The following is a 70,727-nucleotide window of genomic DNA, read 5'->3' as shown; positions in this document are numbered from 1 at the left end:
TTAAATTGTAATGTTTGTCTTGCCGCTGATTTGGGTCTTAGTATTAACCATTTAGATTTTTTTGCTATTACATGTCATTGGGTTGATGACAACTGGTTATGCAAAAAAGAATTATAACTTTTTTATACGACGAAGGAAAAGGTCGTCACGATGGAAAATTTTTAGCCGATTCAATGTCTACTATAATGAGATTTTTTAACATTTATAGAAAAACACTTTGTATTGCTTTAGATAATGCTTCTAATAATACAAAGACATTTGGTCTTTTAAAAAGAGAAATAAACCCTCCTCTAACAAATATTTTTCATGTAAGATGTAGTTGTCACATTTTAAATTTAATTGTTAAAGATGGTCTTGAGCATTTTGATGATTCTGTTCAAAAAGTTAGAAATGTTGTTGCGTTTCTTTTTTGTAATGCTAATAGGGGAAGAATTAGAGATTTTAAGAATGCTTGTGTGGAAAATAACCTTAGACCTAGGAAAATTCAAGTAGAAATTGAGACTAGGTGGAACTACACTTACATTATGCTACAACAAGCACATGAGTATATGATTCTCATACAACAAGTTCACAACAATATAATATTGATAGTGAGGATTGGTTAACTTTTAGGCATTGGGAAGATGTTAAAGAATGTATTGAACTCTTAGAAAATTTTCTAATGCAACTCTTGCTTTTTGTAGACAATTCTATCCCACGGTAACCGGAATTTTAGCCTACTTAGCGGAAATAGCTAGAGTTTTACAAGAGTATAAATATAAAACCGATTATCAAGTGGCTATTTTTGAAATGATAATCAAATTTAAGAAGTATTTTTTTCCCATCCCAACTTTATTTATATTGGGTTCCCTTTTAAATCCTTGTTTAAAAGTGTCTTATACTAAAAATTTGGTTAGTCAAATTTATACATTTTTAGAAATTGAAGAGGGTGTTCAACCATCTTTAGCTGAAGCCGATCTCGCTATTGATGATGAGTTTAGAAGAGTTTTTACTCATTATTCTAGTTTGGAAGAACGTGCTACACCCGTTGCTCCACGCCCTACTATTTCTCAGAGTAGCAAAAAGGGCTTGTCGGGTTTAAAAGTTTTACATTCACAACCAACTTCTTCTTCTACTGCAAACTTTGATGCATTTAACTTTTATTTGATGCAGCCAAATGTGGATATCAGCCAACTGGATGAGGTGGACGTCTTAGCATGGTGGAAGAAGTACAAGGCAAGCTATCCGATACTTTCAAGAATGGCTCGAGATATCCTTACGGTTCAAGTATCAACAGTGGCTTCGGAGAGCGCATTTAGCCAAGGAAGACAACAAATTGGAGACCATAGACATTCATTATCCGGCTTTAGCTTGCAAGTACTAGTGTGCATTCGAGATTGGATTAGATCGGAGCGACGCAACCAAAACTCAGAAGCGGAGGAAGGCGAAGAGGAAGAAATTGAAGATTTGATAGCTAGTGGACCGGACCAAATGGAAGACTTTGAAGATATTTCCATGACCGAATATGATGTGGGGGAAATTAACGAAATGGTTCAAAATTGGTGATTTTATTATTCTATTATTTTTGTACAACTCATGTATTATTTGCAAGTTAAAAAAAAATACAACTTGCAAATAAATGTTATCCAAGAATGAATAAAATATACGGCTCATTGAGCTTTCTTCTATTTACTTGTGTTCATATTTTTACTTTTATTAAGTTAGGAATATACCTAAAATATACTAAGAATATACTTATAAGTACATTAAGTTATATAGTATAGTTAAACATATATAAGTCTATATAGTATATAGTACATATATATAAGTATATATAGTATATATAGTATATATATAATATATTAAGTTATACACATATATAAGTATATATAGTATATATTATATATAAATATATATAGTATATATATTAAGTATATATGTATATATAGTATATAGTACATATATATACATATATATAGTATATATATTAAGTTATACATATATATTAAGTTATACATATATATTAAGTTATACATATATATAAGTATATATAGTATATAGTACATATATATAAGTATATATATTAAGTTATACAAATATATAAGTATATGTAAGTTATATATATATATGTATACGAAAAACACTATTCTGTATTGCTGACTTGCTGTTAGGCTGTTAGTCAGTAAATATTTAAACTTTAATTATAAAGTTGTATAACATATGTAAATATACCTACAATATACTAATAAATACTATAATATATATATATATATATATATATATAATACAAAAAAAAATAAAAATTTTAACTACTCCAAACCGGACCGGTTCCGGTTTGGAGTTTAAAACCGGTTAAACCGAAACCGGAACCGGCCGGTTCCTTAACCGGTTACCGGTCCGGTTCCGGTTGGAACCGGTTAACAGCTTTATACATTAAACAATTTCCTCCTAAATCCAATGTGCCCCGCCATTGTATTTGGCAAAAGTGTTACTCCGTACTAATTATGAAGTCAAAGGCTAGAAAAAACCGGTGGGCATGTAATGGTTGTTTGCTTTTACTCCATAAAAATAAAAGCTGCCAACAAGCTCCTCTTAGTGTATGACAATTGACAGGACCACCTGGCTGATTAATCTCTGATGATTCAGTAAATTTACATTATTCTTTTCATTTTCAATGAGAATTAAACGTCGACCTTCTTATATTTTTCAATTAGAATTTATAAATATTTATTAAACTTAAAAGAGTACTGTAAAGTACAACGATATTAAAATAATTTTAATTAATAGGAGTATGATTTTTTCCGAGACTGCATGAAATTTTTAGGACACGTACAATCGATCAACTAAGGACACGTTGAGTTGCTCTTTAGTATCTCCTCATAATTTTGATAGGGAAATTAATAATTACACAGTAAACAATAAAATGGAATATTATTCGGTGAATGGTGACAGATGTTCTCATTTCGCTTCGCTATCAATTGTTTATATGAAAATTAATTTTTTGGATCAGTTAATAAGTTGACTCGTACTCAGAAGTCAGACGCTACATGAAAGTATTTTTAATTTTCATGATCCGATCAAATAACTGATACTAAAATATTATTAATTCAGTTTTAATAATTCTTATCGTTTAATGCATCATAAGCTAAATCTGGTCGCGTTTGAATTCAAAGGGATAATGCTAGATTGTTTGTGGTGTTTGAATTCAAAGGGATAACACTAGATTGTAGAAAAATAAAATACTTTTACGTCGATGTTGAAAGGTGACTGATAGGCCTAGCTGCTTGCATTAAAATGTCAACTTAACCAATATATACCACATTGGACTTATCTTTTATAGGCTATTTTCCCATTCAAGATATCACTATACAATTCACGATAGATAGCCCCGTTTGGCCATAAGAATTATTAATTTTATTCCGGAATTTTTTTCACTTTTTTCTGGAATCAGCGTTTGGTCATGGGAATTCCGAATACAATTTGAAGTTGTATTCCGGAATACCAAAAACTTAGAAAACTTGTTTTTCAAAAAATTTCACTTTTTTCATTTTTTTACAACTACATTTCATCAAAAATTACAATTTAAAAAACGATGACCAAACACAACTCCAACTCCAAAATTCCAAAAAAAGTGAATTTTTTTTTTGGTATCTATGGACAAATGGGGCCTAAGTATCCGTTTGGCCATAAAAATTATTCACTTTTTTTTTCTGGAATAATTGTTTATTTTACTTGAAAATCAGTGTTTGACAATAAAAATTTCAAATTCAACTTGAAGTTGTATTTCAAATTTGAAAACGCTTATAACCTATTTATACTTTTTTCCAACTTACTTTTTACTTTTAAAGTTGTGTTTAAGTACATTAAAACAATAACATTCCAAATATTCTTTGCAAAATAACCAAACACAACTCTATCTTTAACTCCAATTCCAAATTTCTAAATGAACATTTGGAATATATATGACCAAACGCCTACTAAGAGATAGAGAAAGAATTGGAAACTAACTGATGTTACCATATCAGGAGGTTCCTAACTCCATAAATCACGTACTTCTAGAAGCTAAATCAGGATTTTAATGTGATGACTTCAATATTTAGAAACCGTTTGTTCATAGATTTTTTTTCAAAACAACATTTGGTTATACGTTGAGTTAGATGTTTTTTTTTTCTTTCTAAAAGATGAGCTTCAAGTTTTTTCAAAGAATAATCTTTTTTCACTCACAAAATTTCATTTTTTTTTTCAAATTAAATGCATGTTCAAACAAAAATTCAATTTTTAAATACACTTTTTCAACTTACTTCGCTAGTTTTTTCAAATATCACTGTTTTAACGTGTTGAACCCCCCTACTTATGTTTTATAATTGAACCTATTACACGATGAAATTATGTGTTTAAACCTATTATTTATATTGAAAATGTTGAGTTCAAATAAATCCAGTACTTATACTCTACATCCGTCATTGCGTACTTCCCCATTAAATATACCTGAACCAGCATTACAATTTCAGTAATTAGTATTGCCATATTAGGAGGTTCCTAATTCCATAAATCACGTAATTCCCCCACAACAAGCTGACATAAAAAAAGTTTAAGGGGAATCATTCACCAGAAAATATGGGATTTTTTGAATATCACAGAAACATCTCTCCAGTATTATTATTGCTTAAGGCCTATAAATTTATATGTGACCGTATCAAATTTTGCAAAATTGAATCTGTAAACTTCATTTTGAGCTTTTTACTAAATCAAATACTAATTGGAAGTTTCTAAACACAATTTTCATACTTCGTCAAAAATATAGATTCTCCTTAAGAAAAAAAAAAGAAAAAAAAGCACAGTCAATTTTTTTTAAAACTCAAAACAACGCGCCACCTTAAGGTTAGTATATAGAGTAGTTAATTATTGAGAAAATTGCTTATTGAGAAAATTACACCCCATGTCAATTAGGATAGCAATGCTATCAAAATTGACTCATTTTTTAAAATCTTACAAAAATGACCCAATCCCTCATCCTCCTCCTATTTCTGCACTCACTCTCACCTCCATCGCCGTCGATCTAATTCCGGCAAAACAAGTCATCTCTGGCCAAACAACGCTCAACGATCTAATTGGATTCGCTTCTTAGTTAATTTCTTTTATTTGTATTACTTAAATTTTTTAGCGAAACCATGCACAGGCCAATTACAAAACTACAGCGTCCTTTCCTGGGAGGAGTTCTGTCATGCGCTCTATCTCACGTGAAGGTCACGATCCAATTGTGTGGGACTATTGCTATGGACACAATTTGACTTGCGTTTTACGCGAGTGAGAATGCGGCCCCGAGAACAAACATAAAGTTCCGGCCAATAAGGCCATAACAGTAGAGAATCTTTGTACATCTGCTTGAAACCCCGTGTATAGTTAGTTTAATTAACAGAGATGTGTAAAAATAAATAAGAACAAGGGAAAAAAAAAAAAAAAACAGAGCCAAACATATGATATTAGACATGACTGTAATATTGTTTGAAAAATGTTTACAGAAAATAGGAAAAAATAATTTATATTGGATTGATGGTCTGAAATTATTTTTCTTCACTCTCCTCCATTTTTTTTTTTTGGGACATATTTCAACTCTAAAACTTCATGTTATTACTCAGAGTCAAACACTTCTATATTTTTATGAATTTTCAATACTAAAAAAGCTTTGTCTAGGAGTTCTCTGCTCGACTACATCCTCCTTAGCTATATTACTCAAACAAACAATCTCTTCCAATTCTGTAGTGTCTAAATCTAACATCTTTACCGCTTCTTGTTCAAGGTCTTCTTGAAGAGCAAAATAATTCAGGCTGACCAGGTCAGTTATATCATTATTCACTTGCACAATTAGTGTGCAACCCCTTTTGCTATTAAATCTCTATCTCATTCGCTAACATTATCATCAATCTAATAAATTTCTTTTTCAAAAACCACTTTCCATTTACCAACAAAATATCAGTTTTTTTTCTTCTTCAACCAGTAACTTCTTTTCAAAAAAAAAAAAAAAAACGTCAATCGTACCAAACACATTTACCTACGGAGTATTATTTATTAAAACTGCAAGCAGAGGAAACAATCAGCCAGAAAATACTTGTTCTTTATATAAATGTACTATCATTAATTATAAATAATTAATACATGTCTTTATCTCAATTTATCAGTTGACAGAGTAATATATGATTTCTATTTTCTACATACATCAGAATTCAGATCTATAATAAATTTGCAGCTGGATGAGCTTTAGGAAAAAACGTAGGTAACGCCAAAAATGGGACCCATACTCCTGTGACCATTCACTTTGAAATTAATCCAGTAATATGGGTGTTTAAAAGCAGCTGCAAAAAGCACCATATCTTTTGAAAAGTCCCAAAGTCCTCATTTCATCTCACGCTCCATACAAGAAAAGGGGACGAAACTAGGAAAAAAGAAAAGAAAAATTTCAGGTTAAACATAGCTGTTTTCATTCCCGCTCCTAATGTTTTTCTTTCTGTCTTGAACACTTCCTAGATAACAGAGTTACTATAGAATAAAGTGCATCAAGAAAGAAAAAAGATACGGTGAGGGGATAAAGCTCATTTGGCACATTCTTGGAGTTAGAGTTCATAATGGTAATGAACATGGCTTCAACTCTAGTAATGTCGAATGTGTTGGTGATGCTGTTAGCATTATTGGGTTCATGGGTTTCCTGTGGATTAGCTACTGTGTTATACGACCGTAATGCTATCATTGTTAATGGCCAAAGAAAAATTCTTATTTCTGGATCCATTCACTATCCAAGAAGCACTCCTGAGGTATATTTATGTGAAATGCACTTCCTTAGTTTAATTTTTTTCAAGATTCTCATATGGGAAATTTTCCCTCTTTATGAACTTTAATAAAATTCTCTATGGTTATTCTGGTGTTCCTTTTTTATTTTTTTTTATTGGTAATGCACAGATGTGGCCGGATCTTATTCAGAAGGCTAAAGAAGGAGGAGTTGATGTGATTCAGACCTATGTTTTCTGGAATGGACATGAGCCTGAACAAGGCAAAGTGAGTAAAAGTAAAAACCTTTAGTGATAGTTTTCAAGATTTACTGATATTCAATATATATTGTGAGTAGAAGTTGAGAACTTTGTTGATAATTTTCATAAATTTACTGATATTCAATATATTATGAGTAAAAGTTGAGAACTTTGCTGATATTTTTCAAGATTTACTGATATTATTCAATATATTGTGAGTAGAAGTTGAGAACTTTGGTGATTCATATCTTGTGAGTAAAAAGCTGAGAACTTTGATGATAATTTTCATAAATTTACTGATATTCAATTGTTTACTGTTCTTTTGTCTTTCTTTTTACAGTATTACTTTGAAGAGAGGTATGATCTAGTGAAGTTCATTAAGACAGTGCATCAAGCAGGACTTTATGTGCATCTCAGGGTTGGGCCTTATGCCTGTGCTGAATGGAATTTTGGGTATTTCTCAAACTTTTACTACGATACCCATTTTGGCATAACGTTAAGTTCTTGATTTGTTTTACCTGTTTCAATTTGTAGGGGTTTTCCTGTTTGGTTGAAGTATGTTCCAGGTATCAGTTTCAGAACAGATAATGAGCCTTTCAAGGTTTGATAACAGAAAAACAAAAATTCTTTATGGCATTACTTATTTTATACTCATATTACTTTGATGGTAAGGTTTCTAATTTTGGCTGTAATTCTTTTTCTTGCTAATAAAGGCTGCAATGCAAAAGTTCACTACCAAGATTGTTAATATGATGAAAGCAGAAAGACTGTACGAATCTCAGGGTGGCCCTATAATACTATCCCAGGTAATTTATATGTTCTTAATTCCAGTACAAAAGCTAGTATGTTTTTTTTTTTCTTCCCCTACAGCTAAATGAGAGATAAATTGATGAACGTATAATTCTTTTTTCTTTCTTTGGTAAATTATTTGACAGATTGAGAATGAATACGGGCCAATTGAGAAGAGACTAGGTGAAGCAGGTAAATCTTACTCAGAGTGGGCAGCAAAAATGGCATTGGATTTTGGTACAGGTGTACCATGGGTCATGTGCAAGCAAGATGATGCTCCAGATCCTGTCGTAAGTTTGGTCAATATAGCAGCTCATTATTTTGCTTTTTCTTGTTGTCGTTTTTGATTATTTCTATACAGTTTTTGTCCATCCTAAATTTATAGGTTGCTTTAATTCCAGCACATGGGGTGTCTTTTTGTTTAAATAAAAAATAATGCCTGTTCTCCTGTGTTTTTATCAAATTTCAATGATATTTTTCACTTTTTGAATCACCGACTTGAGACCATGTTAGTTTGTCTTCTAGGAAAATAATATGAACACACACCTACCCTAACAGAGTCTGCTTAGATATTTTTAGTATATAATTTCTACTTTATTTACAGTGTAAAAATGTTTAGCTAGTAAAACATTCTACACTAATTTGTTTTCTTATTTTTATATTAGTGATATAACTTTTGTTCTGCAGTTAATTAGTAGATAAAAAATGAATAAACAAGGGTGAGGCAGGGCAAAAACTTGTACTTTTATGTGAATTCAGACATCTAAATATTAAATTTTTTCAATATAACTTTATACATTTTAGAAATGTTTATAAGAAAGTACTCTAAATCACAACATTTTAAATTAAAAAAAAAAATCTTGAAAAGATCACGGTCAAAGAAAATTTGTTTCATTTTCCAAATATTAACAGTGTCATTCTTTTTGTTAAGTTAGTACTATTTCTAACAGTGTATCTCTTTCCTCTCTATTAGATAAATACTTGCAACGGTTTCTACTGTGACTACTTCTCACCAAATAAGGCTTATAAACCCAAGATATGGACTGAAGCCTGGACTGCCTGGTAAATTTGCAAAAACATCTTTAAGAAGCAATAAATGATCAGTTTATTATTTTACATCTCAGCTACAGTCGATGGTGGAGTAATTGTTTTTATTTAATAATTTTTGCAGGTTCACTGAATTTGGAGGTCCAATTCCTTATCGTCCTGTTGAGGACTTGGCATTTGGGGTTGCTAATTTTATACAGAAGGGGGGCTCGTTCATCAATTACTACATGGTACATTAAGTGTTCTCTTATTTATTTAATTTTCAAGAGTTATTATTGCTTCTGAATTAAATGACATTGTTTTATGATGCTTATTTCTTTCTTGGCGCAGTATCATGGAGGAACAAACTTTGGGAGAACTGCTGGTGGCCCATTTATTGCAACTAGTTATGATTATGATGCACCCCTTGATGAATTTGGTATGCACTTGTCCTTTAAATTTGAGTATGGACTATATCTCTTCATTCAAGGAGGATGATAAGCATTAAAATGGACTATATATCTTCATTTGAGTTTAGCCAACGTGAAGTTTTTTTTCCCTTTTAATCTTTAGGATTATTACGGCAACCTAAGTGGGGTCATCTGAAAGATTTGCATAGAGCAATCAAGCTTTGTGAACCAGCTTTAGTATCTGGTGATCCAACTGTGACATCCCTTGGAAACTTTCAAGAGGTAAGATTTGTTTCAGTTCTGGAACAGTCCAACGTGCACGACTAAATCTGAAGTGAGACTAACTGCACTTTCTTCTGCAGGCCCATGTTTTTAGGTCGAAATCTGGGACGTGTTCTGCATTCCTTGCAAACTACAACCAACATTCTTTTGCTACTGTGGCCTTTGCGAACAAGCATTATAACTTGCCACCCTGGTCTATCAGCATTCTACCCGACTGCAAGAACACTGTATATAATACTGCAAGGGTGAGAACTTGACTTTCTCCATTAAGTATTTATGCTGTTTGATGCATAACAATGAAATTGCATCTCAAAGTCTAAATAAACATTAATAACTTATGAAAAAGAGAATGCCTTACCTCATACCAAACTGCAACTGACGGCTCTCTTCATTCCATGTGAAGGTTGGTGCTCAAAGTGCTCTGATGAAGATGACTCCAGTAAATAGAGGATTTTCTTGGCAGTCATACAATGACGAGCCAGCATCTTACGAAGACAATACTTTCACGGTTGTTGGGTTACTGGAGCAGCTAAATACTACAAGAGACGTGTCTGATTATTTGTGGTATATGACTGAGTAAGTGCTTTTGACACTTATTGATTGCTGCTTCGCATGTAAAAAGCAGGAAAATTAATAACAGTTTAATTACTTAGCTTCCACACAAGTTTATGATCTCAATTATGTCTATCTTCAGTGTCAAGATTGATCCAAGTGAAGGGTTCTTGAGTAGCGGAAAATGGCCTTGGCTTAGGGTCTCTTCAGCTGGTCCTGCTTTGCATGTTTTCGTGAATGGTCAATTAGCAGGTACATCAGATCATCGTTTGTTTTTCATGTGCTGATCCTTCAAATAATATCTTTTGAGGAAATACGAGAACTGAGGAAACAGTATTACATTTCTGTTTGCTTTATGTCAATTAAAAAAAAAAAAGTTCTTTAAACTTGAGAACCGTTTGGTGTCATCAGGAACCCCCAAGCGACTAAATTATTATGTGATTAGAAATATGTCTCGGTTCATTTTTTTTTTCTTTTTTTGCAGGAACTGAGTATGGAAGTTTAAAAAGCCAGAAAATTACTTTCAATAAAGCAGTAAATCTGAGAGCTGGTGTAAACAAGATTTCTCTGCTAAGCATCGCTGTTGGTCTTCCGGTTTGTCCTCTCCCATCTTTCTTCTCTTTCTCTATTGTCGTCCATATGACTGTGTATATCCTCATAGGCAGTTGCGTGGCTCTAAAGACTGCATGCACATAGAACTAATATTTGCAGTCACACTTTGGTACTTCGAATACACATGTTCACTTGGCTTGCTTTTTTACTTGTGCTTGAGAGCAGAATATTGGCCCACATTTTGAGACATGGAATACTGGTGTTCTTGGGCCAGTTTCACTCAGTGGTCTTGACGAAGGGAAAAGAGATTTAGCATGGCAGAAATGGTCTTACAAGGTTTGTCTTTTTGAAATGTTCGACAGAAAATTTGGTTTCTTTGACTACCAGTTTATTTGACCTTTTACCTTCTTGACCAGGTTGGTCTAAAAGGAGAAGCCTTGAATCTTCATTCGCTCAGTGGAAGCTCATCCGTTGAGTGGGTTGAGGGCTCTTTGGTGACTCAAAGACAGCCACTCACATGGTTCAAGGTGCTTAACTAATATCTATGCTTTCTTCATTAATGAATATTTAGTTACGTTCAGTTCAGTGCATTAGAGTAAGCTTTATGGTAAAGTGTTTTACTTTACCATAACAAATTTCACCTCAAGCACTTCAAATTTCTAGCCCTTCAGAGGTTCTAAAAGCGCATTAAATCCTTGTGGTGTGTTTCCAGACCACCTTCAATGCTCCAGCGGGAAATGAACCTTTGGCTTTAGATATGAATACCATGGGCAAAGGTCAAATGTGGATAAACGGACAAAGCCTTGGACGTTACTGGCCTGGATACAAAGCATCTGGTACTTGTGGTGCCTGTAACTATGCAGGCTTCTTTAGTGAGAAAAAGTGCTTAAGTAACTGTGGAGAGGCCTCACAGAGATGGTAAGTAATGAAAAACCTTGCGGAATTTTCTTCTGATATAACAAGAAGCTCGTATTAACTGAGAATCCTGATTCAGGTATCACGTGCCACGTTCTTGGCTTCATCCTACTGGAAACTTGTTAGTTGTATTTGAGGAATGGGGAGGAGATCCCAACGCAATCTCTTTGGTCAAGAGAGAATTAGCAAGTGCCTGTGCTGATATAAATGAATGGCAACCACAGTTGGTGAATTTTAAGCTGCAAGCATCTGGGGACGTTGACAAACCGCTCAGGCCTAAAGCGCACCTCAATTGCGCTCCTGGTCAAAAGATCACTTCAATCAAATTTGCAAGCTTTGGAACACCAGAGGGGGTCTGTGGAAGCTTCAGGGAAGGAAGCTGCCATGCCCACCACTCGTATGATGCCTTTGAAAAGGTATTTAAAACTTGCTCGTGATATTGCCTCCATATTTCTAGTAGAATAACTTGGTGAGACTTAATGGTATATATCCCAGTTTTTCATAGAAAATAAGCTCCTTTTGCATTAAACCCTTGGACTTAATCACGCCAATTCTGTTAAGAATCATTCTGACCTGTTTTCTCTGATTTATTTAAGCAGAAACCATTGGCGGATAATTTTTCTGACTGAACTAATTGCAGTCCTTTTTGTGTGTTCTATTATTTGCAGTATTGCATTGGGCAAGAGTCGTGCACAGTACCTATGACACCAGAAATGTTTGGCGGTGATCCATGTCCAGGTGTTATGAAGAAACTCGCAGTTGAAGCTCTCTGCAGTTGATGATACTGAGGATAAACAAACAAGGAAGGTTTTCAGCTAGTATTATTGTACACGATTGCAGTATTTAAGTAGTATTTTTTCTAATTATTTTTTAGGAAGCTACTACACATCTAAGAATCGCCACAATCATTCTTTGGCTTCACCGTGGGTGAAGTTGTACAGATATGCAACACACCCTTTTGGGCATAGTTCACATCAATTGGAAAAGAAACTGGGGAAAGATTCTGTATATTATGCTAGTGACTGTAACAATGTTGTTCGCCTGTAACTGTGAAATAAGAGTTTGAGGAGTTGGTTAAAGTGCACATCTACATGATTCCTGATGAGATCCCGTGCTGTGTGCAAATATTATTAGTGGTAGAATCTATTAGTCTTTCTGTGAGGAACTTCGACATTGTAATATCTACATAAGAAGCAATCAGTCATTGCTTTGCACTTTATAGAAATGTTTGTATGACATTGCAATAACATCGAGCTCTTGTTAAGATGTTTTCTCAAACTTGTACTTCAAAATGTGCTGCCTGATATATACTGGATGTTGCATCTGCATGCTGAGTTCATTATTAAAAGCTCGATCACACTTAGAATCGCTTCAGCATATTTGCATTCATTAAACGAAAGGGGCTACTCCAAATAAGGAAATGAACAAGTTTGATCCACAATGAAGCAGTGCCAAAGGTGGTTATCATTAGTTGTCTGTTGGCCTGTCGTTAGGGGTGTACATGGATCGGGTTGGTTCGGGTTTTTTAAAGACCAAACCAAACAATTGCATCGGGTTTTTAAATCTATAAACCAAACCAAACCAACAAAAGTCGGGTTTTTCAACCTCGGGTTTTTTCCGGTGAAGTCTTCATAGTAAACATATAATTTGTACTTCAAATATTTTTTTAGTCCTAGTAAAATACGACTATCTAATTAAGATATTTTTTAAGAAAATAACACAAAATGTGAGATGAGAGATGACATTGTACCAAAATATGCAACAAAAAAAGTAATGAAATTGCATAAAATAAAATGATCTTAATCTAAAAGTACCAAGTCATTTTTTTAGTAGTAAGTCATATCTAAAAGTACTAAGTCATAATATAATAAGTACATTTAAATTATAAGGCATATAGAAAATGATCATAACTAAAAGTACTAAGTCATGCTAAAATAAGTATTAATTACATGACTAAATATTAAAGAAAAAATAAAATTAAGTTATGTATTTTCACATTCTAAACCAATATAAAACTAAAAAATAGATATCCAACATTATTGTCATTCCTAGTGTTAGAATTGAATTTCTTTTGTTAGCATTAGTATTGATTTGATTTTTGTTGAGTTTTATTTGACTTACTACTATGTGTGGGCTATAAAACTTATTGGACCATTCAAAATTCTAATTCCAAGTGAAATAATATTTTAAAAGACAAAAAACTATGAAAAAGTTTAAGAAATATTTATAAATTACATTATAAATAAATATTTTTATCTATAAAATATTTTTGAAATTTAAAAAATGTAATGTCGGGTTGATTTGATTCGGTTTGACTTTTTTTTAGTTAAAATCAAACCAAACCAATAGTGGTCGGTTTTTCTTTTTAAAACCAAACCAGGTCAAACCAAATCACTAGTCGAATTTTTTCTCGATTTGATTCAGATTATCGATTTTGTGCGATTTGTCGATTTCCTTTTTACACCCTACATGTTGCTATAGTTTGCTCATGGCAAAGTGGTAACAACCTTCTTCTCTTTTTCCCCTTTTCATGATAAATGACAGGCTTATTAAGAAAAGTAAATACCAGAAGAAGATTTGGTTGACAGCAAAAGGTGCATTTGTCATGGAAACAAGGCATGAATGGCTGACAAAAAAGTAGCTAATATATTTCTTGTATATTTCTAACATTAGTTGGTGTGTCAAATCCCATTTATTTTAATTGTTGATTTGATATCTTGCTTAACCTTTTTGTTTCTCACCTAACCATTATGAGTCGGCACCCAGCCCATACATTTGAAGATCTATGGATTCTTATCCCAAATTTCTGGCATTTAATCTGCAAACATATCAATTGGCAGACTGCTTGTTTACTAGAGACTTCCCAATTTTACAGAATTCATTTATAACAAATAATTACTCCATAAAGCTTAAAGAACCTCAAGTTTGTCCATTTGATCTCTTGTAACAAGTTCTGGTATATATTCCACTCGTCCATATATAAAGAGACTTCTACGTCCAAAAAGCTACAAGCTCTCACAAATTCATGGATCAAACATCATAAGATTTCAAGACTAACAAAATTTATCAAAATTCCACCGAATTGTAGAGCTAGAACGTACAATCAAGAATGCAGGGAAACTGTTTTAACGAAAACTATGATGACAAGATACAACTAAGCCTATTGCTAGTACCAGAAAACTGATTGGTCCATGGTAGCCTGGGAACTCCCTCTCTTTAGCCTTTTCCTATGGAACACACAACATTTCTACCTTTTACCAAGTCTCGGCACATAAGAACCTAGATCATTTTCTCTATGATAACAAACAAATCAATTAGCCTCCCTTTTCATCAGTCGATCTTCACAGATGAGTAGATCTTCCTAACAAACCAGAAGGAAGCATAGAATCCGATTGTCCCCGTAACCACGAAGAAGGCATATGATGCAATCAACATATAGCCGAAATACAAGATCCCTGAAACAAACTTTGTGATTTCCAACTTGGTGAAAAAATAGAAGGCAGAATAGAGAAAGAGGTACAAAGCAGAGGATCCAGCAGTCAGATAAGCTCTCCACCACCAATGATAGTCTTCACTGCACAACTGGAAGTAACAGAGCACAACGGATATCTCCGCACACGTGATTATCAAGATCAGGAAAACGATGAAAAGGAAGCCAAAGATGTAGTAGTACTGGTTCAGCCATATGGAGGTCAAGATGAAGAACAGTTCAATGAAAACAGCTCCAAATGGGAGAATACCCCCAATAAGTATAGAAAAAGACGGTTTCATGTACCATGCCTGCTCTGGTATTTGCCTTGGGATTTTATTTGTCTTAACAGGGTCTTCAATGGCTGGCTTTTTATATCCAAGGTAGCTACCAACAAACACTAAGGGCACCGAGATTCCAAACCATAAGCACACAAGAGCAAACATGGTTCCAAATGGCACCGCTCCAGAAGATCGCTCTTCCCAGATGAGAGCATTCAATACGAAGAAGATAACAAAAAGTATACCAGGGAACATGAAAGCAGTTTTCAAGGTAATCCTTTTCCACTCTGTTCCCTTGAACATCTTGTACAGACGTGCAGAAGTATACCCAGCCAACAAGCCCATGAAAACCCATAACAGAACCATGGCGGTCATTAGTCCACCGCGGTTGGAAGGTGACAAGAAACCCAGCAGAGCAAAGATCATTGTGACTAGTGTCATTGCAAGTATTTGAACTCCAGTCCCAACATAAACACACAGTAATCCAGAATTGATTGGAGGACGGAAAACATCTCCATGGACAAGCTTCCATCCTGTTTCTTCTTGAGCTTCATCTTGTGTTTCCAATTGATTATAGTTCGCAATATCTCTGTACAAAGTTCTCATCATGATCATGGCAACCATTCCAGACAGGAAGAGGACAATCATAAGAGAATTTATGATGGAAAACCAGTGAATCTGATCATCATTCATGAGAAGGTATGTATCCCAACGAGAAGCCCACTTCACATTGCTTTCCTGGAGACAAATAGATAAAAGCGAATATGATATCCACAATAAATGAAGAATATCTTAAAGACCAAAGCAGGAAGAATAAGGATTCAATAAGAGAATACCTTGAAAGAAACGTCATATGTGAATACAACCTCCTTATCTGTATCCACTTCCTGGGGAGCAGCGCTACCTTGTATCAAATTTTTTGTATTCTCATTGCACGTTGACACTTGAGGGTTCTTGTCATTCCATTCCTTGTATTCGTGATTAATGCTGTTGATAAAATTATTAGAAGAGAACAGATAGGCTAGAGCTACAATTCCCCGCCCCTTTGGGTGAGAGGAGTTAAAACAAATACACAAGTCATAGGTGTTAAGCATCTAAACCTGTTTGGAGTGACTTCAAACCCAACAATACGAGCAGTATCAGTTTCAGGATCCTTGTGGTACATGACTCGAAAGCTTAAGTGGTTGTTTATAAAATATTTCTCCTCTTTGCTCTGGCAGAAGCAAGTAGAACACATAAACATTTATATTAATCTGAGAGGATTATAAGCTATCAGTATCTGACAAGTCAGAAACAGCACTAACCCCGGCATAATTCCCCTTGAACCCAACACGGAAACCATGCTCATACGTAGTTGACAGAACTCCATCCCGCCTTTGTCTAAGAACAGCGACAGGAAGGTTATCCAAAATCCTGCAACACCATGAGATTCAATATTAAATTTCATTTCGTGCAAAAAAAAATGAGCAGAACTACCATGCATGGCAGGAGTGAACCAAATATAAAGCAAACAAATCCTACATATTAACTCTGTATTCATCATCAATCTTTTCCTTGAAGTTCTTTGCAGATTCAGCATCAAGTTTTTGCCGACACACCACTTGGCATGACTGCTCTTGTCTCATTTGGAACTGTGAACGGATGAACAAAATATAGATCCACTCAGCTAGTGCACACATAAATACATATAACCATCATCAGACTATAAGGGCATATAATCCTTACAGTATAAACTGAATTCTCTATGCGGTCTCCTCGAAGAACCTCTCCCAAATTCTCTGCACTATTCAAAACTTTAGTAGGTTTGCAGTACTTCAAGTAGTAATAGTCATAGGGAAGTTGTGTCTTAGTAGATGACAGCTTGTTCACTTTTACTTCAAGTGGATCACCCTGTTAGAGAAGAAGAGGGACATAGCAAAGAAAGCACTGTTAGAAACAACTACACTATGGAGTTGCTAAGGAATACAATCTTTTAATAAGGGGACAATCAAAAGTAACAGATATAAACATATATAGCAAAATGTAACACTCAGACACGGATTCATTCAACTGATTCTCTTTCCTAAAGGATTCTATAGGATCCAGCAACTAGTCCAAAGTCTTAAATGGAAAGATAAAACTCGAAGTCGTAACGACTACAAGCCCAGCATTGCTGCATCGGTCCAAAGACGTTCTGCTTAACCCAACAGACAAACATCTGGTGACTTCAAGTAAAACAAACTCAACTGGAAAAGCAACACTTGCAGTGATCTATTAAATAGGAAGACTCTTTCATGGTTTCTTTCTCTTTAAAGAAGGTTTTCGAGCTTTATCTCAATTTGTTACTATTAGTAGGCGTTTGGCCATAGAAACCAAATATTTTCAAGTTGTATTTGGAATTTTCACGGCCAAATGCTGATTTTCAAATAAAGTGAAAAAAAAAATTCAGGAAAAAAAAAAAGTGAATAATTCTCATGGCCAAACCCCTCCATTCTTTTAGGAACAGAGAGAGTACTATAATTTCTCTACTGAGTCTACCTCAGTTGACTAAGTTAGAATAAGTCTATCAACAAAGATAGAGAAAAATCACATCCATCAAGCAAGTCAAAACATTTTCACAGATACTAAACAAAGCAGACATTTTATTTACCCCAAACACCAGATCAAACAGGTTACAGAAATCCACTTCCATAAAACCATAGATCCAATCATTTATCAGTCACAAAGACCCAGAATTAAAACATACTTAAAATTAATCAAGAAACGATTAACCCTATTACTATTTGATCCTATCTAGATATAAATACCATTTAGAAAAAAGATTAACAAAACAAAGAAATGAGTCAAAGTTTAGAGTGTACAGACAGAACTGTCTTGATCCAATCATTTAACGGAAGACTTCACAAAGACCCAGAATTGAAATATGCTTAAATTAATCAAGAAACTATTACCCATATAAGTATTTGATCCAAAAGATCCTATCTTGATATAAATACCATTTAGAAAAAAAAAAAAAAAAAAAAGAAAGAAAAGAGTAAAAGTTTTAGAGTGTACAGTTTGAAAATCTCGTGGAGCAACACCAGGGAGATAGAAGGAATTGGTTGACGAGATGAAGAAGAGAAGAGAGATGCATATGGCGGTGACCCGGCTGGATAATCGGCGACCCATTTTCAAGTCGGGTCTTTTTTTTTCTGCAGAGAGAGAGAGAGCAAAAAGGTTGAAGAGTGAGCGTAGTTTGAGACGAAGTTCCGTATATAGTGCAGAAGGAATTACTATTTCCAAATTCCCTTTCTCATATTTCCACCTCTTTAATCTTCTCTTCTTTTGAAATATTTGGTAGAAGTTTGGAGAAAATATTTGAAGTTAAAGCTGATATTTGATAGTTCTCATTTTCTTTTTAAAATAACAAAAATTCTTGCATTTGCTAGACAAATAATTTAAGCAAAAATTGGAAAAGTCATTTTTAGTTTGTACAAAAAGTTTTCCTTGAAAAAAATAAGTGGATTAGTTTTTATGGAAACAAATGAAAGAAAAAATTGCTAGCAAAAGTCTTACCCCTATGTAAATATTTGAGCCAAATGCCACTTAAAAAGATTTTTGTGATTAGTGAAACCTAAGTAGAGTCAAGAGTGATTGTGTAATTTTATTTTTTTATTATTGTTGGTATATTCTTTTTAATAAATATTTTGACCAGTCCTTGAATCAAGACACTTATATAGTTTAAGAATCTTTTAAGTTAGTAATGGAATTTAGGGATAAAAGGATATATTTTTATAAAAGATTTCATAATATCTCTTTATTAATATCGCAATAAAAACAACGTAATATCTCTATAAAAGACATTTTTATCAGATTGTCACATACTTTACATAGTTATACACTACCTAATTTGATTGCATAAATAACAAAACTGATAGTATTACAGTCATATTTTTCAGATTGTCTTTAGTTTCGCTTCCCTTGAAAGGGAGAGACATTTAATTAAACAATATACAAAAATCATTTATTTTCCCCATTCTATTTATATTGTCAAACAAACTAAACGTGAAAATTTATACCTAAGTTCCCGTACCCATCCCGAACAATCAGTCAAGTAATCTTCTATATCTATATCTATATATAATATAAAGATAGGCATAGATAATCCTATGTGGCACCTCTCTATGGCCTCCATTGACATTTATCTTTTTTCTCATTTTTTAAACATTTTTCCTATTATAATTCCTATTTTTGGATTTGTTAATTCAAAAGATACTTTTTAAATTAAATTACTTAAACTTTTCCTCTTCCTCTATAATTACTTATCTGTTTATGTGAAATAGTGGATAGGAAAAGCTTGAAACGGTAGAATATGATCTTGCACATTTATAATACCTCTTAATTCTCATTAAAAATATTAGTCTAGCTTCCCTTTAAATTTATTCACACCTAGCCAAACATCTTTAAGCTTTGCCTATCCCTTCGTTTTTCTATTCGTTTATTGCTTTTGCTTCAAACCTATATATTCCCTTTACACATGTAATTTTGCTTCGGATATTTTGTAAAAATTCTTACATGTACTCAAATTCTTCCTTCACTTTTCTTTATTTTAATATTCAAAATAATTAGACAAAAGCAGAGTGTGCATTAACAGTTTAGTTCGGCTTGATTTGACTATTTGAGCGCGGAGGAAGTTGATTGTTTAACTTGATGATCATATCCGGCAAACATGTTGAGTGCAAATTCTACGCAGTTTTTTTCTCAAAATTGGGTGTTGAAGTTGAGTATTATTCGTAGTTATTAGATTCAATAGGCAAGATTTTCTCTTCATATAGTGATTGTTAGTTTTGCTTGTGGTTTCAGACAATGTATTAGCTAACAAGTGACAAAATAAACAACAATATCTTCAAATGTTGAAAGTATAAATAAAATATTTTTGTATATCGTATTATGATTTTGGGAAAAAACTTCTACCATTCGTTTATTGTCTTCTGTTATTATTTGGCCGTCCATGATACCAGATAGTTTTTGCGCATTTCATGTGTGCTTCAGGTTTATGTATCCTTAATTTAAAGTGAAAGCTTTATTTGGATTTTTTTTCTCTCCTGATGGCTTTGAGCTACTTGGTTAGACAAAAAACATTTGTTAATACATCTGTAAGATGTTGGAAATTAGGATGTCCAAGTCAACTTCCAAATGGGAATTCAAACCAGTTTCTATACCATTGTTGTTACTTTTAATATTCAGCTTTTTAATTTGCTCAAAACATAAATATGCAAGTGATGTTTTGATTTTTGGTTTAATTTTTTAAAACTTAAGATTCACAAAATACACGTGAATAAAATTATCAACTCTATATATTTAGATTATTACCTTTTGAAAGAAAAATTAAGATAACTTTAGTGTTCATAAAATATATATTATATTTTTTTTATATTAGATTATCAGGAAAATATTAAACCATAAATTTGATAAGATTTTTATAACCCCGCGGAGCGTGGATGGATTCACTAGCATATATATTAAAACTGAGAATAACCAATTCTATGTGGCATCTCTCTATGAGCATCAAATGTACTTATCTTTTATCTCTTTTTTGTTTTGATATTTTTCCATTTTTTATCATTTTTCTTTTTTTGCTTCAGACTATTTTTTTTAATCATTAACTATATTTAAAAGCCCAAGACAATAGCGAATAAAAAATTATAGTAATAAATTATATAAATGAAGAGGCATAGCATGAGCCTACGAAATGAATAAATTGTAAACTCCAATTAACTCTCTGATTCATATTTCACCCCACGTAAAAGCAATAATTAGTGAAAAACGTTTTGCTTGCAATAAAACCTAAAGTCGTTTCTTTCCCCCAAGTCAACTCAGTGCTCACTTTCGTGTACAATTTATTGGGCTAAAAGGAAATCGTAGCCGCTCTTTTGCTCCCATTCGCATGAAGGTTTTGTAAGTACAACGATTTAATGTGTACTAATTCTTGATATTAATATAATTACACTATCAACTCATTCTTCTACCTATTTCTACACTATCTTTTGCACTATATATAGATTGTAAGTGAGTTTCTTGCATCGTAACTTGCTTACTCCATTTTTTTTTATTGAATTTTAAGAATGTTATATTTTTGGTTCAAGAGCTGAATACTAATGGGGATAATTTGATGATCTTGGTTAGGATTTGTAGGTTGTGGGATGCTATTACTATCAAGAGAAATGGAGAGAATAAGTTTGGATATGATATTTATTGACGAAAAAGATACCTTAGTACATACTTCTTATATTTTTATATAGTAGCTTTTTTTGTTAGAGCCTGTTTGGATGGGCTTATGCTTATAAGGTGTTTGCAGCTTATAAGCTAAAAAAAATAAGTTGGGTTAGTCTAACTTATTAGCTGCTTTAGATAAGCTAAGTCAAATGAGTTCAATTATTTTTTTTGAGCTTATTTTAAGCACAAAATGACTTTAAGCTGGCCAGTCAAACACTCACAAAAGCTGAAAACAGCTCATAAGCAACTTATAAGTCAATCCAAACGGGCTCTTACTTTTAGATATATCTATGTGCTTTTTAGATTTTTTTCGTGTCCAAAGCAAATAATTGTTTAGAAAGCATACAAAATAGTATTGATGTTAGTGAAATTAATTGTACTGACAAAATATTAGTAATGGACACGATATAAGGAATGGTAGAACTACTTCTCATCTCTCTCTCTGATAGTTTTGAAGATTGATTTTTTCGTTTAGACTCTGTTCTTTTGGAAAAGACAAGGATAAATTACAAAGGAAGAGACATGGAGTAGTTGGTACATAGGATGGAAGTAATAATTCATTGTGCCGGCTTTCTTAATTATCCATCCCCTTTTCAAACTTTGATTCTCTGAACGTATCATATTACGTATTAGGTAAGTAAAGAAAGATTGGTAGGTTTTGAATGTTTAGTTTCTTTGAGCTATGGAATTGTATTATCTTTTTCTACATGTTTTGCTCCAAAGCAATATCACATTTTTATTGTTTATAAAAGTCTGTTTAATTTGGGAAAATTGTAAATTTTGTAAGGATTTGATCAGATCACGCAAGGAGTATCGTATTTGTTGAATTATATTTTTATATGTTTTTTTCATCTAAATGTTTATGTATAGTCAAAAATCAAAATGAATTACAAAGTTTTGTGTGTGTTTGTGGGAATTAACAATATTTTTGTGAAAAGTTAGGAGGGAGGAGGTCAATGGAACTTGAAGGCAACAATAATTTCGTTTAAGAAGGATTGTATATTACTACCACCGTTCCACTGTCTTTAGCCTTTTCCGATATGTTACTGATGAGATGATAATAGTATTTATGATCTTAACAAAAATAGTTGTGATTCGATTTATCAAAGTCTAATTATTAAATAGTTGCAATCTTTTGATGTTCTATTCGAGAGTTAGTGAAGTATGCGAATAAATTTTAAAATTAGTAATATTGTGAGTTTTGAAGTTAACATGAGATATTATTTATATTTGTATACCATGAATGAAAATTATATCTCTTTTGTCTCGTTATGTTACAACAAGATTATACATTAAATTCACTATTTTTTTCATGACCGCGCGAAGTGCGAGAAAGTTGACTAGTAATAGAGTGGTCCTAACATTTGTTTTTTACATTACAAGCATACAATGCGGGAACGAAGAAAGAAAAGTAAAGAGAATTCATAAAATTCGTTTACCCGTGTATTAACATAATACTCCCTCCGGTCCAAAATAATTGAGGATGTAGCCTCTGAGGGTCATTTGGTAGCTAGTTTGGAGGTGAGTTATGCTGGTTAGGAGGTAAGTTATTCATGTATAAAATTAATACGGTGTTTGGTTTGCAATTTAGAATCTCGCATAACTAATACATGTATAAGTATGAAGGAATCTATGTATTATTTTATGCAGGGCAAACGGTGGAATAGTTAATACATAAATAATTAATACATGAATAACTAAATCCGGCATAACTAATACCTGCATAAATAATACATAGATTCCCTCATAACTAATCCATGTATGTATTACTAATTCCTGCATAACTCTAACACGCTACCAAACGACCCCTAAAAGTTGGTCCAAAATAATTGAGGTTTTTTAGTCTATCAAGAAGATATTTCATTCTTTTTCCAAATTTATCCTTGACACTTTCTTAATTCGATGAACAAATTTAATGCATGTGCCAAATTTAATGCATGTTATAGTTTCAAAGCCCACCTCTTAAATTTTAGAAGTAAGTAATTATTTAATCCATGTGCCAAATCTAAAATCTCAATTATTTTACACCGGAGGAAATATAATACTTCCTCCGGATAAAAAAAAAGAGTCCACTTAGATTTTTTTTCTTGGATAAAAAAAAGAGTCCACTTAGCAAATCAAGAAAGAATTAAACTTATTTTTTCATATTTGCCCCTATTAAGTGTTATATGATCAAATCTCAATGCTTATTTAATTAGGGTAGTTTAGTCAAATTACCTATTTTTGTCTAGGAGTTAGTATTTTCTTAAGGGGTGTGCAAATGACTAAGTGAACTCTTTTTTTGATCCGGAGGGAGTACTTATTATTGTCATTATTACTCTCACTAATACTCCTAATATTCTCTTACATTTTTGGTTGCAAAATTACAATTATTACTAGACTTTTTTGCATGTCTTTTTAATACTTCTCTGACTTTATATCTTGTTCTTTCAGATAAAAGTGATGAATGTTGTTCAACTCACCTCAATGATGGTGATGGCGTTATCAATGTTGCTGGACTTGAGAACTTCATGAGGGAAGTTAAACTGGCAGAATGTAGTCTTTCATATGCTGTAGATCCATTATGGGCCCACAAAGTAGTGGTATGAACTATTTCTTGGAACTGAATGCTTATTATCCATTTTACTCTTTGAAATCTAGTGACTTCAATGTAACTTGGAAATGCTGATCCTTAGTGAAAAAAAAGTCAAAAGCATCCTTCAGCTGATTCAGATCTTTCTGATGTTCTATTAGACTCCTCTATCAGGATACCTCTCAGCTCTACCGACTATGAATCAGTTTGACTCACTCAGTTATTAAAGTATTCTTTTGGAATTGATGCTATTCCATAAATGCCAGTTTTGACAAAATTTAACTGTGATTATGACAGGGAAGAGCACGCTGTTAAATCATCTTTTCTTTACCAACTTCAGCGAGATGGATGCTTAGAAGGAAAGGTAAGTCTTCACGAGTTACGTTATTATGCTAATATTCTGATGTTCTACTGAAGTGACCTGAAAGGATTTATTTCTTTTCAGGTCACAAACCACAAAAGGTATTTGGATGGCTCGATGTGCTGGGATTGAGCCTTGTACCCTTGATATGGACTTAGGGGGCACTGATGGAGGAGAACGAGGAGAGGTGTGGTTGTAAATGCTTTGTACATGATTGTAGCTCCATTACATGGTTTCAACTTTTAATGTAATTCTTATGACCAGGCATACATTAGGTACTTTCAAGGCATGTCACCCATGTTGTGCTGTATGATGCATTTGTATCCATTGTTACCGCTAATATGAACCAGCTTTTTGTTACTAATTAAAAAGGATGCATCCAATTATTTGCTTGATCCTTATTGAACTTGTTGTCCTGTATTTCCTTTAGAATTTAATGGGTCCGACTCCTTGAGCTATGAAGACAAATATCCAATACTTAGTAACTTCCTCTTTGCCATTGTCTCGGACAATGCTCCTGAATATAATGTTGGAAAAGTTATAATAATTGGCTTGTTTATGAGATATTTTATTTCGCTTCTTGTGTTCTCTGAGTCAGTGTAGTCATGTCCATCTTCAATCATGTATATGGAAGTGATATAGCCACCAAACTCCAGCCACCAATGTTCGTTGAAGGCTCCCTGCCATGGGAATAAACTCGTACAACTGGCAAAACCTTAATTAGAATCATCTAGTGAAGAAGTGCAATGTAATAGCGACTATTTGTCGAGCCATAAAGTTATGGATGGCAATGGGTCAAGGGCAGGGCTGGGGTGGGGAAAAGGCTAAGGGCAGGGTGGGTCAACACTTATTCTTTTAACAAAGTGTGTGGCCCTTTTCAATATCCTTTGTTGTATGCTTTTCATTTGAACTGCCCTGACCATGGAATTATTTTGGCTTTCCCTCTTTTTGATCTAAAGCACTTCTTCTGTTTGAGATCTAATCAAAAAGAAGAAATGGGGAAAAGACATTGCTGCATCACCTGCTGATGTTAAGGCTTCCCAGGAAGTGTTCATTTACACTTCTTCTTCTAAGATCTTGCTGAACTTCTAGTTAATGATGTGACTAAGACTTGAAGTTTAAATGACCGATGCTATGCAGGGAATAAATATTGAGCTCAGTCTTTAAAATTTGACTACTAGTTGCTGTTTGGAGATGCTGTTATTGTTCAAGCAAATTGGGACTCCTCTAGTGTAAGGAATAAGCTCAAGCGTGATATAGATGCTCATATTGCTGAAGTTACAACCCTCTACGGGGTATCAAGTTTGAAAACCAGTGTGTTTTAATCATTATAGTACCTATCAAAAAGTAAAGTTCATTTAATCCTTTGGTAGTGCTTTCCTGTTGCGTTTTGGCATCCCAATAATTTGTCATTCGCCTATCCCTTGATCAATAGAGGGGGGAAAATGTTTGGATTCCCTCTTTCTTTGGCTTTTGTCACCCACTTGCAGCTGAGAGCTGGATTGCTGCTGGAACATTCATGAAATAAATTGAATTTTTGATTGCTTTTAAAAGTCATAGATGATAACAAGCAACTGTGAGAACTACTTTTAGATTTAACTTTTCTTTTTAATCTAATTACGCTATCTTTTTCAGACAAAATTGACTGAGGCATTAGCTGGACCTGTTGAGGCTCTTTCAGATGGAGCTGGTGGAGATACATGGCCAGCAATAAGAAAGCTGCTTCAGCGTGAGACTGCAGTCTCTGGTTTCGCTACTGCACTTTCTGGTTTCTAAATGGATGAACAAGCTAGTGATAATATGGTTTCAAGATTGAAGGATTATACACAGGGAGTGGTTGAAGCAAAGGCAAAGGAAGAAGCTGGAAGGGTTTTGATTCGTATGAAGGATAGGTACTGATATGAGTTGTTCTATTCTCCTTTTCTGTGACACGATAGTTGGAATATGAAGAAGGGTTACTGACCTGAGAATAATTGACTGGTTTTCAACAATATTTAGCCACAATTCTGATTCAATACCACGAGTCTGTACCGGAAAGGAAGATATCCGAGCAATTACCAGAACTGCTAGATCAGCTGTATGTCGTCAGACTGAATTAAGCTTCCTCATTTGATTTGAATTTTACATTTCAGTCTGTGTTTACTCCTTCTAATGTTCTCCCAGAGTCTGAAGATCCTGCCAGTTATGGCTGCAATTCGTTTGGAAGATGAAGGTGATAGTATGGAGAAGACACCAGCCCTTACCCTTGTGGATGGAAGATCAAGCACTTCCACCACAGAGAGCTCCACATCAGTTGATCCTCTAGCTTCTAGCACTTGGAATGAGGTAAATTATTTAATAGATTATACTGTTGTCGTAGAAGTTATTTAGAAGCAGAAACAGTAACCAAAGGAAGAGATTAGGGGGGGGGGGGGGGGGTTGATTCCGGAAACTTTGGACACCCGACTAGACGTCATAAAATGTGAATGTTTTGGTTGGAATTTTCCCAGTCATGCGTATGAACTATGTTAAGTAATACTGGACAGATTGTAAAATATCTACATTAAGATATTCTCAATATGGTGAATATGAAGAGATACTATGAATATATGAAATATTATTAAGGATATTCTATATTTAGTGTAGAATATTATGTAACATTAGTGGTAGAATATTTTGTAGGATTTACATTGGGAAAATACATAAAAACCCCCCAACGTATAGCCAGATTAATTATGACGCACCCAACCTTTGCGGGCGACCTATTACCCCCAGTCTTAATTTTTCAGTATTTTAGTACCATTTTCGACTGACGTGGCAAAAAAAAAAAAATTATGGCGAGTGAAAGCAGTAAAAATATTTTTTATATTTTAATAAAAGTTATTTTTTAAAAATTTATTTATATTTTATCCTCTCACCCTCCCTCTCTTCCACATTTCAATTGTTAAATGCAATTTATTTTTCTCTTTCTTCTTTTTTCTCCTTTTTCTCTTTCTTCTTCTTTCTCCTCAACCACTGTCGCCGCCGCCGCCACACCGTAGCAACAGGAGCAACAACAGCAACAACACCAATATGAAAATGGGTCTGACCCATTAAAACATAATGCCATTTCGGTGGAGGAGATATTTTAGTGTTTGATTTGTCTTCAAATGAATGTGTGTATTAATGGAGGAAGAAAATGGGTTGAATGTGTGTGTGTTAGTGGAGGAAGAAAATGGGTTGAAGAAAATGAGTTTTAATGGAGGAAGAAAATGGGTTGAAAAAAATGGGTTGAATGTTTCTTGAAAATAAGCTCTTTATGATTGATGATTAAATTGAATGTGTGTGTTAATGGAGGAAGGAAAATGGGTTGAATGTGCGTGTGTTAATGGAGGAAGAAAATGGGTTGAATGTATGTTGTTAATGGAGGAAGAAAATGGGTTGAATGTGTGTTGTTAATGGAGGAAGAAAATGGGTTGAATGTGTGTGTGCTAATGGAGGAAAAAAATGGGTTGATGGATTTCTTGAAATGAAGAAAAAGAAGAAGGGTTTAGTGATGAAGAAGAAGAGTTTAGTGATGAAGAAGACAAAATTAATGGTTTAATGGTTAAGTAGAGGTTAATTAGTGTAAATATAATTAATAAAAGAAAAATCAAATGAAAAAAAAAAAGGAAAAGTTGCAGTGATGTGGCAGCAGCGTGGCACCAATGTGGCGGAGAGTGCAACACTCTCCACTGTGCAACTGGGCTTCAATTTTTTTTTTGCCACGTCAGTCAAAAAATGGTACAAAAATACAGAAAAATTAAGACTGGGGGGTAATAGGTCGCCTGCAAAGGTTGGGTGCGTTATAATTAATCTGGCTATATGTTGGGGGGGGGGGGGTTTATGTATTTTCCCATTTACATTTAGTGTAGGATATTTTACTTCCTTTCCTCTCTTATTTCTCTTGTATATAAATACCAATGTATTCTGATGTATGAGAATCAAGTAATTGAGATAGTCATTCTTCAATTTCTCTCGTGTTTTCTCTGTTCTTGACATGGTATTAGAGCCTTTTTTTTTTTTTTTTAAAGTTTAGTTCTCTTGACTGTTCGTCAACAAACAGTCCTAAGAATCTAGGGCTTTTGGTTTTGGTTTTGGTTATTCTAGCTATTTTTTTTCGTGTCATTGTGTTTTTGATTTTCTCTATTCAGAAACATGACTTCACATCAATTTGAGTCTTTCAGTGTTCGTTTCACTGGAAAAAATTATTCAGCTTGGGAATTTCAGTTTCAACTTTTTGTCACGGGAAAAGAATTATGGGGCCATATAGATGGAGGTGATCTTGCTCCTACTGATCTTACAAAGTTAGGTCAGTGGAAGGTCAAGGATGCTCGGGTGATGACATGGATTTTAGGGTCAATTGACCCTCTTATTGTTCTTAATCTCAGGCCATACAAGACTGCAAAGGCCATGTGGGATTATTTACAAAAGGTTTACAATCAAGACAATAGCGCTAGAAGATTTCAGCTAGAGCATGAAATTGCTAATTACTCTCAAGGAGGTCTCTCTGTTCAAGATTATTATTCTGGATTTCAGAATTTATGGGCTGAATTTACTGATATTGTTTATGCTAAAGTACCTGCTGAATCTCTCTCTATAATTCAAGCAGTTCATGAGCAAAGTAAGCGATACCAATTTTTGATGAAATTGCGATACGATTTTGAGAGTGTTCGCTCTAACTTGATGAATCGCGACCCGTCTCCCTCTTTGGATGTTTGTTTTAGGGAATTACTCCGTGAAGAGCAACGTATTGTCACACAAAATGGTTTCAAGCAAGCAAATGATGTCACAGTTGCATTTGCTCCTCAAGGAAAAGGAAAGGGCAGGGATATGACTAGAACTCAATGCTATAGCTGCAAGCAATATGGTCATATTGCTAGCAATTGTGGCAAGAAGTTTTGTAACTATTGTAAACAACATGGACATATTATCAAAGAGTGTCCCACACGCCCTCAAAATCGTAGGGTCAATGCTTTTCAAGCTGAGGTAAATGGTTCCACTACTGATAACTCATCTTCTGCAGGACAAATTCTTACTGCTGAAATGGTCCAACAAATGATCGTGTCAGCCTTTTTGGCTTTGGGATTACAAGGTAATGATGCTGCATCTAATCTTTGGCTTGTTGATTCTGGTTCTTCCAATCATATGACCAACTCAACAAGTATACTAAAAAATGTTCGTAAGTATCACGGTCTATCACAGATTCAGGTTGCCAATGGTAGTAATTTACCCATTACCAAGGCTGGGGACATTACTCCAACTTTCAAGAATGTTTTTGTTTCACCAAAACTCTCAACTAGTCTTATTTCAGTTGGACAATTGGTAGAAAATAATTGTGATGTGAATTTTTCTCGTAATGGTTGTCTTGTGCAGGATCAGGTGTCGGGGACGGTAATCGCGAAGGGGCCTAAAGTTGGAAGATTGTTTCCTATACATTTTTCCATTCCTCCTGTTCTATCTTTTGCTTGTACTTCTACTGCTAGTAAGATTGAGGTTTGGCATAAGCGTCTAGAACATCCGAATTCTATTGTGTTGTCTCATTTATCGAATTCTGGTTTATTAGGAAATAAAAATTAATTTTCAGTTGCTTCTTTTGATTGTTCAGCTTGTAAATTAGGCAAAAGTAAAACTCTTCCTTTTCCTAATTTTGGTAGTCGTGCTACAAAATGTTTTGATATCATTCATAGTGATGTTTGGGGCATTTCACCAATTACTTCTCATGCTCATTTCAAATACTTTGTGACATTTATAGATGATTATAGTCGGTTTACATGGGTATATTTTCTCCGTTTCAAATCTGAGTATTTTCCATATTCAAGACATTTTTGGCTTACATTGAGAATCAATTTTCTGCATGCATCAAAATATTAAGATCTGATTCTGGTAGAGAATATATTTCTCATGAATTCAATAATTTCTTGCTTGAGAAAGGAATTGTCTCACAACGCTCTTGCTCATATACGCCACAGCAAAATGGGGTTGCTGAGCGTAAAAATCGTCATCTCTTAGATGTCACTCGTACTTTATTGATTGAGTCCTCTGTCCCATCCAAATACTGGGTAGAAGCTTTGTCAACTGCTGTCTATTTAATTAATAGGCTGCCATCTAAAGTGTTAAATCTTGAGTCTCCATATTATCGCCTTTATCATCATAATCCTAGCTATCATAATTTTCATACATTTGGTTGTGTTTGTTTTGTACATCTGCCTCCTTCTCAACGCAATAACTTTCTGCTCAGTCTACTAAATACGCTTTTATGGGTTATAGTACTTCTCAGAAAGGGTTTATTTGCTATGATCCAAGTTCTAACAAATTTCGTATCTCTAGAAATGTTGTTTTCTTTGGAATCAGTATTTCTTTCCTACTCATGTTGAGTCATCTTTTGTTTCTCCTATTCTTCCTACTTTTGAGGATTTGTCATCTTCTTCTAAGAGGTTCAAACCTAGATTTGTGTATAAACGACGTCGGCCAGCTTTACCCCCTCCCGAAACTGATCCGCCACCTGAGGCTGCTCCACAACCAGAATCTGAGATTTCTTCAAGGCCAGCTTCTCTTGAGCCTACTCGACGGTCTACTAGACTGCGAAGTACTCCTAATTGGTATGGTTTTTCCTCTACTTTATCCACCATTTCTGTTCCAACTGGTTACTTATAAGCTTCCAAGCATGAATGTTGGCAGAAAACAATAGAGGAAGAACTTTTGGCTCTTAAAGAAAATGACACATAGGACATTGTTTCATGTCCTTCAAATGTCCAGCCAATTGGATGTAAATGGGTTTATTCAATTAAACTTCATTCTGATGGAACTCTTGATAGGTACAAAGCTCGCTTGGTTGTTCTTGGTAACAAACAGGAGTATGGTGTGGATTATGAGGAGACTTTTGCACCGGTAGCAAAAATGACTACGGTGCGAACTATTATTGCCATTGTTGCATCACAGAACTGGCCTCTTCATCAAATGGACGTAAAAAATGCTTTTCTCCAAGGTGATCTGAAAGAAGATATTTATATGAAACCTCCACCTGGTTTGTTTTCATCACCCACATCAGATGTTTGCAAGTTGAAGCGATCTTTGTATGGATTAAAACAAGCTCCCAGAGCTTGGTTTGACAAGTTTCGATCTACTTTGCTTCAATTCTCTTTTGAACAAAGTAAATATGACTCATCTTTGTTTCTTTCGAAAACATCTACAGGTTGTGTTCTTCTTTTGGTATATGTAGATGACATCATTATCACAGGAACTGATTCTTCATTAATCACTAGCCTCTAGCAGCAACTTAAGGATTCTTTTCATATGAAAGATCTTGGTACTCTTACATATTTCTTGGGGTTGGAAGTTCATTATAATTCTTCAGGTGTTTTCTTAAACCAGCACAAATATACTCAGGATTTGATTGCTTTGGCTGGTATTCAAGAATCACCCTCTGTTGATACTCCATTGGAATTGAATGTAAAGTATCGCCGTGATGAAGGAGATCTTATTCCTGATCCAACTTTGTTTCGACAATTAGTTGGGAGCCTAAATTATCTTACTATTACTAGGCCTGATATCTCTTTTGCAGTTCAACAAGTCAGTCAATTTATGCAGACTCCGCGTCATCTACATTTAGTGGCTGTTCGTCGCATCATTCGATATCTCTCAGGAACATCTACTCGTGGATTATTTTTTCTTAGTGGATCACCTATTCAGCTTAAAGCGTTTAGTGATTCTGATTGGGCTAGATGTTCTGATACTCGCCGCTCCGTCACGGGATGGTGCATGTTTCTCGGAGATTCTTTGATATCTTGGTAGAGCAAGAAGCAAGATCGCGTTTCAAAATCTTCAACGGAGGCTGAATATCGAGCAATGTCTACTGCTTGTTCCGAGATTATTTGGCTTCGTGGTTTACTTGCAGAGATAGGATTTCCTCAATCTAGTCCTACTCCTCTCCATGCTGACAACACAAGTGCCATTCAGATTGCAACCAATCCAGTTTATCACGAAAGAACCAAGCATATTGAAGTGGACTGTCATTTTATCAGAGAAGCTGTAGATAGAAGAGTTATTACTCTTCCACATGTATCCAGTGATCTTCAAATAGCTGATGTGTTTACAAAATCAATGGCACGACAATGTCATCGGTTTCTAGTAGGCAAATTGATGCTTGTTGATCCACCGGCATCAATTTGAGGGGGGATGTTAGCATAATGGACAGATTGTAGAATATCTACATTAAGATATTCTCAATATGGTGAATATGAATAGATACTATGAATATATGAAATATTATTAACGATATTCTACATTTAGTGTAGAATATTATGTAACATTAGTGGTAGAATATTATGAAGAATATTTTGTAAGATTTACATTTAGTGTAGGATATTTTACTTCCTTTCCTCTCTTATTTCTCTTGTATATAAATACCAATGTACTCTGATGTATGGGAATCAAGTAATTGAGATAGTCATTCTTCAATTTCTCTCGTGTTTTCTCTGTTCTTGACAAGCCCAACCCCATTTGTAAGAACATATTTGAAACTTTGTGGAGTAATGTCCCGGCCCTCTACCCTGTCAGTGGCAGGATTCGAACTCTTGAGATGCATCCAATTTACACAACCTGCACTGCATCCTTAGAACTGAACCAAACTCTGGGGGCTAAAATATGTTATGTTAGATTATGGATTGAATTTTCTGAGTTCAATACTTCATGTGTATACAATAACCTCAAGAGTCACCACTTAGTTTCAGGTTTGCACTTATGTACCTTTATTATTATTGATCCTAGACCTGAGAATATTGGGAAAATGCGTACAAATATTCAGCATTATAAACTCTATCTTTTATGATTGATTTTACCTGTTATCTTTCAAGCTGTCAAGTTGATCAACTTTAAGCCAATTTTATTGCAGGTCCTTGCATTGAAAACTTTGATTACACCTGTCCAGTGCAAGTCTTTGTGGAGGCAATTTAAATCTGAGACTAAATATACTGTTACACAAGCCATTGCTGCTCAGGCATGATCTTTTGGATGCTATTACACATCTCTTCAGTCTTCTTTTGAAAGCGAAGTCCTTCTATACTTGTTTTGGTTGCCAGTAAGGTGGATTAGCATTGTTGAATAATATATGTCTGGATTAATGGCTGGGTAAACATAGTTGGTGCTTGAAAGTTGATTATTCTTCATGCTAGGTGTAACGTTGCCGGTTGTAAGTGGTTATAATTGGAGTCTACCCGACCACCTCCAGCTTCTTTCTGAAAATCCTTTTTTGAAGAAAATCTGATCCCCTTCAGTCCTTGTTGGGGTTTCAGAGAAACTGTTTGAATGGAAGTGTATAAGCAGTGTAATCATTTGGTTTAAGAAAGTAAATTCCTGGAAAGTGAAGGCTCTCACTCTCGTTATCCATGCTTTTTACTTTAATTTGAACCACTCTCTGATCCTAACTTACAAAAATGTCCAGTATTTGCTGTGCTCAGTTGGTCTGACCATGTTGACTTTCTGTTTGAAATATTTCTTGAGAAATTCTTTTGAATTTTCTGCATTTCAATATTTCTGGTTTTTTCCTATGCTGTATCTTTCGATTTTCTGGTACTTTATCTTTCAGGAGGCTAGCAGGAGAAGTAACAATTGGTCACCACCTCCATGCGCAATTGTTGCCTTAGTTGTTTTGGGTTTCGATGAATTCATGACACTTTTAAGGTACCTTTTCTGCTTATAATAATCAGCATGCCCCCTAATTTTGATACAGTCAGGTTTATACCCACTGGCAGGGTGCATCCATGGTTGATCACATAACTTATGTTTGCATTTACCTTTTCTCCAGAAATCTTTTGTATCTGGGAGTTATATTTGTTGTTTTTCTACTACTGAAAGCCCTTTGGGTGCAACTGGACATCTCCGGTGAATTCCGCAATGGTGCTGTATAAGTATCAGATCTGAATTCCTATTTTTCAGTTTCTATGTATCACAATTTGACCAATTAATCATTATTCAATCTAATCTAGTCTCTCAGGGAGAGACATTCTTAGATTAGAAGGTTCTTGAGTGAATCTATACAACCTGTGGAAGTTGGAACCAAGTGTGATTTACTCAATTTCATTACTTAACTGGCAATGTACCAAAAACTTAAGGGAACTGATCTTCGATATATGATTTTCAGATTCCTGGACTTCTCTCTTTATCCACAAAGTTCCCTCCTACTATCGCGAACCTTCTTAGACGACCAGCAGAAGAATGACAAAGGCAGGCAAATGGTCAGCAAAATCCTGTCCCTGCGTCAAAGAGTTTCAGCAGTAGCCCCAGTGATCATAGTGCTGTGTCATCATGTGCTTCCTCGAATGTGAATTCTTCAGAAAATGGAGCAGAATACTCTAGCCCCTCTATACATGATATAACGAAATCCTGTTTATAGATGAGCCTTCTCCTATTTCATGAGAGCAAGTTTTCATGCTCACGTGGATGCAGTATGGTGCACTATTCTACTCACGGCTTTCACTTTAAAGGTAAGCAGGTACAAAATTCAGAAACTGAAAGCTCTGATTTCTGTGTAGGACATGTATACTAGGCGGTGGAATTGAGGTGAATGAGGTCCCTTTTAAGTACATTTTCTTTTAATTTTCTCTTTTTTTTCCTTTGTCTCCCTTCTTCTTCCCGGTACTGCTATAGCCTATAGCTTCCTCGTTATATATCGTTTGCCCTTATCTGTTGTGCCATCGATTTTATATTTTTTTAAATGTCATTTCTCTCTGAAGGATTAGCAATATTGTACTTTAATGAAATATGACAAAAGCTCAAGATCAAAGAGATGCTACTGAAACGTTTTCCCTTTTTTTCTTTTATGAAGTAGAAGCTACTGTCATGTTTTGCCACTGCTATTTGGTTCAGGCAGCAAGATAATTCCTTGCCAAAGGCTACGCTGTTTTCTGTTTGTACTTTGTATTTATCTTCTCACACTAAATCAACACGGCGTTATGATGGAGTAAATGAAAGAAAACTAAGACCGATGGCAATGCTATTTAAAGCGGTTTACGCTTTTCTGATTTCTTATGTGAAAGGAAGTGGGGACTACTGCCATATATATTACGTTGAGCTTTTCTACTTTTAGCTTTACTTTCTTATTGTAGGATGTACTTTATAGGGAAAAAAACTTCTTATTGTAGGAAGTATAGTGACGTTATTGAAGAAACAGTACATAATGCATCTACTCCTACAAAGAGAGCTCTGATTCATGTGGTCTAGAATTGGCAATCGCCATTTTCCAACTTTCCCAGCCTGGGATGTTAATAGCTATTGTTGCATTTACTCCAAGAAAGTGCAAGTGTTATTTTTATTTCTCTTTTGTTTAAACAGAATAAAAAAAAGGCCCACTTTATGGCTAGCTGGCATTTTTTAAAATAATCGTGGAGTGTGGCCTCGATTTATTTCTTGGGTATTGTTGTGATCTACCAATACAACTACTGGATAACTCGGGCAATTCGCTTCTTTTGGGGTGGTCTTTAAATTTTGCCCCTCACTTCTTTTGGGGTGGTTTTTAAATTTTGCCCCTCATATTTGAAATCTTTAAATTTTGCCCTTCGCTAAATCTCATGGGTTTCAGGTTCGAACCCCCACACAGTCAAAATTTTTTAAAAAAATCGCAAGACAGAGTTTAAATTTCGCTATGCTCCCATCGGCATACACTTGTGAAGAAATTAGCAAAGTTATGTTGGACTCGGCATACTTATGCCTTATGGGTAAACTTGGCATAAGTATGCCGGTTCCGGCATAACTTTGATAATTCCTTCACAAGTTTATGCCGGATCCGGCATAAAAGTTTGCCCATTAAAAGTATGCCCCCATCGGCATAAACTTGTTAAGGAATTACCAAACTTATGCCGATGGGGGCATACTTATGCCTTATGGGCAAACTTTACCTTGAAGCATATATATGCATTTTTTTTTAACTTTTCAAGGTAAACCTTTAGTAATGCCTTAACTAAAAGTGTGCCCATAAAACATAACTAAAAGTATGCCCCATAAGGCGTAAGTTTTCCTTAAGGCATAACTAAAAGTTTGCCTTATAAGACAAAGTTTAAATTTTGTATGCCCCCTCCGGCAGACTTTTAGTTATGTTTAACTAAAAGTCTGCCGGAGGGGGCAGACTTTGCCTTGAGGGGCAGACTTTTAGTTATGCCGGATCCGACATAACTTTAACTTTTTCTTAAAGACTGTATGCTGGATCCGGCATACATTCCCCCAGTCCTGCCTTGCGAAATTATTTTTTTATTTTATGCCTGAGCGGGGGTTCGAACCCAGAACTTCATGTATTCGCCCGTCTTTCCAAGCAAAGGGCAAAATTTAAAGACCACAAATATGAAGGGCAAAATTTAAAGACCACAAATTTGAGGGGCAAAATTTAAAGACCACCCCAAACGAAGGGCAATCCGCGCAAAAAAAAAAAATGGGATAACTCTGTTCATCAAGGTTTGGACAGATGAGAAAAAATCATCTAATATATCTTCGTTCGACGAAATTTAAACTTGAGACTTATGATTTTCAACCCCACTTCATTGACCTAAGATGGCTTATCTTGCCAAAGGTTTAATATTCATATGGAAGAGGGGGAAAAAAAAAACAAAGGAATAGCAAGTCCTTTGTTGGGCTCAACCTCCCAACTACGACGTATTTAATACACATGCACAGTTCTATTTATTGTTCAGTTATTTCTTTTTCATTGCATGCCAATAGTACCAAAAGATATTCTTAATAATGATTGTACAACTACGTTTAAAGTTTGTCTGACTCCTCCTAACTCACAAGCGATCATATATATTCATATCCAACTTTCATGTGGAGGGTGGAAGAAGAGGATGCCGTCCTAAAGTTGTGTACATAAAAAAGACATAATTTGCTATGCGCACATTCACATGCACTACATGTTCCGACTTTATGAACGTTAATGAATGTTATGATGGTCAAGCTTAGCTTGAAATCTTTTATAGGCTGCTCCAGTGGCTTGAAAATAATTTCTTGGTCTTACTCACCATGATCAAAGTTGAAATGATTTCTAAGTACTAGCGTCATTAGGACATATATGTACCATCTAATTAATGTATTACTATTTAAGATAGGCCAGAAGACAAGTTAGGGGTAAGATCCTAAATACTGAGTATGTTGTTGTTGTAGTAAATTTTTATACGTAAAAAAATTATATTCCACATCGAAATTAGTAGTTAGGTTTGTATGAATCCGATACCAACTAGTTGCATTCGTCCTGATAGGATCTACGTGACATGAATATGAATTAATCGATGGGATAAGTGCGTTCCGTATGCCAAATTAAATGGATAGAAAAAAAAAACATAACCTTGAAAAGTAAATGGTGAAATTACTACCAGTATTGCATTGATTATTGGAAACTAGTAGCATGAAGTTTAGTGTTGATAAAGTCAATGTTTATGGCTGTACTAGTATTTTCGGACTCTTTAGACATTTATATATTTGTCTCATGCGGCGACATGCATACCGTTTAAGCAATGAGGAAACGTAAATGAATATGCCGCCCACGCTTTCCACATTAAGCTGAAAGCCATGCTACTATTAAAACTTGCATCTTTCTAGAATTCAACTCGATCCATTACTTACTTTTACCGTAGGTACCACATGAATAAAAATAACAAGCTCAAAAAATAACATAACCTCCCATGCGATAACAAGAATACACGATTTTGGTTTGAATAACAAATTTATTAGTTACTCATGCATTACACAATTTGGGGATTGAATTCATTCCCTAGTGGCTATTAATTTGTCAAGGTGACTATGTCTGATGAGTGAGCTGTACCTGAGAGGCTCTAGACAAAGATGAAGAAGATTAGAATTCTTATTAGAGATTAAAAGACTTGAAAGTAAACGATGCATTAATGACGGATCCCAACTGTAGGCATTCAATTCGCCATTAAATGACTCTCCCGGTTGAAGTTACCCTGGCATTGATTTATCTTACTGCTGTTTATGATTAGATGAAATAGGCATTTTCTCTTCACTCTTCTGGTGCAGAGATGGAATATAGATTTTCACTAGTGAAATTCAAAATATACAGAAATACATAAAATGTAATTCGAATCTTATAGATACAGTGTAATTTTTTTTCGAATGAATTCGAGTAAGCCCCTAGCTCCACCCTTGCTCCTTTGGGTTCGTTCTCGCTTATCTCATCCAAAAAATAATTCAATCATCATTACTTAAAAGGATGAGTTATTTAAGTACATATATACATATATTGCTAGTTTGTTCTTTACATGTACATTAGTAAAAGTAAAGTGATGGTATATACAAAATTTATTTGTCAATGACACCGGCGGATTGTGTATATAAGTTACATCCTAATATTGAGTACTACTATATGCTACTCTGTCCTACTTGTTTTCCTAGCAATTAATGTTATAGTTGCGGAATTCTCTAAGCTGTAAACGAATCAAGTGCGAGTATATATATGAATGTAGATAGTACTGCTATATATAGTTGCACACAGAACAAGGCCAACCGAAGAAAGCCACATCAAAGAGAGCTAATTATTTGAGCTGGAAGAACTGCTTCAGTCCTCCTGTTGGGAGTTTGTTTTACATCTTTGATTTGTGTGTGAGCTCAATAATGGCTGTGGTTGGTGCAGCTCTGCCTGGGATTTTGAAGCTCCTAATTTTCTCCTCGCTACTTCTATGCCTCAATTTTAACTCTTCTCTCACTTTCACTCAAGGTTCTTTTGCTTTCACTACTTCTCCAAACATTTAATTTTCACTCGTCTTAATTTTTTTTCAAAGAAACATTTTCTTGCAAGTCTGGTCAAAACAGAACAAATAAAAATGTAGAGGAAGAGTCAGAGTTTTTAACTCAGACTTTATTCCTTGTCTATTGATGAGCTAAATGTACAATTACTGCAAGTGTACTTTTTTTTTTTTTTATCAGGATCAGTCCCTACTTGCAGTTGGATGCTAAAATTAAAATAAAAAATAAGAAATAAACGCGAAAAAGAAAGAGTAGTGATCGGAAAGGTAATTTGTATAATATCTATAGATTGTATTACATTGTTATGTTACCTGAAGGTAATGTTCAGAAAAAGTGAGATTAGTGATCAGATGTGCGAGATTTCTTTCTGTTTCACAAATTAGTAGACTCACAAACTTTGAATCAGATGATGTGAAATAAAAAGAAGCCTCACCCAACTTCTGACAATTGTGTGAAATACAAGTGAGTAAAGTTTTTCGAAAAATATAGTTACCTTTAAATTTTTTTAATGGTCAACATATACAAATTACTAAATCTTAATTTTAGTTTTTTAACGGTGGGAGTCTTTTGTGTAAAAGCAGCAAGCAAATGGGAATCATGGGAAGATAAATACCCATTCATCAAACCAGCAAGCTCATTCTCATCATCATCATCATCAAATAATGCTTGGAGTAGTGACAACAACAAGGCTTATTATGACTACATAATAGTTGGAGGAGGCACAGCTGGCTGCCCTTTGGCAGCTACTTTATCACGGAACTTCAGTGTGTTGTTGCTTGAAAGAGGAGGAGTCCCATTTGCAAATGCAAATGTGTCATTCATGCAAAACTTCCATATCTCTTTGGCTGACACTTCACCAACTTCTGCTTCCCAAATTTTTGTCTCAACTGATGGAGTGTTTAATGTAAGGGCTAAAGTCTTGGGTGGTGGCACTTGCGTCAATGCTGGTTTCTACAGTCGTGCTAGCGAAAGGTATGTAAATTGTAATTAATCTCATCCATTTTCTAAGAAAATGCGTGCTAATTTTAGCGTGAATGTGAAATTCATCCCTTACTAATTGTTGAGTTTGTCCCACATTGGTTGTGGGACGGGAATTTTGTTTCTTTATATGGTTTTGAACAATCTCACCTCATGATCTAGCTTTTAGAATTGAGTTAGACTCAACATCCTTTTTAATATGGTATAAGAGCAAAACTCATTCAAGTTTAGTACGTCCTTAAAAAGGACAGATGCGAATTTAAGTACATTGGATTAATGAAGGCATTGACAGTGACAAGGTTCATTTGGCAGTCTAACTATACGTACTTGACCTTTCTAAATCAATAGGATTCCAGGGGCAATAATTTTGTGGGAACAATCATATGGTTAGACCCCATTAATGATCTTGATATATTTAGAAAACGTTTATGATTTCTTTCATTTGTTTCCTGAACATGGGAGGCCTAGGGCAATTATCTACACCCTTTCAAGGAGATTCAACATATAGTTTATACATATAAAAAATTGACCTATACATGTAGCGTAATTTTCAACAAGTGGTGTCAATTGATTCCCTTAAAGAAGGGTGTCTCCACCACTGCTGTAGGATACTGTCCTTGGTCCTTTAATTAAGCTTCTCTTTGAATAGTTGCGCTAGTGATATCTGTCTCCATATTGTGGTCCTTCTTGCCAAGTTTGAAATAAAAGATTTGGTAGGGAATAACAAATGATTTAAAGACTAACCAGATATGGTTGGTTGTCAAACCATATATAGCCAGAAATTGAGCCTAGTGTCCTCTTAAAACATCCGACTACCAGCCTTCTATCCTCATTTATTTTATTTACCATTTAAGGCCAATGAATTTAATTTCCTCTTTATGATGGTAGCCATTATGCTTACCAAATTTGAATCATCCTACTGTTTAGCATGAATGGTTATTGAAATAAAATTATGAAACAGAAATGTAGGTGCACGAGTCTTCCTTTTTTCTTTGATCTTGTATCCGGCATCCATTGACCTTATTTTGTCACATAGGGCCCAGTAAAAGGGGACATGCTCCTTGTCCGGAGTTTCTCCGTCCCCATGATCAGAACCAAACTTAATTTCACTTCTGCTAGCAAATGTAAATTTATAATTTGTATAGTCGTAGAAATATGGCTCGCAAGGACGTGGCCTGCGTTTGATCAGAAAAATCCAATTTTTAGAACCTTTTTTAAAACAAATTCTCTTTTACTTGGTGGAGGTTGGAGTAGCTAGTGTACTAGACACATAATTAATAGTATCGCTGCGTTGAGCTGTACAAATTGATGGCAGATAGATCATTGATGCTACTTTCATTTCAACTTGTAGCTATATCAAGAAAGCAGGTTGGGATTCTAAACTGGTGAATGAATCATACCCCTGGATTGAGAAGCAAATTGTTCATAGACCAATCTTAGCACCATGGCAAAGAGCAGTAAGGGACGGTCTTCTAGAAGTTGGTATCTCACCTTTTAATGGATTCACGTACGATCACGTATATGGAACCAAGTTTGGGGGAACCATTTTCGACCGATTTGGTCGTCGTAAATCTGCAGCTGAACTACTCACCTCGTCCAACCCTGAGAAGCTTCAAGTCTTGGTGCACGCGACAGTTCAAAAGATTGAGTTTGACACATCAGGTATTACATGTCAAATCAATCAAATATATTTAGTCCAAGATTGAGTTAAACTAGCATTTGAAAAAATCAGTGTTCAATGAGATGATGATAGTATTTTAAAATTGTGTAGGGAAGAAGCCAAGAGCGGTAGGAGTCATCTTCAAGGACGAAAACGGGAACCAACACAAGGCATTTCTTTCAAGCAGAAGGGGAAGTGAAATTATAGTGTCATCTGGTGCAATTGGAAGCCCTCAGATTCTATTGCTCAGTGGAATAGGACCAAAGAGTGAATTGGAAAAGTTGAACGTCTCGGTGGTGCTTGACAATAAATTCGTGGGTAAAGGCATGTCGGATAACCCCTTAAACACCATCTTTGTTCCCACAAATAGGCCTGTTGAGCAGTCACTGATCCAGACTGTAGGAATTACCAAGATGGGGGTATATATTGAAGCTAGTAGTGGATATGGACAAAAAGAAGACAGCATTCATTGCCATCATGGTATCGCATCAGCTGAGGTTAGTCATAAAACTTCCAGCTTCATTCAAGTAAAAGTTACAGGTCAATTTTATCTTGCGCTTATATATTTCGGTGGTTAAGGAACACTTGACTACCTGGAAAAAATAGCTGAGATTTTAACAATCAGTTCTTGTTTTGTCGGAAACATCCTCTTTAGTTTACGTACTAAAATCATGAACTTTTAGTGGCCAGAGCCAAAACAGGGCTTATGAGCTACTTGGCTAGTTGAGTTTTTTCAGATGGCATTCCCTTAAACTCTGTGACTTCACAAGAACTCCAAGCAGTTTTCTGACATACTTCGTACATTTTGGAATAACCAGATAGGGCAACTCTCCACCATTCCTCCAAAGCAAAGAACACACGAAGCAATTGAAGCGTACAAAAGAAACAAGAAAAATGTTCCACAAGAATTATTCAGGGGAGGTTTCATATTAGAAAAGATAGCAACCCCTTTATCAACAGGGCATATTAGCCTGAAGAGCACCAAGATTGATGACGTTCCTTCCGTCACCTTCAACTACTTCAGCCATCCACGCGATCTGAAGAGATGTGTGGATGGCATACGCATTACGGAGAAGATTGTGAAATCTAAACATTTCACCAACTACACACAGTGCGATAAGGAGACACTTGACAAGTTGCTAAATATGAGTGTCCAAGCTAATGTTAATCTTATACCGAAACAAACTAATGACACAGAGTCACTTGAACAGTTCTGCAAAGACACTGTGATCACAATATGGCACTACCACGGGGGTTGCCACGTAGGCAAAGTGGTAACCCCTGATTACAAGGTTATTAATGTCCACAGGCTCCGTGTCATTGATGGTTCGACATTCACTGAGTCGCCAGGCACCAATCCTCAAGCCACAGTTATGATGATGGGCAGGTAATTAAATTCATACCTCACAAGTTTTCTGAAGAGGAATATTGACTAGTTAATTATATTAACTGATTTCTTTGAGGCTGCATTTGATGCAGGTACATGGGAGTAAAGATTTTAAAAGAAAGATTAGGAAGAGCAGCTGGTTTGTAAAAGAGTCCTGTAGATGGACTTCTTAGTTTCTTTTGCTGGGGGCGACTGAGTGGGAGTAGGTGGGCTTGAGTGTTTCTTGTTTTCACATAAATGTAAATTTTGTCATTTTAATTCTTGGCAAGCAGTCATGTGTAGTCTGTAGAGTTGGTCTCGCCATAAAAAAAAAAAGATTAATTAGGACAAAAAAATTTATTTACGCCCGGTGTTTACACCAAACTATATAAGATTATCATGGTTAAGTAGTAGATCGAGGTGATTATGCAAGGCAAATAACCATGATAGTGATAAAAGTGCATATGTCATTTGTTTATTAATTTTTTTTAAACATGAGGTGTGAATAATTTCTTTATGATTATTGTTAAAAGTGCATATGTCATGTGCTTATTTTTTTTTTTTTTCAAACACATTCTTCATTATGTGTGTGTCCAACTTATGTAATGAATATGAAGCGCTTGTTATTCCCTCTGTCTCAATTTATCTTTATCAATTTATGTGATAAGTCCAAAAAAGAATGATATATTTTCTTATTTTGTAATAATTTAACTTTTTTTTTTATGTTTAACGAGATAGTTTATAACCATATAAATATCTTTAATATTTTTGGCTTATTTTAGATGATAAAATTTGAAAGTAATAGGTGTCTTAGATTATCACTCTTCTTTCTTCTTAAGGTAAAACTTGTTTCTCGAATTTAATCCTATTTGCAATATAAAATACTTGTACTTCCTGTGGGTTTTGTCAACGTTTGATGTCCAAGTTAAACATCAAAACAACAAACAAGTTAAAGTTGCCACAATTTTCATACCAAAACAGTCAAACAACACATACAAGCAATGAAGAACACAGACTATATGATTTACAGTATTTATTTGATTTTGGGGGTCAAGAAGCAATACTTTCTGAACACAATATATACGGAGAATATATATAAAGCGATTGCACAAGCTGCTAGACATTGTCCATTCTTTATTTATTTTTTGTTGTAAAGAAACATTTTTTAGAGGAGGATATGCTTCAAAGCTGTTTGTCAAACTCAAGGCGTTTCATTTCCGTGCTTCCAATTTCAATTTCAACTACACTTTCATTCCCATCAAAGTTAATCCATTTTCACTCTTCACACAAAACCAAGAATGATCTTCTTGATTTCTTTGACCACTTACTTCAACAATGCAACCTTAATCTTCAACAACTTAAGCAAGTCCATGCAAATATCATAACAACAAATTCATCAAACTCTTCTTTTATAGCTGCAAGACTCATATCCATTTACTCTAAATTTGGGTTTGTCAATGAAGCCCAAAAAGTATTTAAAGCCTGCCCAAATGAGTGTTTTTCGAATTTGCTGTTATGGAATTCAATCTTGAGGGCTAATGTATCACATGGGAACTGTAAAGAAACTATAAATCTTTATATAAAGATGCGTGAATTTGGTAATTTTGGTGATGGGTTTGGTTTTCCGTTAATTATAAGGGCATGTGGTATGTTTGGTGACTGTAATGTTTGTAGTATAGTGCATTGTCATGTTATACAAATGGGTTTTGGAAATCATCTTCATGTTGGAAATGAATTGATGAATATGTATGGGAAGATTGGGCGAATGGATATTGCACGTAAAGTGTTTGATAGAATGTCTGTGAGAACTCAAATATCGTGGAACATTATAGTTTCAGGTTTTTCGCAGAACTTTGAGTGTGATGCTGCTTACGAGACGTTTTTGCTGATGGAAACTGAGGGGTTTGAACCCAATTCTGTAACTTGGACGTCGTTGTTATCTAGTTTTGCTAGGTGTAGACGTTACGAGGATTCGTGGAAAGTTTATGTTTTGATGAGAAAGAAACGAGTTGAAGCTACTGCTGAGGCAATTGCTGTAGTTATATCGGTTTGTGTTGGTGACGATGCGATTGATAAGTGTGAGGCATTGCACGGATATGTTATCAAGGGGGGATTTGAAAATAATTCTATTGTGATAAACTCATTAATGTGTATGTATGGGAAAAATGGTGCTGTCAAACAGGCTGAGTGTCTGTTTTCCGGGTTGCAATTGAAGACTATAGTGAGCTGGAACTCTTTAATATCTTGTTATGCAGAATCAGGTTTATGTAACGAGGCCTATTCTTTATTTTTGCAGTTACAAGAGTTGGATGATCCAACGATGAAACCTAACGTCATAAGTTGGAGCGCTGTTACAGGGGCATTTGCTATGGCCGAGAGGCATGAGGAATCTTTAGAAATCTTTCGAAGTATGCAAGTTGCTAGAGTACTGGCTAATGATGTTACAATTTCAAGTGTTTTATCAGTTTGTGCTGAGCTTTCAAACTTTCATCTTGGTATGGAAATCCATGGTTATTCAATAAGGTTTCTAATGGATAGAAATACTTTGGTAGGAAATGGGTTGGTTAATATGTATATGAAGTGTGGTAGTCTGCAGAAAGGGAACAAAGTATTCAAAAGAATAGGTAAAAAGGATTTAATTTCATGGAACACAATGATTTCTGGCTTTGGAATGCATGGACTTGGTGTTAATGCCCTGGAAATATTTGACCAGATGGTTAGTACTGGAACTAAGCCAGATGAAGTTACTTTTGTTGCAATTCTTTCTGCATGTAGTCATGCAGGCCTTGTTGATGAGGGGTATAAAGTTTTCGATCAGATGAAGAAAGTGTTTGGAATTCAACCGCAAATGGAGCATTACGCTTGTATGGTAGATCTTCTTGGTCGTGCTGGGCTATTGCAGCGGGCTAGTGAAATGGTGCAAAACATGCCAATGAAGCCCAATGCCTGTGTCTGGGGAGCGCTACTTAACTCTTGTAGAATGCATAAAAACATGGAAGTCGCAGAAGGAACCGCTGCTCAGATTTTCAACCTTGAGTCTGAGATGACGGGGAGCTACATGTTGCTCTGTAATTTATATGCTGTAAATGGAAGGTGGAAGGACTCAGCGAATGTGAGGATATCAGCAAAGACACAGGGCTTGAAAAAAGCTCCAGGGCAAAGTTGGATTGAGGTGAAAAAGAAAGTTTACATGTTCTTAGCAGGACAACCTATGGAATCAGAGATGGAAGATGTTCATATAATGCTTAATATTCTTAGCCTTCATATGGCTAAGGAAGAACGCATGCCCCAAAAGAGCTTTGCTTTGAAATGTGCAGAAGAACAAGAAGACTATCTGTATTTGACATCATGAAAAATTCTGTCTGTGCTCGATACTGGAAAACTACGATCTGATCTCTAACCATTTGCAAAACTTATTTTAACAGCTGACCTCCCTTCCAACCTTTCTACGAGTATTTTATATATTTCACGGGTCAGCCATATACGAGTTTGCTGTGCAGTCACTTCATTGCTCAGGTATGTACGATTACATTTTCCAGGAAAAAGATGTTGCATGTTGATATGTTTTTATTTACTATAATTTCATTTTTACTATTTTGAAGTATCAATGCACGTTTCAAAAGTACTAAATGTTCACTAATCTGCTGAATTCGGGTCGAAGTCTGATGAGCCTTTGCATGATGGATTAGACTCGTTTGTATTTTCGTACATAAAGGAATAATTAGATTGAACTGATACAATAATGATTTACTGTTTGATTTTCCCAGGCTTGAGTTGCCATGTCGCAAATAATTGATGAGCTTGCAGAGACGGAACTTATAAAAGGAGCAATGACAAAAGTTGGGTAGGGAGTCATAATTGGTCGCTGTAAGTATGCCGATTATGTAACATCTTATACAATTGGTAATCGGATGCCGTTGAAATTGAAGTCTCATTTATTTTAAGGTTCACGTGAAGGAAATGGTGTTTTTAATGTGCTGGAAATGGTGAAAATGATGAAGCTTGGCTTTCTATAAACCTCTGCGTTTCACAAACAAGGAAGAATGTGAATATGTATCAAGACCAGTTACGTCAAAATAGAAAATATACACTATCACTAGCATTTGACTCATGAAACGTCAAGCCAATCTGCAAATAATTTCTTGGTTTGCGAATTTATTATCACATGCCTAAACACATGCAGCCTTTCATTTGCAGTTGAGTGATTCGTATCAATGAATCAGAATAGTGAATGTACATCACCACTATCATTTGACTCATGAAATCAGAAGTAAATAAGCAAACCTAATTTCTTGTGCTGCCTATTTATTACTCACATGTCTAAAATTATGAGCCTTTGTTTTTCCAGTAAAACCATTTGGATTCAAACTGCATGAGCTTTAGGAAGAGTGAAGACCCCTGCAGACCAGTGGAAGCTAGTTTTGCATACCGATTGATCGGTTGACACTTAAAAGAAAGGAAGAACAAAAATATACACCGCTCGTTGAGAGTTTGGGCAAAATTGTGAAGTCAGTTGACTCTAAGAAATTTCCTCTTGCGGATCTCTCTACTACAAAAATTCGGCGAACTACAGTTTGTGAAGGTAAACAGAGTAGCAGCACCTTTAGATCTTGATCTTCGAGGATGTTGAAAGGATTCACCCTCTTCCTTCAATGGGACTCTGTTCCCTTGTTGAATAGCTTCATCATTATACAATGAATAAATGTCAAAACTATATCCCAAATATAGAACGAAATAAAGAGAGAAGGAGAATTATCCTTACTATGCCATAGTTAACACTATTTTCTCTTTTAGTTTCATTGTCTTTTCTCTTTAATGACTACATTAGAGTTATTTGGGGAACAAATATTGAGTTTTGAACCGAGATCAGCTTTTCTAGGTTCTATAATTGTGAATAACATTGTATATTGTAGAGTATATTACAATGTGCAGAAAATACTTTGAAAATGCCATGAAGATCCATCCAAAAAACCATAGTCTATTCTTTTCCCCTAAAACTGAGCAAGCTCTGATAACAGATCAAAGATTTATATGTTGACCAAATTCATCATTAGATCTTTGAGCTCTCGAAAACTCAAAACCTCACACGATTAAATAATCAAAGAATAGGAACAAAGTACAATTACTAACCTGTGTTGATCAAAGGTTTGGTCATGTTCGAAACTCAGGCCTTCTTCTCCGAAACCTGAAATCCCCTCAAGAATAGGCTTGATATTGTCGCATGGGTCATTAACAGAAAGTTGCTTCATCATGGAATTAGGCGCTGATGTAGACGTGGATTCTTGTTCATGCAAGCTCCAAGGGAAGTTAATATCTGCTAAATCTAATTGGCCATCTTGAATTTCATCATATTGCTGATCATCATCAGCTTGCTGACAACGAGGATGATTATAATAACTATCATGAGGATGGTACTGATCTATAGCCTGTTGTTCATAAGAAGATGCATTATTATTATTATTCACCAAAGTGTCTGCCTGATTCACAACACCGTCACAATTATTATTATCATTGAATGATTCCTGATCAGTTGCATGATGATCTCCTAATATCTGTTGTTCAGATGCAGCAGCAGCAACAGCCTGTGCTCTGCAGTAGGCGAGCTGATGAAGAACGATATCCAGCTCTGCTTTGCAATAATCGATGTGGCGTTGCAGGTCTCTGATGATACGGTAACAACCACCAACAGGGTCGTTGGCGCGAACATCAGATTGGAAGATGATGGTTCGCATGGCCTCGTCCTTGAGGGGTTGATCAAGGTGGCGAATGATCTTGGTGATGTTGCTGACCCCAAACAATTTATGGGCGTTGAGGAACTGGCGTTGGCGATCGTGTGGGAAATAAGGGGCAAGAACGCAGTCGGGGGCACACTTTCGACGTTGGTATTTGCACGCAGCACAAGCTTGGCCAGCACCGCTGACACGTAAAAGAACGTTCTTATTATTGTCGTTGTTGTAGTTGTTATTATTTACGCGTTTAGTGTACTTATGATTGAGGTTGTGATCAGTGATGAATGTATGAGGAGGTTGGTGGTGGTGAATAGGAATATTATTGGGGGTGCTAAAGGAGGTCATTTGATTCTGCATATTGTAATTATTATAAGTTTTTAGTTTGTTTTGCAGGGAGATTTGTGCTGCGTCTCCGGCGGGGATGGAAAAAGAGGATTAGATTAGTGAGTTTTCTTTTGAGTTCCTCCCTTCTTTTCTCCTTGCCAATGTAACCAACTTACACCAAATGAGAGGCTCACAATTCTTCTTTAAATCTGACATAATAATAACGTGTATTGTTGTCGTTTGATCTCTCTCTACACGCACATACACATAATTGAAATTTACTCTGTAAATAATACTAATGGTTAAAATGCATGTAATTTCTTAATTAAGAAAATGGAAAAAGAAAAACAAGGTCAAATTTTGTTAGGTTGTTCTATTATAAAATGTATAAGGCTTTATTGTGCATGTGATTTCTAATAACTTGAACAGCAATATAAACATTTCTTCCGATTTTCTAGAGCAATTTATTGTGGCAACTATGGTCATGTAATTTTCGTCCTATTTTTATTAAGTATGCATATAATACCTTGATTTTAATAAACGATACGCGATAGTGACAAATAGAATTTTCTCTTAACCGTGAATTTATGTGCCTTTGCATGCGACAAATCGATAAGCTTTGTTGAAGGTTCAATGGCTAGTACACCATTCTCATTTATTTTTCGTCTTTGAAAGAAATAGAATCCACACAAATGTAACATATGACCCCAAATCTTTTATATTTATATCTTGAAGTTAGTCTTTTTTATCCAAAAGAGTTGGTTATACTTCATTCATGATTCAACCGCGTTTACCATAGAATTTATATCCTTTTTATAGTTGTTATCTAAACTGAACTGAATAATCTTGCTTTCATTTTCATTAGTAAAAAAGATCAATAGGCTCCATGCCTCCACCTATTGATATATTCGTTTAAATAAATTAAAAACCTATTTAACCAGATTAAAAAGAATAGTCATTGAATACTATACGCACAAGAAACAACAATGAGTTCATTTTTCCATTTGTAAAACTTTTGTTTGAAGAGAATGTATATGTACGTACTTTTTTTATGGTGGCAATTATGCTCAGGTACTCGTTCCCTACTTGTGAAAGGTTGATTAACGTTAGTCTGTGAGACCGTTTATGAATAGAATGAAGATTATATACTCGTTAATTATGTGGTTAAATCTTATAAAACAACCAACATATTTAATGATTTGATGCCTGAAAAATTCATATTTAGACCTTTATTAAATGCAAAAACTGAGGTCTTAATAAATTTTGAATAGAATGAAGATTTTCCAACTTACCCTTGATATAAAAAATTGTGTGAACAACTAAAAAGGTCTTTCAATTATTCTCTACATTTTCTAAGAGTATAGAAGTAGTATATTAAAGAGGGGGTATTTTTTCTAAGGAAAAGATAAAGGAAGATGTAGTCAAATAACCCCTTTAATTAATGTAATTAACTAAATTTCTTAATGGGTGTGTCACCCTAGAAAGTCCTTTAAAAGGGACAGGAGGGAGTAGTCTAGTTGATTGACTATCTGAACTTTGGTTCTACTCTCCATCTTGTAATTTCCTTCCGATTTGCCCTCCCCTCTCCCTATGTATAATTTAAAAGTTTTAAAAAACTACCTTGAAATGTACGTGTACTTATGGCTAAAATGGACGAAATATTTTTAATTAAATATGATAACATTTATTAGAGAATGCTACTTAAGAAGAAAGGTTAAAATGCAAGTGTCGAGAGCCACAAGGGGAAGAGAGGCGTTGAGCGAGGTTGTTTATAAGACGTTCTACACTAGTGGTTTTGCTATCAATTCAAAAAGACACCGTACCATACATACAATTAACTCATTACCCCATATATATAATGCTACTAATTCTTTTGGTTAAAGAATAAAAACTAGGAGGTGTAATCTTTGAAAGATTGGAATAGGAGATTCTTCAAGTTTGAAGGCTTATTAGGTTTGGATTTCTAAACTGCTTTAATTACATAAAAGGTCAAAATTACGCATCTTTATGATTTATGGTGAACCAAAATAATATATATACTTCTTCTATATTCTCAAGCAAATGAGCTGGAGTACTAGCGTATTATTGCAAGTGCTCCTGTTCACGTTCAATTTGAAATTTTATAACAATCCCGTGGAATTTGGCAGGTGTTGTTTGAAGTCAATGTAATGAAATAGGATAATTGTTGCGGTAGAGGAAAATAAAAGATATACTGATCTTCGAAAAAACTAATTACCACAATATTACATGCAAATATTTCCGGGCCTGTTTTCTTTTCCTTCATTTACGAACGTTAGTAGCTTCTTGTTGCAAGTTAGGATAAAGCTAGCTAAATGTCTTTTTTGGAAAACATGTTTGTTTTGAAAAACGGGCATTATATTCCTGTGCTTTTTGAAAATGTCTTTAAAGTTCTTACTTCAGCAATATCATTGTTTTGTTTTCGATCTTGATCTTACTAGTCTGCTCTGTTTTATAGTGAGACAAAATGACTATAAAGGTAAAGCCAGCAGTTGCCATGAGGGCAATCCTTGTTGGAGGAATTGCTGCATTTTCAAAAATCGGTGGGGCTGTTAAAGCTGCAGGAGGTGTAAAAGTAGGCGCAGCAGCCGCTGCTATGAGTGCTGCAGCATCTGCTGCCATCTCAGGATCCAAACAAGAAGCAAAAACAGTTACTCAACAGATACCTAAATGATGCTCTCTCTGAAAGAACGGCGTAGAGCTAGTTATCCCCATTTCAGCTTGTGATCTTTTTCCTTCTAGATAATGTACTTTCGGACAAACCATAAGTTATAGGTTAGTGGGGTTGCTAATTGGATGGTTTCTTTAATGATCGAGTAGTTCATGTATCGAGTCCTGGCTGCTAGTTCTGTACAAATGAATGTCGGAATCTTTTGAATCGAAGCTTTTGGCATCACTTTGTTGTATAGAATCCTGAGAATGTAATTCTGGCTTATGAATAAAGAATATTTGTGCTATTTACTGTTGCTTTCAACAGTAAATATTTGTGGGATTTCACTGGGTATGTTGTTGTTACTGTTGCTTTCAACCTAATTGTAAGTCTCAACTTGTTTCCAGTATGCATGTCTTTCAGGTTGGCCTTCCTATTTTACCAAATACGAGTATTCTGCTCATGCATTAGATGTATGGACTAGCCTATAGAGCGGTCAGCTATGATCTACTCAACTTCCTCTCTAGTACATTTATCTACATCTGGTGGCGAAGAAGTTGGAAGGACTTCGATGGTGCAAAAAGCAGAATTTAAGAAAGCTCTCTGGTAAAAATTAAGGTTGACAACGTTACCCCACGTTTGCAACATTTACTGCAAGAGTTATTTCATCAAACAATTCGTGCTAACAAAATAGAACAAGCAAATTATAACAAGTGAAGAACTCAAACAGGTACCGATCAATATGCAACCATAAGTAAATACATATCACTATGTACTCATGAACATTCAAATCATCATCTCAACTCATGAGTGAGCTCTTCACCATCTCCACCCACAATTTAGGGAGAGAAGGTTTTATCTTTCTCCACGGGAAACTATAGTACCAAGTGGGAAGTTAAAGAGCACAAACTACTCACATACAACAGTCGACGGCCAAAAGATGCTTGCTCCAAACTCAGGTGCTCCACCTTTCCGTTATTTCCAGTACACATCCTTGTGTTGTCTAGGAACCAACACATGGACACAGTATTCAGCTAATAAGATGAACAGGATCAAACATCCCAGGTTTGGCTAACACATGATGATGTCAGATTTGATGCACTTGTGAATTTGCGGAAGAACCACATGTGAAATCTGGTTGGTCAACTGAGGTCACTAACAACTCAGCATTTGGAGCCTCTAATTCAAGAATGACCTAGATGTAATACAAGAAATGTAATTGCATGAGAACTTTTGGAGGTTTATTCATCTTACAACATCTACAAAATAGAGGGGCCTGAAAATATTAGTGTAACTAGACTAAAATATTAATGTGGCACAACAAAGCAGGTTCAATTTGGAAATTCTATTGATTCTCAGGAAGAAAAAAAAAAGATCCAGGAATTCACTACTATTTTTCTCCATCTTATTCCTGTGTTCCTTTAATACGAGATAGAGACAAAAAACGCAAGATGAATTCCAGAAATTCTTAATGACATACCAAGAGGTTTTTCCCTTCTTGCAGGATTGGAGCAGGAACGTAAAGGTTGCACTGGGGTCCAAAGGACTGCAATAGAGCCAAACAAAAAATTCCATTTTGAGAAATGAACAAATTTCAGGATTTTATTATCTGACCACTAAAAGAAATACCTATGGAACTATAAAAAAATTTACCGGCCAAAACCTTCCTAAATTAAATCCATTGATAAATGCAACCCCTTTACTCCAGCCACGAAAAGACAAAAAAGTGTCTTTTACTTTATCAACTGTTAGATGACCAGTGTAGAAAGCTGGCTCTGGATGATAATCTGCAAAAGAGAGAATAGTGTCACTGTCCACCATCCTCTTGCACTGTGCTGAATCTTAAAAATTGTATGAGAACTTGCACACAAAACTCTAATATTCACTGACATTTTTTATTAATAAATCCAAACTTACTTCTTTTGTTTTTCAGTTTTTTCTGTACAGATTCTGTAAGGTCGCTGTGTGCATCTGAAATAACAGAATTAATCTTTTGATCCTCATTCAGGTTGTGAAAAGGAATCGGCAACATTTTCCACTTATGCAGAGGTTCGCCATCTAAATAAACAGGAGAGAGTATGCCCTGCAAATCAAGTTCACAGTTTTGCACCTTTGTATTATGAGGAAGAGGTCAGAAAAGAGAGGAGAAGAAAATAAAAAAATAAAAAGCAAAGCAACTTGGTGAAAACTAATAAATGACGGAAGATGTGCTGAAGTAGATTAAGGGTACCTATGGGGGAATAACAAAAGCACTACATTATTTATGCAAAGGATTATTTAGCTGTGGGTGTGGGATCCCACAGGATTTGGTCAACTTACCTTAGGTGCTTTGATTTGCACCTATGCCCAAGAAGTATACACTAATTGGGTATTTGACTTGATTTTGGGTTAGTTTCATGTATACACGCACACCCACACACAACATAAAATGCTAGACACTTTGCTATTATACGAGATAATTTATGAATAAAACATTTCAAAGAATTTAATCATACAAGCTTTAATTTAAAATGTCAATTAATTGTCCAAAAATATGCTTATATGTGCAGTAATTTCCATCTTAATATTCGTATTCATGCTCCTATCCGTATCCCCAAATCCTAAGATTTAGGTAATGAAGAATCCAACTTCTAGATCCGCACCCGGGTCAGTTTCCCACACCCGTATCCGAGCAACACACTTTTTTTTAAGAAATTGTAATCAATTTGGTATTTATATTAAGAAATTAATAACTGATAATGCATGTGGGTGTTTTTCAGCACCTTTCTCATCTTTTATGTCTTCATATGGTATTCTGCGTCTATCATCTTGTGCATATACTCCTCGACGAAGTGGAGTTTCCGAATTAAAGAATAGGTTATTGAAACAGTTTGTACATTACTTATTCACGGTCTATATTAATGTTATACACGCTACAAATGTTCAGCCTGGGAGTTGGTCTCATAGCTCAGCCATGCAAAAGTTAGCATAACTCGAGCTTTTCTCAAGTATATAGCACACTTTGGTGATGCTTATACCTTATCATGCAGAAACAGTATCTCAAATCCAACAGACTATAAGATCCATGTTTTGTCTTTCTACCATTCATTAATGAGACGAGTTGCTTCATAGTTCATTTATACAAATGCACAAGTTTTAGAAAGACTACTTCCCAGAATTCACGTGTAAAATGTGCCCCCAATACCTCAGATGACTATGGAAGTTAATGCAGAGTATTCTAACTTACCTTCTTGTCAAAAATGTATTTCCCATAGTTTAGACGCCCCATATTTTCTACCTGTAAAACAAACGAATAACAAAGTAGCAGACAAAATAATCAGATGTTAGAAAGATGAGATTTGATGTCATCATTCATTAGTAGCAAACTGAAATGTGAATAAATTACTGGACATGGCAATTGCTTTTGAAAATGATACAGCTTATTCATTTTCTTTTTTTTCCTTTTCTCTTTTTGGAGAAATGGCCCAGTCACGGAAACTATGCAGTTGCTCCTTTTCGATTGAATGCACTTACGTGTATAGATTGAACAGTATGGTATCTTTCCAAGTTACAGTGGCACATGGCCCAAACTTTCCTCTTTTCTTTTTTCTGTCCCCCCCCCCCCCCCCCCCCCCAACCCCTCTTTTTTTTTTTTTTTTTTTTTTCTCCTTTTTGTTAGAGATTTCCTTCCTGTTTTTCTTTCTCACCAGTACTTCTCAAACTCCATTAACCACTCCCCACCCTGGCTGGAATCTCCTTCCACGACAATTAGTGAATTTCTTTGTTCGCCTGTTCTCCTTTTTATTCTTTTATTTTTGCTTCATAACCATTAAACATGAGGAAAAAGTGTAGAGCAAGCAGGAAAGAAAGGATAAAAGAGATCAACAGGGTAATTGGGACGAAAGAACAATATAAAAGAAAAAAGGAAGAAGCTACTGGGAGTAGGATCTCTCATATCTATTTATCTTACAAGTTTCCACAAAGACATTAGAATTTTATGAAAATAGATCGTTTTCCTTTATGTTTTTCTGACAATATATATATAGAACACATTAGGGAACACGCTGAGGACACCAAGAAGGAGAAGGGAGAGATGAAGAAGGGACTTTCTGATAGCTACTTCACTGAAAACTTAAGGAGAACCGTGCAAAAGATAGTTTTGAAGAGTTTAGGGGGGTAAATTGATTCAAGAAAAACGTTTAAGGAGAAAGGTGCTGGGATGAGGAACATTCAGGCAGTGATAAGATATTTGATCCTATACATTCCTAATCCTAATATTTCTTCATAATATGAAAATACAAGAGCAGAAGAGCAATCCTCTCTAAACACAGCACTTGTTGTAGATCCCTGCTCTAAATTTTCTGAAAGAAGTTGCTTAAAATTTTATCAAAACAAACAAAACTCCCATCTTTGGAATTTACACTAAGGTCCATCTCCAGAAAGGATTGCAGCATAACTCAAAACCTTGTTAGAAATGAAGAACAGAGAGTTACCAGTATATGGATTCTGTTATTGGAAGTACATCGAGTATGAGGAAGCCTGATTGGAGTATTTGACCATCTAGCTACAGTGCCTACATATTTCGGATTTTCTCCATAGTTGTCTGAAGGGCATGAAATGAATACTTGCGCCCTGTCATGCACCTGCAAAATTATATTGAGTCATTTCTTTGTAGAGTTGAGACAATTATAAAACTAAACAAGAAACATTGCCGTAAATGAAATTTCCTTTCCTTTTGAAAGAAATTTTTTACAAGCTCAGACCAAAAGAGGTTAACACACACATTAAGCCCTCCCCTAACAATCGTCTATGATAAGCTAACTAGCATATTACTAGACAGCCAAAATATATTGAATATTATTCTATTGCACAAAGATACAGCTTCTTAGTAAGGAGGAGAAATTCAGGTACTACCTGCACAAATGAGACACAAAGGGATAGCTCTATTCACATCAGTGAATCTCTAAAGTGGAAGTAGAAAAGAACACAGCTGTTGAAGTGAAAACCCTTTACCAGTACTAATTAAATGAAATCTTTCAACCCAGCTCAAGAAAATAGACACAGACAAAAGAAAGCTTTCCATTGGTCAGACAAACCACTTACCTTTGGTATGAATAACAAACTTCCATTAGCTTTTGCTTTGTAATCAGAAACATAAAGCACGAAGCCAAACATCTGAACAAGAAAAAACATTGAAAGAGGTGGATTATATCCTACAAGCACTTTACTAACTCAGAACAATGAAAAATGCATCCAATGGCAGGAGTATGTTATACCTGGCCCAAAGACTCCATTGCAAGTGGGTTTTCAAATTCAGCGACACCATCAAAGCCTATGGTATCAGCTATGTTAAACAATGATTTAGTCTTCTGCAACTTAATAAGTCCATATGCTTTCTTTTCGTTATTGGAAGGAACTGAGGCAAGAGGCGCTGCTGTATATTTAGCAATCACCCTCCGAAGAGCTGAAAGTTGATTAACCATAGATAATTAGGTAGCCAACAAAACATTTTCTTAAGAAAGTTGGAGATGGAAAAAATTCTCATAAGAAGGTAAGCAAATGATTAATATTTAAAAATAGCATTTCTTTAAAGTGCTATGATTTTGTTCGCATAAGGGATATAAAAGTTGGAACTTGCTTCAAATTTAAAAAACAAAAGTTAAAGCTGCATGAGCTAAAAACTCTTCTATTTTTTTAAAATATTGGTGGTGCCTAGACCAGTTTACACGCACCTCGACTATTCCACCAGCTACCTGCTACTTCCCACCAAGACAGGTGCCAGTACTCAACCCATCAAGGCTTAGGCAGATGGGAAGGTATCACTTGACATTGTTTTTCCTATGTTAGGATTTGAACCCTAGTATCCATTGGTTTTCATCTCACTTCATTTACCACTAGGCCAACCTTTGGGTGCCAATGGACCCAAATATTCTTCTAATTCTTTTTTCCCTGTTAGTTTCAAACAAAGTTTTAAGTGAGTTCTGCTTCAGACTGTTTGAGTTTCTCACAAATGACATACCCCATGCCCGGCAGTTCTCTTTTGCTGAGTAAGACATACACATGTCATGCCAATAGGTTAGGAACATGTGCCATATTTCTCTTGCAAATCCATAGTGTAATGCGGACAGACTCTTCATCTTTCTCAGAAATGTAGGACAAGTTACACAATCTAATGGAATGCCCTGAACATGGGAATGGAATGCAAAGAAATTCTTTTGTTAAAGTCGTCTAGGCCCTTGGTTATACTACTAAGAGGAAAATTGATGAGATATAAAAGAATTTGATCATTTCGAGGGAACATAGTCATCATTCACTGTCCACGATACGACTCTAACACCCCTTCAATCCTCTCATCTTGTAAAATTCCAGCCATCCACCAGTGGAAAATTAATCCCATGGAAAGGGACAAGCAAAATACAAACAAAACAAAAAGTTCAAAGACACATTAGCTAATTAGCAGTAAAGTAAGAACTGCTAGTATATACTGGTTGCTCCATGGCCCAATGGTTTAACCATTGGTACAATTTCGGAGAAATGTTTCCATAATAAGCTAAAAGATGACAAAGGAAAAACTTTCTCATGACAAATTAAAGCAAACTACGTGTATATGCTCAGATTAGTACACCTCGATATTTTGGATTGTCTGTGTCTCCAGATTCTTTGATAGGTGCATCCTGAACAAGATTGCTTTCAGTTTGATTAATATGATAGAGCAAGAAACTTTAACAAAAAAATTCAGACATTTCCTCACATAATCATAGGATGTAAGATCAGGCTTGTAATCAGTCTCATCTGCACCAGTATTTGCACCACTATAGAACCCGAAATTTGTTCCACCATGTGCCATCTAGGAGAAATCGTATATGTCAGCTTGGTATCAAGTAATGATATGTCATTATAGCAATGGCAGAATTAACACTCACATAGAGCACAGCTGATCCATTTCTTGACAAGATCCTTTCTAAGTAAGCTGCTGTAACAGCTGCATCAGTATTTGCAATATGCTCTCCCCAGTGCGTGAGCCAACCAGTGTAGAACTCCCTAAACACCAAACCTATCAACATCATCTGTAGCAGCTGATGCGAGATAGAAAAGGAACAAACAAAAAGGCACTAACGTAGAAAGAGGTGGTGATTTCCCCGGTGCATTGAACTCTTTCTGCAACATAAATTTGGGCCATGGATCATCTCCGGTTGAAAAGTCCACAGCTAAATTAAAGAATCCATGATTAGAACCAAGCCAACCAACCAAGAAACTTCTAAAGAGAAATATAAGATGATATAAATGCAGTCAAATTCTCTAATATATTCACCAATGAAAGTATCCTTGCATAACTATTTGAGGAGGCTACATAATATCCTACACTTTTATCAATTTGATTATCAAGTAGTTATTGTCATGTGTACCAGCCACATTGATGGAGACAATAGTACCTTTACTTGTTTCGAATTGGTAAGTTTTACGGGTTGTTATTAACTGCTACCTGAAAAGACAGCATCTCCAGGAATAGTCCCCTTGTTTAGATTTTCTCTTGAACCTCCATCTGTAGTATATCTGTTAACCCATCAGGTAGTCAATATAGACTGAAGATGTTTTTTTTTTTTGGATAATGGTATAAAGAATACTAAATTCCAGACCAAAAGCAGAGGCAAGGTATAAATTATAATATACTGAAACCCAACCGTAAGAGATATTTCCTGTATCAAGCACAGTGAAGAAGCAATATTTAATTCAGGGAGAAATGACACACACAACGCGCGCGCACAGAAAGAAAAAAAATTGAAGGCTAGCAATCAAGCTACTTTATTACACTTCTGAGAAGGTTTAAGTCAAAAGAGATGAAACAACCGAGATGAATTGATTTTATCTTTTCATTTCTGGTAATTATGTAGAGGATGCAGAAACATTTTTTGAATTTTTTGACTCCTTGTAAGTTGAACAGGGCCTTTTGCAATTGTAAATACTGATACCAGCACCAACTTGGCCTGATGATTATAATGCTACCTTTTCCGGAAAAAAAGAAGAAGAGGAAACAACCAAGTGCATAACATCAACTTACAGAATAACATCATCTCCAAGGTGTCTGCGTGCTATCCTCACTAAATGATGCAGGTAGGCCTTGTCATCTCCATATGAACCAAATTCATTTTCTATCTGTCCCATTTTCACCATTCAGTGTAATCTACATCTATTGCTTATACAAAAGCTGAAACATGGTAAAAAGCAAATCATGGAATGCCAAGTACTTCATCATGTGATAAGATAGAGCTTATGTCATAATGGCATTTGACTTCTATGCAGATTAAAAAAATTATGGACGGCTACTTATTACGATAGTTCAAATGTTAATGGAACAATTGTTGGTCATGTAAGGGATGTCATCTTAAAGCCAAAAAAAAAATATTAGGTAAAACAATATATATATGTTGTTTTGTTGAAGACATAATTAAGGAAGTAAAAGTGCGTTCACTTTAAGAGTTTAAGCTTTTAGATGAGAAGATCACATAATTCAACAATGGTGTCAGAGCCAACCTCTCGCAACCTGTTCTAGCAACTGTAAGCCGACACTGAAGTTCACTAGTAAACCCCAAAAATTGGGTTATATGTGTGGGAGGGTGTTGAGTCATATCATAACCGGTAAATTCTTGAGTTCAAGTCTCATCGAAATCCACTATCAAAATTTATTTCTAATACGAAAGACAATCAAACCCGCACTTGAAGGGTAGGACATGTTAAGCCATAATGAAATAAATAAAAATGTCCCATCTCTAATGGTTCACTCATTCAACATGGTACTAGAGCAAGCAGAGCTCTGAATTCAGGGCTTACTGTCACTATTAATTGGAAAAAAGTCTCCCGTACTTGGTTCATGAAAAAAATTAGGTCCGCACGTAAGGAGGCATGTCAAAAACTCAACAAATAAATAAAAGTGTACCCTCTCTTAAATTTTTAGATGAGGTGATCACATAATTCAAAGGTTATCTTAGTATCTTGGAGTTAGTGGGTACTATAATTTATTAGAAAGCGGGACAGAGACAAAGGTATCAAGTTAAGTAAACTGGGTTGAAAAGAGTATGAAACATGCACACTCCTAAATTTACAAGTTTTCACGAGTACTCGAGTAATAAGTTGGAGCTCACAATTTAAGCAAAGGGCCAGTTTATCTGGATTTTGGCGCATTAAATGGAATTTGATATAAACCTTAACGGCATCTTATATAAACTTACCAAAAGAACGGCTAAAAAATCATTAGCTAGATTAAATCTGACTTTCAAATATGTAATATAGGTCACTGAAAATTTGTACCATTGCTTCTCGATATGTTTTTCTTTCAGAAAAAACGATGAGAGATGTCATGCCTTCAGTTTCATCTAAGATTTCTGTAAACAAATATAGGAATCAAGTACCAAACCAGCGAACATTAAAGTGCATACCCTTCATATCTCCTCTGTGGATTCAAAACATGAAACTTAAACATATCATTTACTCATCCTTTTACTCAGCAATTTAGGTCCAATGTGATGGTCTTTTTTTTTTTTTTTTTTTTTTTTTTTGTGGAAACTGTTAACTTTTGTGACAAAGGGTTTTCAATCTACCACTTATTAATATAAGCAACAGATTTTCAGATATTTGGCAGAAGACATGTCACATTAGCTCAATAAATTTCACTTTGCCAGAAATGTTGCATTCTAGGAAATTATAACCACAATACCAAGACCGTAAAAGATATTCCATGTCCGTTGACTTTTGACTATTAACATCTCCAGGCTCTAAAGATCCTTCATCGATGTTGCAGTGAGGTATTTCCCTGGGCAGATCATAACACTTGCAGATAACAGATCATATTTAGTCAGAACTTACGCACTTAGCTTTGCTGTTACAATTTGCTATAACCTATTATTCAAGATGTGAGGGTTGCATTTATCTGGATTAGTAGCTTGGTTATTTTAATGAAGTCAGTTTTAGAAGTTCAATTCACCTGGACCATTATAATGGGGCCGCCATTTTTGTAAGCATAAGAGACTATCTTCGGCAGCAAAATTCCCCACCATCTTTCAACCTGTATCAATACACAAGTATATATACTAAATTGAGCAAATGAGCTAAAAATGCAAAAAAGCTGCCACTGATGTTGAGTGGAATAGGCTTGCATGACCCCCACTAAATTTTTTTTTTTAGAAGAAAATCAAAAAAGGAAGTGAAATAGAAGTCTAGAGACCACTTGATGCCATCAACAGATTCTCAAAATTCAGTCACGAAATCATAGAAAGAAACAATGTTGTTCGGAAACTTCTTTTTGATCTCCTTTCTCCCAGACATAGGAGAGATACTACTTTTAATTCATTGCATCAAAAACACAATTGATGTGATGACTACCAGAAATCCAGAATACAGGCACATGGCAATACTATCTCTTGCAAAGCAGTAACTATAACTCATAGAGTCAAGAACAGCACATCAAACTCCTCATAATCTACAATAGAGAGTGACAAGATATGGGAGAATTGTTTTTGAAAGGATAAATGATAAATCATGTTGAAGGTGCATTTTAGGCCGAATAAAGGAATTATGTCCGCAATTTTACTAGGTAGGCTTTAAGAAAGGATACATCATGTGGAAGGTGCATTTTTATTTAGGCCAACTAAAGGAAAAAAATATGCAATTTTACTAGGTAGGCTTCACATTTATTTCTAACTTCTTTTGGTTCACATCATCTTGCTTATGCTAAAAAACCCTATATAAAAAGATTACAAAACAATCCTGGATCTACTTGAGTGATTGTTTATTGTTAACCAATATCAATCTAGTTTGGTATTCTTTCGTGTTTTCTTTTTCTTATGGTGGGGGTTATTTCTCTTATCTTATCACTAGAAGCAGGATTGAGAATCACTTGATTTTATATTTGACAACTAAAGAAGATAGCCAAGCCGGACTAGAACGTAACCGTTAGTCAGTTATTCTGCAGGATCAATGTGTATGGCCTAGTTTAGTCCTTTTTTCTGTTCTTTTTTTGTTTTAGTCAGTTATTCTGCAGGATCAATGTGTGTGGCCTAGTTTAGTCCTTTTTTCTGTTCTTTTTTTTTTCCTCTAAGAAAGGTAAGATGCAAGCCTGTCCTAGTTTACAAGCTTACTAAATGTTGATGAAAAGTTACTCTATATTGATAGCAGAAAGGCAGCAAAAGTAATTATGACAGTTGTTTGGTGACCCAATTGTACACTTGGAATCCCTTGGATAATGCATAGTTCTTCCCAACAAGAATGTGAACTCCTACATGAGCAGCCTAATGTGTCAGCAACTGACTTGTGGATGTGGGATTTTGCAAGTGTTGTGCAGCATATAAGACCACAAAGAAATCCATAATCAATTAGATCAATTGGAATGTGTCCATACCAAATCAATGAAACCAGGATCTGATGATCTAAGTCTTACAGCAGGTTCAATGGCGAGTAACCAAGCAGGGAAACCCCCAAAATCCCACTCTGCAGCAAAGAAGTAAAAAAGCATACTGACATAAAAAATAGCATAAACATCTCCAAAAGATTTCCTGATAAGCTTATGCAGAAAAAATGGAAAAAGTAACACAGGGAGATTCAACAATTTCCTAGCTTATTAATATAAGTACATATGGACAAGCTTATTGAAGTTTATACATGACAACATGCACACATTTGATTAGAAAGTTCCGTAGAGATAATTGTAATATCTAATAAACTAGAAAGACTCTTTCTCAATCCACCTGTAGAGTGAACTACATTCCATTGGAATCCATGGAATACCATAGTATTACCAGGGTTTCAGTATTAACAGATCTGGAGAGAGTTTCAACACCTATCTGACCTGATGGACACCCATAACCAATATGCTACCTTTGACACAAATAGTAGTAGTTGATGGCTATGTTTTGAGATATGTTGGCTGCCTGTGTCCCTTCAATAAATCAATTTTGATGCGACTGGTCCCAGCAAATTTGAGGAAGATGGAAGTATTGGATCCTATAAAAGGTTTCTTTACAGCACAACACTCTAGAATCTATCATGAATCCATTATTCAAACTTCATCAGCTCCAAGAAGGAATTTGCATTCGGTTTTGGCTTGATGCATGTCGAAATTCAGCTTTAATGTTACTTGCATTAGCTGTTTTATGTTTCCTCAACAAAAAGGGAGCTTCATTTACTGATTTCCTTGAGAAGCCGGTAGGGTATGGTTTTTGATGTCCATCCATACAAAGGAGGATTTCTCCCTAAGCCTTTTATGGTCTAGGGTTCGTTTTCTCCTTTTCTTTTCTTCATCCAGGTTTGGTATTTTTCCATCTGTAAAGGCGTACTACAGAATATTGCTGCTTGGTTAAAGATACTTGCAAACTTTGTTGGAATTCTCTGCACCATAATATTTATGCTTTTTCGTGGGCTATTATACAGAAAATGGTAAAAGAACTCCCTAGATCTACTGCGGCAGTAGATAAAGAGAGATTCTACACTTACCATATACTCAAAAGAGTTGACATTCTACAAACTTATATAGATTTACTGAGATATCCACTCATAAACAGAGGAGAAGTTTGTTTTTCCCAATGAACTTTATGGATCTTAGTCCTCCTCCAACATTTCACAAGTGAAACAACTTACGGCTACTACAACTATAATTTATCAGAACTGAGGCTATATTCAATTAATTGAAGGAGGATGAACTTGAGGAAAATTATAATTCACATATGACTAGAAATCTACAAAGTTGTAGAAGAGAAAGGTAGTGGCTAACCTGCACAAATGTAAGGCCCAACTCGAAGCATCACCAGGAGATCCAATTTCTGACAAAGATTGAGGAATGAAAAGATATCTGCTATTCCTTCAAAAACAAGTCGGCCCTCTCTTGGTTCATGCAAATTCCATGGGACGTATGCTTGAATGGTATTCAAGCCCAACGCCTTTGCTCTCAGCAGTCTATCTTCCCAGTACTAAAGCAAGTATTTATACATCAATGTCCCAATTCAAATAGATTTTACCAAACTACAGACGAAAAGTTCGCTTACAGAAAAACGAAATAAACGAAAAAAGAAGCATCAGCCTTCACCACTCTTTGAAGGACTTAAAAGTGGAAGTTTGACTTTCAACTTATTTTGCGCCGGTGAAATATCACTGGAACTTTTGTTAACATGTTTGATGTGAAACCACAGAAGCAACTCAGAACTGCATACATGATGTTGCTTTTACAGGTAACTTATACAACACTATAATGGAGTTCAAAGAACAGTTAAATGAAGATGAAAAAAATCCTTTTAGACGAGAGAACTTGTCAAATTTCACTTAGGAGAAATTCTGTATGCATGACATCTACTCTTCCATCCAAATTTATGTGGCAGTGTTTGACTGGGCATGGAGTCTAGGAAAGACTTTTGAAACTTGTAGTCTAAAACAAGCCATAAACATTTGTGAGGCTATAAATCATCTCATTAAGGGTCAAATGAGAAGTTTGAAGTCAAATTGTTTCTAAATAAGAAAGTTTGACATTAAAAAAGAAAGTGTGTTACAAAAATTGGGATGGAAGGAGTCTATGATTTATGCAAAATCTACCAAACTAAATTATTTGCTCTAGACAGAGTACTTCAGCATTAATGTTGCCTGTTAATCATCATTTCCCTAATACAGAGTTCATCAAAAGGCATGTAGAGTTATCTATCAGACAAGTTTGCTTTGCTCCAAATGAGCACTCTAACTTTTACATCTCTCTCTCTCTTTCTCTCTCTTTGTGTGTGTGTGTGTTTAAACAAGATTATACACTATGAGCAGAACTATTCAGCTATCAATAGGAAACCATGGACTGAAGTACCTCTGGAAGAACCCGAAAATAGTGCAAGTCCCCGCCAATAATCTGAAAAGGCTTTCCATCTTTCAAAAACATGTCATCCGCAATCTCAAAAGTTTTCTCATCACCCTGCCAGTTTAAAGAAACACGCAACTTCTGATGACCACTATAGCAAAATATACAAATTAAGTACAAAACACGCAACTTCTGATGACTACTATAGCAAAATATACAAATTAAGTACAATCACAGCTATACTTTCAATCCTAAACTAGTCCAGACAAACCTTGTATCCGTTCTTCTCTATAAAACCCATCAGAATTAGTCCATCTTTATGCTGATCCTTGGCCTACTATTACACTGAGTATACGAATTAACCGCAACTAAAAATCACTCCTAGTAAGTCTATACAAGTTCATATTATGGATGTTAATCAAATTTCAACCAAAAGTACTGGTACAGTGGTACTCTTCTCTAACTTTTCTTAAAAACTTGAATTAGGTATTAGCAAAACAGAAAATTTCACATTCATATGCCAACAAACTATTCAAATTTAAGTATAATCAATCAATCAGCTATACTTTCAATCCTAGACTATCTCTATAAAATTCATCATAATTAGTCTATTTTTATGCTGATCCTCGACACTGAATATATAAATTAAGTGCAAATAAATATTACTCCTAATAAGTCTACACAAGTTCATAGTGTGGATGTTAATCAAATTTCAATAAAGAGTAGAGATACACTTCTCTAACTTTTATCTTAAAAACTAGAATCAATCAGCTATACTTTCAATGCTAAACTAGTCCAGATAGACCTTGTATCCATTCTGCTCAGTAAAATTCATCATAGTTAGACTATTTTTATGCTGATCCTTAACCTACTAAATTAACTGAAGTAAAAATCACTCCTATTGAGTACTGTTACTCTTCTCAATTTTTTGTTAAGAACTAGAATTAGGTATTAATGAAACAGAAAATATCACATTCATACCATAGAATTAAGTGTTTCCAGGTTGGAAGGAGAAAAGGAAGAAGGAAGAGGAGCAAAGGCGGGCGCAAAAGCTCCGAATGCTAAGAGAGCTAAAAGGAGCATGAAGATTAAGCGTCGCTTTTTCGCCATTGCTGCTGCTCTGAATCTCAACCCCACTGCTCGGAGACGGGAAATGCCATTTTTATTCAGTGTTATGGTACTCATTAAAGAGTCAATTCGATCGTTGGTGTCGTGCGTTAGGTAATAAAGGTAAGGAGGAATGATTAGTAGTGCTATTACTCCCTTCGTTTAGTTTTTTTTTTTTTTTTTTTTTTTTTATAATGTACTTATTTTTTTAATAAGTGTTTATTTTAAAAAAAAAATGAAGTGTTTAGCTAAGCTTTTGTGAGAAAATAAGCCGAAATAATTTTTCAAAAGTTAAAAAATATTTTTTTGAAAAGTACTTTTGAGAAAAATATACATAGAAGCACTTTTTAAAAGCTTGACAAAACACTAATTGCTGGTACTTTTGAAATTAATTGGTCAAACATAAATTATTTTTACTGAAAAAAGTACTTTTAAAAAAAATATTTTTTTAAAATAAGTTGTTTTAAAAAGCTTGGCCATACAGGCTACTAATGTTTTTAGTATATCAATAAAAAAAAAAATACTCCCTCTGGATTAAAAAAAATGTTCACTTAATCTTTTTCTTTTTGGTCAAAAAAAATATTCATTTATCAAATTAAGAAAGAATTGAATTTATTTTTCCAGATTTGTGGTGTTGGTGACGATAAGGAGGAAAGAGAGAATAAATTTTGAGAAAGAATAGGGGAAAATAAGAAAAAGGTAAAGAAAACCTATAAGGGAAAAGAGTGGTAGATTGTTCGCGTGTCCATGGCAGTTCTGTGCCACTGATGGGAGAAGAAAGAATGAATTAGGGCTGGGCATAAATATCAAAAATTAAAAAATCAAATCGAACCGAATCGAAACTTCAATAAATTGAACCGAACCGAACTAGTTTGGTTCGATGTTTGGTGTCCACCGTAAAAAAATCGAAACCGAAATAGCCGAATCGAAATTTGATAAAACCGAACAAAAAAACCGAAAGCGCACCGAAATTTAATACATTACCCCCAAAAAAAATCCATGTCCATTAAGTTTAAAGCAAAAAAAACTCAATTGTAATAAGTCATCTTTTGCATTTGTATCCCTAATTTTCTACTTCAATTGAGAAAATCAAATATCCTTGACAAAGAAAGGTAATTAGGATGTGTCTTTAGGATTAATGTATGTCCTTTATGTGTTTTCTTAATTATTCTTACGGTATGTATATAACACCTAGTAATCCTATATCATGATTATAGTTTTCTGTTCTTGTGTATCCTGTTTGTTTGATTTTGATTTCAATTTATCAGTTTTATGTTTTATTGCTTTTGAGAATATGAATTAGTGTCAATGGAATCGCTTATAATATTATATCAAAAAAAACAAATTGAAAAAACCGAAATCAAACCGAACTTTAAAAAATCGAAACTGAAAGAACCGAACCAGATGTCCACTTTCAAAAAATCGAACCCGAAATAGCCAAATCGAAATTTGATAAAACCGAACCGAAAAACCGAACGCCCACCCTAGAATGAAGAAAGAGCACAAAAGTTGAAAGTTAAAGTGGGATCCACATAAATTTCCTTTTATCTTAAAAATAAAAGATCTTACATATTTATTAATTATTGTAAGGAATAATTATTTATTAAGAATTAAAATTTAAAATAAAATTTAGAATATTTTTTACGTGACACCAATGTGGCACTAACGTGGCTCCGATGTGGCGGAGAGTGTGCAACACTCTCCACTGTGCAACTGGGCATCTAATATTTTTTGTGTCATGTCAGTCGAAAAATGGTACAAAAATACAGAAAAAATAAGGCTAGGGGGTAATAGGTCGCTCGCAAAGGTTGGATCCGTCATAATTAATCCGAATATACGTTGAGGGGGCATTTGTGTATTTTCCCATTTATTTAACAACACAAGTTTGAGCAGTTTTACTTTTTTAAAACAAAATTGTGTATCTAGTGAAGTGCATCATCCAAATTGAGATGGAGTAATAAATGGTTTGAGTAAATTTGTCAAGGAATTACATAATTGGCATAATTTATATGTAGATTTAGAGTTATTAATCCATCAATTGCTCAATAACTTAACTTATTAGTCTTCACCTTTGAACTTGGAACGTATAGAAAGTCTTGATCAATTTCTCTCTTTAGCAGTTCAAGAGAGATAAGAGATACTCCTCACAGTTTAACTTCTAATAGCAGCCTTTCTTTTGACATGGGCATCGAGCCGAGCTCAATCGGGCTTTTTATAACACCGAGCCGAGCTGAGTTCAATTGAGCTTTGTCAAATTATAACCGAGCTCGAATTTCAAATTTTAATGCCATTAACTTAATGTTGAACACAGAATGAACTTTCAGGCAAAAAAATTAAACAATAGAACTAAAGAAATACTAAATTCAAGAAATTTGTATAATGTTAAATTTCTTTAAGTTTTGAACTATTAAATTTAAAATATTCATTAGATTTTGCACCACCCATAAAAATATTCTTAAGTAACGTTGTCTAAAAAAAAGTTTAATCACGTCAAATTAATTAAAGAAATACAAAATTATAAATTTATTAAAATAAATATAATTATTAATTGACACTTTGCTAACTTAATTAAGATTAATGGAGGAAGTTTAGTTATAGAGTAATTAGTACATGATCAAAACGAGCCAATCGAGCTGAGTCGAGCTGGCTCAACCAAACTTGAGCTTTAATCTAGTCTAGTCGAACTAAATTTTGACTAAAACCAAGCCGAGTTGAGCTGAGCTAACTGCAGGCGAGCCAGCTCGGCTCTTTGCTTGAGCAATGTTGAATTGAGACTTCGAGATTCTTTAAAAAAAGAAAGAAATAAATACTCATCGTCTACATTTTCTCAAGTTTTTACTTGGATGGATATTGCCATATTAATATCAATGGTCTCAATATAATTAACTAAAATAGAGGTCAAAGTCAAACAATGATTAGTGTATTACAGTCAATCCTCTATATAATTGTCATTCGCTATAACAGCATTTCACTATAATGGCCCGATTTTCTCCTGAACCGATTTTTCATGTTATATTTTACTTCTCTATAACAGCACTCTGCCTATAACAGCAATGACATCTATTATAGCGGTACATTCTTTGTAAAGTTACCTCTCTATAATAACCATACTGAAATAGCGTGTAATATTGTTTTGTAAGAAATATATTATGTGATAACAAAAGTGTCGATGAAGAGTGTCATGACCCAAACCGGAGGGCCATGACGGGCACCCGGTGCTAACCCACCCGGGCACCTCTTATCGTACATCCACATTTATCTCTAGGTGGGTCACATAACTAAATCATAATTTCTATCCGTCATTCATGCAAATCTTAGGGGCAATGATACATTCATAACATTATTAACAATTATACCCCCATCAATGTACATAAGCCGACAAGGCTTCAAGACATCTAACCATATACAACTGTCTACGAGCCTCTAAGAAGAGTAGGTAACATCATATGGGCGGGACAGGACCCCGTCGTGCCCATGTATGTACACAAAAGAATAATACCAAAAGTTGTGGCTCCGGATGAAATGGAGCTCCTCTATGTAGTCCCTGAATAAGAAATGCTATGGATCAAGCCTGTCTCCCTGGCCATCTGCGGGCATGATGCAGTGTCCACAAACAAAAGGACGTCAGTACGAATAATGTACTGAGTATGTAAAGCATAATCAACATCATAAGATGGGAGAATTGAGAGATAGTAGAGCCATCATCGTAATTACTTACTTGTCTTTCATAGGGACCTTCTATTTCTAATGCATGCTCGTGTACACACATATAAACATATACATATATCTACATCTGTATCCATATTCGTATCCATATTCATAGCATACCCGACCATGGAGGTTCGGTGGTTTCACATACCCGGCTATGACAAGGCTCGGTGATTATACATACCTGGCCCTACCAAGGCTCA

At 35.0% G+C, this 70,727-nt stretch overlaps 7 protein-coding genes and 1 pseudogene across 13 annotated transcripts; 5 read left to right on the top strand and 3 right to left on the bottom strand.

Moving 5' to 3' along the window:
- Positions 1-6,349: 6,349 nt before the first annotated feature.
- On the top strand, positions 6,350-12,791 carry LOC132645665 (beta-galactosidase-like). Its single transcript, XM_060362781.1, has 19 exons — positions 6,350-6,788; positions 6,934-7,029; positions 7,342-7,454; positions 7,536-7,602; positions 7,715-7,807; positions 7,937-8,080; positions 8,764-8,852; positions 8,962-9,067; positions 9,168-9,255; positions 9,390-9,508; positions 9,589-9,753; positions 9,912-10,084; positions 10,203-10,312; positions 10,545-10,654; positions 10,838-10,948; positions 11,029-11,139; positions 11,325-11,530; positions 11,607-11,943; positions 12,196-12,791. Exons 1-19 carry the CDS (start codon positions 6,603-6,605, stop codon positions 12,304-12,306), a joined length of 2,535 nt encoding a protein of 844 aa, XP_060218764.1. The 5' UTR covers positions 6,350-6,602; the 3' UTR covers positions 12,307-12,791.
- Positions 12,792-14,549: 1,758 nt separating this feature from the next.
- Positions 14,550-18,508, bottom strand: LOC132645657 (transmembrane 9 superfamily member 7). The gene is made up of 7 exons (XM_060362769.1): positions 18,311-18,508; positions 17,003-17,167; positions 16,799-16,908; positions 16,582-16,690; positions 16,378-16,490; positions 16,114-16,264; positions 14,550-16,015 (listed from the first exon to the last, which is right to left on the bottom strand). The coding sequence occupies exons 1-7, from the start codon at positions 18,422-18,424 to the stop codon at positions 14,858-14,860; spliced, it is 1,920 nt and encodes a 639-aa protein (XP_060218752.1). The 5' UTR covers positions 18,425-18,508; the 3' UTR covers positions 14,550-14,857.
- A 4,905-nt stretch (positions 18,509-23,413) lies between these two features.
- LOC132616681 (protein ROOT HAIR DEFECTIVE 3-like) lies at positions 23,414-26,222 on the top strand (annotated as a pseudogene).
- Positions 26,223-38,775: 12,553 nt separating this feature from the next.
- On the top strand, positions 38,776-43,727 carry LOC132645623 (protein HOTHEAD-like). Its single transcript, XM_060362717.1, has 6 exons — positions 38,776-39,157; positions 39,768-40,158; positions 41,516-41,826; positions 41,936-42,321; positions 42,643-43,211; positions 43,304-43,727. The coding sequence occupies exons 1-6, from the start codon at positions 39,055-39,057 to the stop codon at positions 43,356-43,358; spliced, it is 1,815 nt and encodes a 604-aa protein (XP_060218700.1). The 5' UTR covers positions 38,776-39,054; the 3' UTR covers positions 43,359-43,727.
- A 214-nt stretch (positions 43,728-43,941) lies between these two features.
- LOC132645590 (putative pentatricopeptide repeat-containing protein At1g17630) lies at positions 43,942-49,268 on the top strand. 7 transcript variants are annotated; one of them, XM_060362674.1, is made up of 4 exons: positions 43,942-46,706; positions 46,958-47,057; positions 47,539-47,772; positions 48,754-49,268. In XM_060362674.1, the coding sequence occupies exon 1, from the start codon at positions 44,368-44,370 to the stop codon at positions 46,540-46,542; it is 2,175 nt and encodes a 724-aa protein (XP_060218657.1). In that variant the 5' UTR covers positions 43,942-44,367; the 3' UTR covers positions 46,543-46,706; positions 46,958-47,057; positions 47,539-47,772; positions 48,754-49,268. The 7 variants fall into 7 exon arrangements, with proteins under 7 accessions (XP_060218657.1, XP_060218665.1, XP_060218673.1 ...); XM_060362682.1 differs by having other exon boundaries at positions 48,451-49,268; XM_060362690.1 differs by having other exon boundaries at positions 48,359-49,268.
- Positions 47,735-49,286, bottom strand: LOC132645632 (LOB domain-containing protein 22-like). The gene is made up of 2 exons (XM_060362728.1): positions 48,321-49,286; positions 47,735-47,869 (listed from the first exon to the last, which is right to left on the bottom strand). The coding sequence occupies exons 1-2, from the start codon at positions 49,274-49,276 to the stop codon at positions 47,827-47,829; spliced, it is 999 nt and encodes a 332-aa protein (XP_060218711.1). The 5' UTR covers positions 49,277-49,286; the 3' UTR covers positions 47,735-47,826.
- Positions 49,287-51,077: 1,791 nt separating this feature from the next.
- LOC132645582 (uncharacterized) lies at positions 51,078-52,471 on the top strand. Its single transcript, XM_060362645.1, has 2 exons — positions 51,078-51,196; positions 51,720-52,471. The coding sequence occupies exon 2, from the start codon at positions 51,729-51,731 to the stop codon at positions 51,933-51,935; it is 207 nt and encodes a 68-aa protein (XP_060218628.1). The 5' UTR covers positions 51,078-51,196; positions 51,720-51,728; the 3' UTR covers positions 51,936-52,471.
- An 87-nt stretch (positions 52,472-52,558) lies between these two features.
- On the bottom strand, positions 52,559-66,945 carry LOC132645576 (beta-galactosidase 17). Its single transcript, XM_060362633.1, has 19 exons — positions 66,691-66,945; positions 65,719-65,823; positions 64,651-64,846; positions 63,283-63,371; positions 61,870-61,950; positions 59,950-60,044; positions 59,374-59,444; positions 59,008-59,098; positions 58,814-58,931; positions 58,642-58,737; positions 58,516-58,564; positions 57,167-57,354; positions 56,994-57,065; positions 56,384-56,533; positions 55,138-55,188; positions 53,829-53,994; positions 53,565-53,698; positions 53,392-53,457; positions 52,559-53,106 (listed from the first exon to the last, which is right to left on the bottom strand). The coding sequence occupies exons 1-19, from the start codon at positions 66,892-66,894 to the stop codon at positions 52,999-53,001; spliced, it is 2,130 nt and encodes a 709-aa protein (XP_060218616.1). The 5' UTR covers positions 66,895-66,945; the 3' UTR covers positions 52,559-52,998.
- Positions 66,946-70,727: the final 3,782 nt, after the last annotated feature.

The sequence above is a fragment of the Lycium barbarum genome, chromosome 1 (assembly GCF_019175385.1).
Source record: "Lycium barbarum isolate Lr01 chromosome 1, ASM1917538v2, whole genome shotgun sequence".
In the NCBI taxonomy this organism is placed as follows: Eukaryota; Viridiplantae; Streptophyta; class Magnoliopsida; order Solanales; family Solanaceae; genus Lycium; species Lycium barbarum.
Note: the sequence above shows the minus strand (reverse complement) of the source record. Positions and strands in the feature narration are given on the sequence as shown.

Bases quoted from the DNA above. Each gene is read 5' to 3' on its own strand.
- LOC132645590 (XM_060362674.1), top strand. From the start codon at position 44,368: ATGCTTCAAAGCTGTTTGTCAAACTCAAGGCGTTTCATTTCCGTGCTT.
- LOC132645632 (XM_060362728.1), bottom strand. From the start codon at position 49,276: ATGCAGAATCAAATGACCTCCTTTAGCACCCCCAATAATATTCCTATT. The intron at 47,870-48,320 runs GTTAGTAATTGT...ATAATGATGAAG, and splicing joins CAAACCTTTGATCAACACAG to CTATTCAACAAGGGAACAGA.
- LOC132645576 (XM_060362633.1), bottom strand. From the start codon at position 66,894: ATGAGTACCATAACACTGAATAAAAATGGCATTTCCCGTCTCCGAGCA. The intron at 60,045-61,869 runs GTGAATTGAACT...AAAATGGGACAG, and splicing joins GCCCCATTATAATGGTCCAG to ATAGAAAATGAATTTGGTTC. The intron at 57,066-57,166 runs GTATAACATACT...TTTCTTGTTCAG, and splicing joins CAATGGAGTCTTTGGGCCAG to ATGTTTGGCTTCGTGCTTTA.
- LOC132645582 (XM_060362645.1), top strand. From the start codon at position 51,729: ATGACTATAAAGGTAAAGCCAGCAGTTGCCATGAGGGCAATCCTTGTT.
- LOC132645665 (XM_060362781.1), top strand. From the start codon at position 6,603: ATGGTAATGAACATGGCTTCAACTCTAGTAATGTCGAATGTGTTGGTG. The intron at 10,313-10,544 runs GTACATCAGATC...CTTTTTTTGCAG, and splicing joins CGTGAATGGTCAATTAGCAG to GAACTGAGTATGGAAGTTTA. The intron at 10,949-11,028 runs GTTTGTCTTTTT...CTTCTTGACCAG, and splicing joins GGCAGAAATGGTCTTACAAG to GTTGGTCTAAAAGGAGAAGC.
- LOC132645623 (XM_060362717.1), top strand. From the start codon at position 39,055: ATGGCTGTGGTTGGTGCAGCTCTGCCTGGGATTTTGAAGCTCCTAATT. The intron at 41,827-41,935 runs GTATTACATGTC...AAAATTGTGTAG, and splicing joins GATTGAGTTTGACACATCAG to GGAAGAAGCCAAGAGCGGTA. The intron at 42,322-42,642 runs GTTAGTCATAAA...TGGAATAACCAG, and splicing joins ATGGTATCGCATCAGCTGAG to ATAGGGCAACTCTCCACCAT.
- LOC132645657 (XM_060362769.1), bottom strand. From the start codon at position 18,424: ATGGGTCGCCGATTATCCAGCCGGGTCACCGCCATATGCATCTCTCTT. The intron at 16,491-16,581 runs GTTAGTGCTGTT...TGCTTCTGCCAG, and splicing joins TCAAGGGGAATTATGCCGGG to AGCAAAGAGGAGAAATATTT. The intron at 16,016-16,113 runs GTATTCTCTTAT...ATTTGTCTCCAG, and splicing joins CATATGACGTTTCTTTCAAG to GAAAGCAATGTGAAGTGGGC.